At 32.0% G+C, this 52,415-nt stretch overlaps 1 protein-coding gene across 1 annotated transcript; it reads right to left on the reverse strand.

Annotated features, from left to right (window-relative positions):
- Nucleotides 1-29,032: 29,032 nt before the first annotated feature.
- Nucleotides 29,033-46,754, reverse strand: LOC134709350 (metabotropic glycine receptor-like). Its single transcript, XM_063569519.1, has 12 exons — nt 46,583-46,754; nt 43,431-43,896; nt 42,038-42,205; nt 40,152-40,278; nt 37,412-37,720; nt 36,432-36,500; nt 35,633-35,742; nt 33,883-34,100; nt 32,345-32,483; nt 30,146-30,251; nt 29,523-29,666; nt 29,033-29,167 (listed from the first exon to the last, which is right to left on the reverse strand). The coding sequence occupies exons 1-12, from the start codon at nt 46,635-46,637 to the stop codon at nt 29,054-29,056; spliced, it is 2,025 nt and encodes a 674-aa protein (XP_063425589.1). The 5' UTR covers nt 46,638-46,754; the 3' UTR covers nt 29,033-29,053.
- Between the last annotated feature and the right edge of the window lie 5,661 nt (nt 46,755-52,415).

A 52,415-nucleotide genomic window follows, 5' to 3' on the forward strand; every position in this document is an offset into this window, starting at 1 on the left:
CTTAAAATTCTGTAAAGTTTTTTTTATAAATTAAACAAACATACAGATTTCAACTTCACGAGAACACGAACTCTGTTCTTTTTTTCATGAACCAATTTAATTTATGTTCACGAACATACAAAAGGTCCTGTCTATGTCGACACAATAATCCAATATCATTTTCAGACATTTAATTGGTCATTCATACGGGCCAGATTTGCTGTACTTATTGCAAGGGTTGCAGATTCAAGCGTTCGTTACAACAACATTAACTCTAATTTATATTCCAAAGGTAAATACTAATAAAAATATAATGTGTTTTTGTTGTGTCTTTTTCCAAAAAGAACAATACTTTGGACTTGTACATTGTAGTCATATGATCAATACCTTTGTAGTAGAACAAATGATGTCCGACCAATTCATGTGAATGACCTCATCATAGAAACCAGAATTCATATTTTGTTTTTTTACGCCAGACGCGCGTTTCGTATTCAAAAGACTCATCAGTGACGCTCGGATCAGAAAAGAAAAAAAAAACACCAAATAAAGTATTTTCGCCTTGAGGAACAAAAAGTCCTATAAGTTTTGCCAAATACAGCTGATGTATCAATTGTAGGGACATAAAAACTCCACCAGCAATGTCATCTACATAGTGGTTATAAAAAGCCTCATCATAGATACCCGGATTTAAATTTTTGTAAATAACGTCATACGCGCGTTTCGTCTTCGAAATAAACAGTTATTCCTTCACAAGGAGATAAAGTCAATGAATTTGATCATGATGAATTAATTATCTATCATTTTTGACATTTGTAATGATAAGAATAAGTTATCAACAGCTCCTATATATTAATTATAATTGACAACTAGAAAACTAATGGCTCAATTTATTTACAAAACAACGAACGTAAAACAGATATGATATACATCAACAAACGATAATCACGGAATTACAGGCCCCTGACTTTGGACAGGTGCACACATAATGGGGCGTAGTTAAACGAGTTGCAAGGCGCTAACCCTCTCTCTAAGTAAGTAGCTTTTTTGCTAGTTAACTATAGTCGAGGATTACTCTGACGTCCAACGGCTGATTTGCCAGACAAGCTGGGGCGGTGGGACGTCAGAGCTTTTCTTATATCAAAAAGTGGTTATTTGCCAGTCCGAAATGGATGCGCTGCTTCATTTCTTTTTCGACAGACTGGCGGCATAGGATGGATATAAATCGGGCCTAATTACGAAAGGGTGGCAGGTAGATGAAACTTACATAAATAAAGAGAAAAATGAAAAAAATTGAGGCACTATTTATATTCATCCCTAGGAGCAAAAAAGCAGCTCATAAATTTTGGACGGGCAAATATACACTTTTTGATATCGAACGAGCTCTGACGTTCCACGGCCCAGCTTTTCTGGCAAAACAGCCGTTGGACGTTTGAGTAATCTCGGACTAGATAAACCATGGACTGAATCGTTATTAACTTGTTTAAAAACCTATCGAAAAAAATAACATGTGATTGCTAGCTAATCAAATCACACGGGAGCTGACATAAACCCGTTTGACCAGTTTGTTACTATACTTAGAAGAGCTAATGACACGTTCGTTGCGTATTCTTAACTCACAAAAAACTGATAAGGAATTTGTGATTTCTCTCTCTAAAAAAAGACTAGTTTTTAAACATGAAGTTCACAATTAAATAGATCAGCTGTAATCAAAAAACTTATTTAAAAATTTTATTGTGATGATTTTTTTTTATTTAAATTATCACTGTCGACTTACGGCCATTTTTAATACAACATACTCTCTGATAATTTTGTTGTCTTATTTCAGATATTAGCATTATACAGAAAAGAAGATATCAAGAAAACCAACGATACTTTCAAAATAACAAACGATAACAAATATTTAAGGACAAATGACTTTCCAACAAAGTCAGTTGGTACCCAAACATATGAAAACATTACAACGCATCCAAAGGTACTAGTATTAAGTATTTTAGTCCGATAAAACCCCAATTTTCAAAATAATTCTACTTTATTTGAACTTTGGAGGATTATTATAGTCTTCTCATTGGCAGAAAGGGTACCAGCTTGAGTCTAATTTTAGAGAAAAACGACAGAAATTAAGATAAATGTATAAATTAAAGCAATAATAGTATACCGCTGTTTAAATTCGTGTTGTTTATCCTTTAGTTTTTTATGTTGTGTCATATGTACTATTGTTTGTCTGTTTGTCTTTTTAATTTTTAGCCATGGCGTTGTCAGTTTGTTTTAGATTTATGCGTTTGACTGTCCCTTTGGTATCTTCGTCCCACTTTTTTAAAGAAAACAAATCCTGGTTACAACTAACACCGAGGGAAACACACCAACTAGACGAGGAAAACAAACGAATAACAGGAACAGCAAAAAGAAATATCAGCATACACAGAAACGAACTTTTTGATAACAACTGCCATATTACTGATTTTTACTGGACATTTAAAGAAAAAAGAGGAGGGTGCGCATAAAGACACAGGAACAAAGATGTGAAAAATTAAATACCACATTACGAATTTAAACAAGGACATAGCCCATACTATACAAAACACACTGATATACCATAATGTGAAGCAATTCAAGGACAAATTAGAATTTAAGGTGGTACCCAACACATTCACTTAAATTAATTTGGCTCGTTTAATTTTCTTAAAATTTTGACAAAGTATTTACTTTGACTCTTTGACAAAAATATAAGAATTTCAAAAAATTTGAACCAACAATTTTATCAGAAAAAATACACTTGTTATATAGCAGTTTGAAAAAAAACAGTTATTTTGATCATTGAGAAGGGTAATATTCCATTAACAACGAAACATAATTAAAACGTTTAGCTGATTTTACAGAATTATCTCCCTGTAGTGATAGGTACCACCTTAAGTACAAAATAGTTAACAAAAATACATATATAATATACAGAAACAAAAGACACCAACTAAACTCCTGTCTTTCGATGACCACATACAGAATTCGACGGGTTAAATATTTTTGTGAGCGCGCAATCCTCAAATTTTCTAAGAAAGTTGTGTTTTAACACAACACAGGATCACACTTATGAAACATACACGTGGAACACCGACATGGAAATAATAATATATTGATTCACTTAATCTATACCATGCGTGGATGAGTTTGTTCAGTGTTGTATTTTTGTATTTTTACTGCATTACAGGATAAACCATTTTGGACGTCTCTTACAAAGTTATCACCAAGAGGCAATAACAGAGTAGAACCAATGGTCGACCATTTGACTCTTCCCACAATATGATAAAACGGACGACAATAAATTTGAGTACAGTTCCGAAAATAAGAAAACAGATCCGTCCAGTATTGTAGAAGAAAACCCCATTGTTTTCAAATGTCTTATAATTAAGTTTCTTAGTAGTTTTTTTTTCCAATAAAATGGTAATTGGGTATTTGCATTGATAAAATATCAACGGTCCTGTAGCTCTTTAAAAAAAATAATGACAACATGTTAACATTTTCGATGATAACGAATAAGATATTTCTATTTACAGGACGTGAAATTCAAGTTTAACACTCGTATATGTAATTAAAAGCTTAGGTAACCTGCTCAATTTCCCAACGAGAAATTTATCTACCAAATAATGTTATTTGCTATAGTTAATGTTAAATGAATGCTCACTGGTTCGATAGAAATATTAAGTTATTGACCAAAATGAAGTTAATATCCTGGTCTTATAAAAAATATCGCAAAATTTGGGTCAAGGAGATTTTTCCAGCTAAATGGTTGTATAAATTGTCAGGTAATTTATAGAGTATCCATAGAATACCTTGATTTATAGAATACTGAAAATGATGAAATTTTTGGATGAAATATAATATAGAAAAGATAGAACTCATGATGAGCTTTTTAGCTCACCTGGCATAGCCAAGTGAGCTAATGTCATCACTTGGCGTCCGTCGTCGTCCGTCGTCCGTCGTCAGTCATCTGTCGTCGTCGTCGTCTGTCGTCGTAAACTATTTCAAGAATCTTCTCCTCTGAAACTAATTAGCCAAATTCTTCCAAACTGTAACTGAATGTTCCTTAGGGTATCTAGTAATTAATTGTATCCGAAGTTTTGATCTATCAACAAACATGGTCGCCATTGCTAAAAATAGAACATAGGGGTCAAATGCAGTTTTTTGCTTATATCTCAAAAATGAAAGCATTAAGAGCAAATCTGACATAGTTAAAAATGTTCATTAGGTCAAGATCTATCAGCCCTGAAATTTTCAGATGAATCAAACAAGCCATTGTTGGGTTGCTGCCACTTAATTGGTAATTTTAAGGAAATTTTGCAGTTTTTGGTCATTATCTTGAATATAATAATAGATAAAGATAAACTGTAAACAGCAAAAATGATCAGCAAAGTAAGATCTACAAATAAGTTTTATGACCAAATTTGTCAGTTGACCACTTAAGGGGTTATTGTCCTTTAATGACAATTTTTCACAATTTGTTCATCATATTTGCTCACTTTAAAAAATCTTCTCCTCTAAAACTACTCAACAAAATTCAACCAAACTTCAACTGAATAATCAGTAGGGTGTATAAAATAAAGTTTGTGTTTTGTTTTCTATTTCTTCAAAAAACATGGCCGTCATGGCTTAAAATAGAACACAGGTTAAAATGCAGTTTTAGGCTTATATCTCAAAACATCCAGCATTTAGAGCAAATAAGACAAGAAGTTAAAGTATTTATTAGGTCAAGGTCTACCTGTCCTGAAATTTTCAGCCGAATCGGGTAACTGGTTTTGCAGGTATAATGCCCCCGAATTGATGATCTTAAAGAAATTTTGCAGTTTTTGGTTAATATCTTGAATATTATTATAGATACAGATAAACTGTTTATAGCAAAAATGTTAAGCAAAGTAAGATCTACAAATAAGTCATTTTGACCAAAATTGTCAATTGACCCCTTAAGGAGTAATTGCTCTTTAAAGACTTTTTTCACAATTTGTTCATCATGTTGACTTACTTTAAAAAATCTTCTCCTTTGAAAATGCTGTATCAATTTCAGCCAAACTTAGGCTAAATGAGTTTCAGAGTATCTAGTATACATTTTATATTTTATTTCCTTGTATTTCAAGAAACATAGCTCCTATGGCTAAAATAGAACATAGGAGAAAATGTGTTTTTTTTGCTTTTGAAGAAAATAGGACTATTCAAAGAACATTTAAATAAATTGAAAAGCCAAAATAATCATTGATGAGAGAGTTAACCAAAAAAATTAAGGTGAGCGATTCAGGCTCTTGAGAGCCTCTTGTTTAAAAATAAGAATAAAAATTCCGGCACAGGAACTCGATTCTTGGTACAAAACAAAGAATTGTATTATGTTATCATTTCTGAGTTATCTCCCCTTATATTGCACAAATGACTGACACAAAAAAATGTCTTTCCTTATAAAGTCTGATGAATGCGTATTACATATTAGTTTTATTCCTCTCTCAAACTGGTTTAAAAATAAAGGTCTAGATCGATATTTATCATTACTCGATTTAGATAATCAAAGAGACGTATCGACAAGACCCTAATTCAGATGGGTATAGGAACGCATGATGTGCATATGCTTTATTAAAACAAGTCTAACTTGACTATCAGTACGGAATCGAATCACGTGTAGTATATTAAAATCTACTAACATGTACGCATGTACAAGCACCTATTAACCTTATTCAAATAGTTATTCTTCAGAAAAGAAAAATGATATTCAACAAAATGCTCATAGAACTGATACAAAAAAAATATCTTTAATTTACTATTTAGTCAATTTTGTTTTTATTAAATAAAGATTATACGTTTGGCGTGTTTTGCATTGGTACTTTATCATAAGAATTGTGTTATTGAGCTTAGATTTGTATTGTATTTTCTTTTTATTGACATACATGTTTGCACATATACTTTGTCTACAGAGTGTCTTTAAGTGCCATTTTGTATTTTTTGGTTTAAATAGTTATGTATGTGTTAAATGAATAAGATTATAATAGAATGTTGACTGCTGTATATCAATTTTTACATGTTTACCTATTATGTCTTTAGGTTTTGCTCAAACATTGTTGTCGGCATTTGTTCCATTTGTTTGGAAAATATAAAACACAATAACACAACTAACTATTCATATTTGTGAATTGCATCTGTTATTTCAAACAGTAGATCAAAGGTTATTTCCCTTTGACCCTACCAAAGACATGACAATTTATTCTTGATAATATCTAAAACAATTAGAATACACAAATATATGTATAGGTTACAATAAACCAATAGATTTTATGGGCGCAGCCATTTTATGAGCATAACATGAGATAAGTACAAAATACGCTTCGAAAAGCGACGCGAACCTATATTTTTCGTTAAAAAGTCAACTTTCTAAAGTCTGTATCTCAAAAAAGGCTACCATTGGCGACTATGGGGAATTTAATTGTTTATTTCAATCTATACATCATCCACATTTCTTCATCATAGTGCTCAAAAAGTGTCAAAAACAGTCATTTTACTGGACATTTGATGTGACTGTATTTTATGGTGACTAATGAAATATTGATTCTCTAGTTTTTAGCTCACCTTGCCCAAAGGGCCAAGTGAGCTTTTCACATCACTTGGCGTCCGTCGTCCGTCGTCGTCGTTAACTTTTACAAAAATCTTCTCCTCTGAAACTACTGAGCCAAATTTCACCAAACTTGGCTACAATCATCATTGGGGTATCTAATTAAAAAATTGTGTCCGGTGCCCCGCCAAAATAACCATGATGGCGACCATGGCTAAAAATAGAACATAGGGGTAAAATGTATATTTTGGCTTATAACTCTGAAACCAAAGCATTAAGAGCAAATCTGACACGGGATAAAATTGTTTATTAGGTCAAGATCTATCTGCCCTGAATTTTCAGATGAATCAGACAATGGGTTGTTGGGTTGCTGCCCCTGAATTGGTGATTTTAAGGAAATTTTGTCCGTTTTCGGTTATTATCTTAAAAATTATTATAGATAGAGCAATTATGTTCAGCAAAGTAAGATATACGAAAAAGTCAACATTACTAAAAAGATCAATTGACACCTTTAGGAGTTATTGCCCTTTATAGTTGTTTTTTTAACAATTTTCATTAATTTGGTGAATTTTGGTAAGTTTTGTCAAAGTGTAACTACAGGGTCAAGTTCATTAGAGATAGAGAAAATTGTAAGTAACAAGAATGATCAGTAAAGTATGATCTACAAACAAATCACCATCAGCAAAACACAATTTTTTTATGAATCCATCTCTTTCCTTTGTTTAATATGCACATAAACCAATGTGACCGGCACAGGCTCTTGAGAGCCTTTAGTTAAGCTATAGTCTGATTCATATTTGTATTGCTTTTTACCTTAGAAACAAGGATGGGCTCGACTTTTGACTAACTGTGGAAGGAATATGTCATTTTCTGAAGTTCTGCTGATCTGTACGAAAAGAGCAAATACACGTCTAGAATTTGTGAATATAAATCGATTTTTAAACATAACAATCTAGACCCAAGCGCTGTTATCGAAATTACCAAATTCAGCGAAAATGTACGGAAATGACCCCCTTCGAACATTGAAATGCTTACACGAATAACAAACTAAAAGAATAAGAATAAGCATACCATTTTGTAGTTAAAGAACAGTAATCGATGTCATAACACCTATTTTTTTTCTTCATGTTTTTCGACCGGGGTCACCTCCGATAAAAAAAAATGTGCAAATTCAGAGAGTAATACCAGAACGTTTCGAAGATGATTCATTTGTGGCATACACATTTGTGCATCTAACGCACTATGAATTGCACGAACATAGACAATAATAGTGCATTGACTTGACATATCAACGATATAAGAATGAGGCTTAGAAACGGGGAAGTGCGAGGCTCTGATTCTTGTGAGGTCAATTTTACCTCAGGAAGTTTTAATTTTTGTTTCTAAATAATTTTTAGATCAATTTTTTTCCGCTATAGAGATCGATGATAATCTGTCACTAAATAATTTAAAAAAAAGGGGGAATATGTTGAACGAATATATCAAATGACAGTTGAGATAAAGAACAAAATAGATACTTTTAATTCTGCCTCATATTTTGATTTACATCTAGATACAGACATTAAGGGTTGGTTGAAACAAAACAAAAGTTATGATTACAGCTTCTCAATTGTAAACTTTCCATTTCTATATATGTAGCAACATTACAGCAGCAAAAACACACGGGTATATATCTTCTAGTTGATACGATATTTCGGGGCTTGTATTTACTATCATGATGTCCTTACTCGGGGGTTGCTGCTCAAAAGGAATCTGTTTGACCAAGACTTTCAAGTATCTACGTTGAAATATTCCCTTCGTAAATTTTACTGACGCCTTCAAGAGTTGGTTGACCGTTATGGAGTATCTGTTTCGCAGATGATAGCGGATGTGTCCCAAATGTCGTACATATAATCTGATCCCCTTTTTCCCAAATGTGAACCACCTAATAAGAGTTACATTTAAATCTATGTATAGGTTACAATACACCATTAGATTTTATGGGCATAACACGGTATTCAGAATTAAGAATATGACTAATCCTGATTGGTCGATATATGCGCCCGTTATTTTTTATTATTAGAGACTTCGTGCACTCTGCTTTATACAAAAGGCGAAATAAAAATTATTCTGTAGCCCTCAATGTACTGAGATGACTTTTAAACGCTAGGACAAGACACGTTTTTGAGGGCAAAATTGATAGGCATGGGAGATAAGTCCAAAAAACGCTAAGAAAAGCAACGCGAACCTATATTTTTTGGACCAAAAAATACTGTCCTAATAACTTTTTCTTGATTCTAGCAAGGTTTTGTTAAAAAAAAATCAACTTTCTAAAGTCTGTATATCGAAAAGACTACCATTGTCGCCTACAGCTATGGAGAATTTTATTGTTTACTTTAATCTATATGACGAAAAAAACAAAAACGTTTTTTTTTAATAAGGGAAGAGTTTTAGAAAATGTATAAAGTATAAATGGCGAATTAGACGCCACAGTAGTTAACAGATGTTGAAAATAGATTTATATATATATATATGTATAAAGAGTCTGAAGCTCTTTTCCGGATTAACATTTTTAAAGGAACGTTCAAAGTCAAATATTTAAGAACCAATGATGTGTGAGAACAGACAAAGTTGATGAGCGATGTACCCAAGCAGGATCTTAGAAACTTAACCGAATTCGTGTGAGGTCAACTTTACCTTAGGGAGTTTTAATTTTTGTTTCTAAATAATATTTTCCGCTATAGAGATCAATGATGTTCTGTCACTAAATAATTGAAAAAAGGGATTGTCTGTCTATTTGTCTTGCTCTTCTGTAGCTATGGCTGTCTGTTTGTTTTTGAATTATGAATTTTAATGTCCCTCATTTGTATTTTCTTCCTTTCTTCTTTTTTTTAATTCCGTATATATATAGAGAGAGATAAGCTAAATATTTTAACTAGTTTTTTTCGAAGTGATAAATTGTTATTAAATTGAATTAAATTAAAAACCAATTGTTCAGAGAACAATTGCAGGTCTTTCCACAAAAACAATGTATTTTGATATGAAAATTTTGAAACCAAGTTAAAATGTCATTTCAATCGTCAATTGATAGCTTAAAGTACGCTGAATCCAAAAATATATGGTTTCTATCCAAAAATAATAAATAAGGGAGATTATTTCTTGCTTCCGGTTTGAGAAATGCTATTTCCGATAATATTTGAATATTTACTGGACACTGATTCCAAAAATATCTGCTTCTATTTACTTTTATATTAATAAAGTACAATAAATATCTACTTGCGGTTTACACAAGGTCACTTCTGGTTGTTTTTTCAAGGTTAAATAGTTTAATACCGTTTGTAAAAAGTCTCATGGCTTTATCATGTATACATATTAGGTAAAAGCAAAGGTCAAAATCTAGAACGTCAAATTCAGCTATGACCTTGAGATCAATTTCAAGGTCATAAACCAAGGACCTCAAATCAAGAGACCATAGGTCATAACTATATTTGGTTAATGAGTTATATCACCATACGCGTATTTTTTAATAACAGAGGGTAGAAAACTCCATTTTACGTTCAAAGTACCCTTGCAACCCTTGCAATTAATATTTACGTGTAATGACATGTTGCAACTAACAATTTAGTAAAAATAGTTTGTTGATATCTAAGACAGTTTTTTGAAATAAGTGAAAATAAGCCAAATTCTAAAATAAGAATATGACCTTTGACCTTGACCATATTTTTTTTGATTTTTTTTACCAAGGACCTCAAATCAAAAGATCCTATGTCACTATCACTTATGGTTTATAAGATAGAAATATATATCACTTAATATGTCAAATGCATTAGGGGAAATAACTCTCATATGGAGCGTTCATATTGCTTCGGTCAAAATTGGACAAATCAAGCGATGGATATAACGAGCAATTTTATAAAATAAATTTGTCGTAGTCTTTCACGGTAACGAAGGAGTAGTGGACACAAGTATAACAGTGTTTGGGGAGATAACTCTTACAAAGAGAAGTATTCGGTTACGCAAGGTAAATTTCAAAAGCGCATAAACTTCGATATCAAATACAAAATATCAAAGCGACATATTGCGAAACAAATGTTTATCGCAAGAACAAAATTATGCGGGAAAAAAAATAATCAGAAGAAAAACAATAGTAGTAGGTCTTTCCACAGAATTGAAGAACGTTAGACTGGCGGCTTACGTTTACAAACAGTAACTTTTACAATAAATTATGAGTTCGATATTGATGATTTTTATTAGACTCGTCAAGGAGTTATCGTCCTTGATTCGTTGCAAACTTTGCATTTTCTGTCGTTTCCGTACAAGAACATATGAACCGTTCCACCAATGCTTTTTAATTTAAAATATAAAAATGTTAAAACTTGACAAAATGGCGGTCAATTTCGATATCAAAAATTTTCGGTGTTACCATTTAGCATGTATGGTCATTGACAGATTGGAAAATGACGCTTTACGTCGTTCTTGAAAATATTTTTTTAACATTTACATAACTGTCCAACAAATACATTGCAAAGTTGAATATCTTGTCACTGATGGTAAACTGACGTGTTTACCTTTCCATTCAGAAGGTTGAACTGGTCATTCCAATTGCAAATTTGAAAAATATGGCACTCTCCGTCGTTCTAGATTATTCTTTATCAACGTTCAACCAATGCTTTTCAAGTTTTAAAATAATGTTACTGATGACAAAGTGAAGGTCAAATTCGATATGGAGTATTTTTCGATTGCAATTCAGGAGATATGATCATCGATAGACAGGAAATTGAAAGTTTATGTCGTTATAGGCAATACTTATTTATTCAACCAATGTTCCAAATTTATAATATGCTAATACTGACGACACTCTTGTCGTCAAATTATGAACCTAGATACATAGGATAATATGCTTCGTGTTATAAAAGGTTGCACTTTTACCTATAGTTGGTTTTTTTTTAAATTGTAACCTGGATGGAGAGATGTCTTAACGGCACTCATACACATCCTCTTATTTCTGTCTACATTTACATAACTCAGGAAGTCAAACAAGCCCGGAAATCCCTTTATGTACTTGTTTGGCTATTTTGATTTGAGCGTAACTGGTGAGGATTAATAAGACGAAACACGCGTCTTGGGTATTAATATATAAGCCTGGTAGCTTTGATAACTATATTCATTATACAACACAGATTTGGTAGCTATCAGTTTAGCTCATTTCTTGTTTTAAATAGAGCTTTCGTTTGAAATTGAAATATTGTATCACATATCTTGATTAATTTCAGAAACGCAGTAAATGATTATAAGTGCCATTTTAACCATTGCAAAATCTATCATTATGATCAAAGACCTGCTCTAAGAAATTAGATTTTAAATTTAAAAACATTTTTCATTTCAACAATTTTTTTGTCGGATTTTGTCATAAAATTATTTTTTTTCTCATTATTTTCAAATCGATTTGACGAAATTGTCTGATGGAAAAATATGCAAAAAAATAATGATAAATTTGCAATCGTCCAGGGAAAATGACAAAAGAAAAATCAAATTTTAAATGAATTGAAATCTATATATTTCGAGGTATGACATTTCTGTTAACATACAATTTTCTCTGTTTTGTTTTTATTAGCAGAAGATTATGACAGGTAAATCGTATATATACGACATATATATTACTAGTAAACGATAATTGATTCTGCTGTTAAGATGTTCGCACTGCTTAAATTGTTGACATTATTGCTACTTACAATTGTATCTTTTCACGCAGGTAAGAATCTAAACTAGTGTTATGATCAATTATATATTTCTAAAATTTTGACAAATAGGGACTTTACAATTTGCCAGTTCAATTCTTCAAAATGTTACAAATTAGACGACAATGTCTTATTATTTACTTTCCGGCTTTTTATTAAGTTAACCTATTCGTTCCCACTTTGTATCATAAAACATCATGAGTGTGGATAAAAGATATTTGATAATTCATAGAAAAACTAGACTTTTCCACTGTATTATTAATATTACGACGTTTGTTAACGAGGTCTTAGTAAGTTAAATACGCCGCATTTTACGCCTGTCCCAAGTCAGGAGCCTCTGTCCTTTGTTAGTCTTGTATTGTTTTAATTTTAGTTTCTTGTGTACAATTTGGAAATTAGTATGGCGTTCATTATCACTGAACTAGTATATATTTGTTTAGGGGTCAGTTGAAGGACGCCTCCGGGTGCGGGAATTTCTCGCTACATTGAAGACCTGTTGGTGACCTTCTGCTGTTATTTTTTCTATGGTCGGGTTGTTGTCTCTTTGACACATTCCCCATTTCCATTCTCAATTTTACTCATGTGATATTGTAAGGAACACACCTTGTTAAATTGCTTTTCTAACACTTCTTCTGTTTCCGAAGATATTTTCATTTTCATTCGTAATTTCAGTAGGTGGTGCTGACAGGGAAGCCATCCAGTTAGCATTAGAATATGTCAACAGAGTAGAACAAAGTCCCTGCACTGGAGGTAATGAGGAGACGCTAGACCTCATCTTTAATCATACTGACTGGGCAGCCTACACAAAACCAGCAATGTTTACGTCAAAGTTCATCACATCAGTTTTGCTTGAAAACAATGGCTCACTCGATTCACTGACCGATGAAACAGTTTTCTCTTTAGTGAGAAGTATTGTTAATGGTCAGAAAACTATATTCGCATCTGGCATTGCACTAGAACCAGGAGTACACTCAAAATATTCATCATTTGCTCCATACGCTTACCATAAAAATGGTACTATACATGTCCATGACATTGCATTATCGTATAACTACCAAGACAACAACAACGTCTTGTGGTATCATAACTTGAAGAAAAGAAACTGGGAAAATGCAACAAGAACACATTCAAAAACTAAATTTAGGTAGGTTGTGAATTTGATTATTTTATTAATCATTTAAAGTGCATTTAATATTGATTTTTTTTTATCTGATTCCTATGTTGCTCCTTATTGCCTGTAATATAATGTATTATATATTGCTCTGTGGTGAGTGTCCTTGCGTTTATTTATACTGTACTTCTGTCGCGTAATGTTATCGTCTAAGCGGATTTTTAGTATAGCCACACAAGCAAGAGCTAACATAGCCATACACCCAGTTTCATCAAACAGTTGTATCTTAAAATGTCCCACACAAAGAAAAAAATAACTGTTAGTATCTGCAGCCTGTCTTTGTAATTTTTGTTTCTGGAATAAATAAAATGGCACAGTTACTGATTGATTATTATAATATCACATTATTACACATAAGGGATGTCAAAATATCTGAAGTTAAATACTCGAATACTCGGATTAATCTTAAACGTCTATTAAAATTTTACATTTTTGGTGGGACCTGTTGGTTTTTTTAACCTTTCATAAACTTATGATATTATGACAGTTAACCTTTCATAAACTTATGAAATTATGACAGTCGAGCTTTTTACGGAGGACGAACGTATTATTGCAGAACTCAAACTGTATGACTACAAAATATAACTTGATCCTTGGTTATGTCTATTAGTCCTCCACCTTAGTATCAATTTAATGATGAATTACTGACCACCGTTTCTAAAAATGACATATCAAAAAAGCAATCATTGTTTGTGTATTTAATTTGGTCATAAACCAAACTAGAAACATTCCTATAAAACAATAAATATTTGCATACAAAAGTCCGATTTTGTAGATAATCAGTATCATCTGTTCCCTTGGAGTTAGTATTTTTTATATAACGACTAGTCCATTCAAGAATATTGGACTGCAAATAATTTTACGAAACGTTAATATATGTTCGTCTTTTACAGTCTCTAGTTTTTTATGTTTTGCTATTTGCACTATTATAATTGTTTGTCTGCTGGTCTTATTAGCCATGGCGTTGTCAGTGTATCTTTGACTTATGAGTTTGAATGTTCCTCTAGTATATTTCGCATGTGTCAATTATAAATTAAACAAAAAAAAGTTTCAAATAAAAAGTAATTACATTAAATGTACATCTCATACCAATCACGTTTATGAAGAAGTCTTAATTATTACTTGACAGACTCAAGTAAGTTGACGGTTTGTGAGTTTTAATCCATGAAAGTGTTGATCCCTTTACAAACACCGTTACAAATATCTCTTATCAGGTGCATAAGATTTACCGCTTGGCACTTTGATTTTTTTTCTTGAGAAATATGGTCGACCCCAAAACTTCACATGAAGGTCATTTTTACTTTCTAAGTTTTGTTACAACAACTCCTGTACATACAACATTCTCTCGGAACTTAAAAAAAACGTTCGTCGTATTACTATAACACATAATAGTATAAAGATAAACGTATTGACGTTGTTAACAGATTAAATTAGTAGTACAAAGCGGATATTTCAACGTATCTAATGCAAAGGGAAATGTGAGACGAAATATCTCAAATTCTATAAAAGGCGAACGAGTATCTGAGTATTGAAATTTTACTCGAGTACTCAGTCTTTTGAGCGATTATCCGAGTACTAGAGTACTCATTGCCATCCCTACTAAAAATGTATATTATAAAATATGTTCAATCATTCTACAATTCAAACTAAAAAGACATTAAAACTGATGGGAATCCAGTATAAATCATTGGATTAGCGCATAGAGAATACAAAATAGTTAGAAGACGAAATCCATTAAAAGCTTACGGATCAAAGATAAATAATATTTTTACCTGTGACTAGAATAATGAACGTTTTGAATATTTTTAAAGTAAAAGCAAGATAGATACCATTATACAGTCGTGTACGCCAGACGCGGGTTATGATTCAAAAGACTGATATTTGAATAAGTTGATTTACAGAAAGTTTTAACATGACATTACATCGATTTAATTAAAAATACTGATTTCGAAGGCAAATATTTCATTAGTCGGTTAAATGATGATAAGACCTGAAACATCAACGATTACTTTATGATATTTGTGAATTATCTAGAGATGCAAGACATGTCTTTTATCAAATTTAATAACATATAAAGTTAACTGACTAAATTGCCTCTACAGGTTGGTATATCTTTATTAATCCAAATCATGCAGAAACAATAAAAACCAAAATTAAGAAATAAAATCATTTATTAAATTACATTAGGAGAGACATTCAAACTCATGAATCGAAAATAAACTGACAACCCCATGGCTAAAGGAGAAAAAGCCAAATAGACAAACAATAGTACACAAACACAACATTGAAAAATATAGACTAAACGATACGAACCCCACCTCAAACTGAGGGTAATCTTAGGCGCTCCAGAAGGGTAAGCAGATCCTGTTCCTTGTTGCACCCGTCGTGTTGCTCATGTAAGTATAAATCATGTATTTAGTCTAATATCCCCTTTAAACATATCCGGTACATAATTTTTATTCAAAATTAGCATGCGACTTAACATTTGTTTAAGATATGAAAGTATATATGATTGGTAAAAAAAAAAGTGTGCTGAGTACTAAATAAGAATTTTTTATCTTTGAAATGAGAAAATTATTACTGATACTGAGTTGTCGGTCTAAATGCAGACTGGTTATTCGTACAAAAAAAAACAGTTTGCTAAAATGGTTATTCAAATTGAAATGTATGCAACACTAAGCTTATATCTGCTCTCTATTAGGTCCGGAAATATATCCTTGGCAGAGAAGGATACAGTTTTACTGACAACAAAGATCGAAGACGGTTTTTGGACCAAACCGTATTTTGACTGCGGCGGAGGGGACATTTGGATGGTTACATATACAACGCCGATATTTTCCCTAGATATAAGTGGAAAACCTAAGTTTCAGTAAGTGACATATAATAATTTCTGATAACCAAGTTTATATGTTTTTTTTAAATATAAAATATTTAAGTTAAATGAAACTGAATAACAAAACTCATAACAGCTGAATATGGAAATTGAATATTTCAAGTACCCGAAACATTCATATAAAAATAAAAAATGTTTTGTTTTTTTTTTGTTATTCAAATATTGACGTTTTTGGCAGTTGACTGAAAGAGGTGCATTGCAAAATGGGATGGTGTAGATTAAACCCAAACTAGGATAGATATGTTTCATAAGGCAGCAACCATTTAATTTTCGTCTAAGGGGGGGGGGGGGGGGGGGGGGGGGGGGGTGACACGGGGCTATGGATTTTTTTAGAAGAAAGTTTGTTTCCAGTTTTGGGAGAAGAAAATAATTTGTTTTTGACCCTGAGAAAAAAAATTGTTTGTTTCACCCTCAGCTGCCACTATATCTAATGCTAAAGTTGAAAGAAAAAAATTGTTTTCGACTTGTCGCCAAAAAAATTAAAATAGATTGTTTTTCGCCGATGGCGAAAAAAAAGTTCGTCCTGGAAAAAAATCCATAGCACAACCCCCCCCCCCCCCCCCCCCCCCCCCCCCCCCCCCCACACACCGAAAATTAAATGGTTGCTGCCTAACATGAAGCCTGTTTCAAACCAGTAGTTGTTGTATGTCAAACTGTTGCTTCAGGCCCTTGTTAGTCTTGAAGTATTTAATTTTAGTTCATTTATATGTTTTGGAGTTTAGTGTGATGTCCATGTTCATTGAACTTGTACACAATTTTTTTAGGGGCCAACCGAGGACCCCCTCCGGGTGCGTGATTTTCTCGCAGCGTTGAATACCCATTGATGGCCTTCAGCTGGTGTCTACTCTTTGGTTGGGTTTTTGTCTCTTTGACATATTCCCAATTTGCATTCTCAATTTTATTAGCTGAATGATTCTAATGAAATAATCGCCTTAAAGTCATCTTTAAATTAAAAAAAATTAATGAAGCATATGTTTTTAAAACTCAATAGCTAGTTTTTATTATAAAACTTACGTACATATTCCTTTTTTCTGATTACATTCTGTACTTTGTCCAAATTAACTTTACTTTTTTTTTTAACTATTTGTTTCCTAGGCAATAGTTCGCCGACATTTTTTTCTTATGCAGTTACCTCAGCGTGACCTTTTTCGTAAAATTCTGTTGGTCGCAATACACAAGTGGAAAGGGAGAAATACATTGGCAGAGAGAGAGAGAGAGAAAACAAACGTAACCATCGCTCCGCCATCGAAATAAAATTTATCTTTTTGTACATGTTATACACGTGTTTATATGAATGTTCATGCTTCTTTGATGATTGTTAACACAGGCGACCATCGGCAATCGTCGGGTTCAAAACACGATCAATTATGATGCGTTAAAAATGATAAAAATCGTACTCAAAAGAATTAGTTTATGATTGAAACATGCATTGGTTCAAAAATTGGACAAACATCATTATTTCACCAGTAACTCGTTTGAAATGACTTTTAATCGATTGCCTGTCATAATAATCTATGATAAAGAATTTTTATTTTTTATTTTTTATTTTATATTTATCACTTTATATAAGGGAAAACTTTTTCTATATTTACTTGATTCCTGTGTTATCTATTACTTAAGAGGTGTAGCTGGGGTAGATATAGAGCTCACAAATATCGACATCAACCAGTGTGATCCTGATACCAGTAAATATAATGCCTTAGATGTTTTCCGGGGAACTCATAGATGTTTTGCGACAACAGAGGTAAATATATATTCAAATAACTTTATTTCATCAGTTTTATCCGACTATTTATTGATTCAATATTTCCTTATATAATAAACTATCATAATAAGCAGAAGACTGTAAAATTCAGTTCAAAGTAATATTCAAAGAAATAATTACAGGATTAACCACGAGGGTATCACCAGCCCCGTAGTCAACACTTCGGTGTTGACATGAATATCAATAATGTGGTCATTTTTTTTAATTTCCTGTTTACAAAAATTAAAAATTTTCGAAAAACTAAGGATTTTCTAATCCCAGGCATAGATTTCCTTAGCCGTATTTGGCACAACGTTTTGGAATTTTGGATCCTTAATGCTCTTCAACTTTGAACTTGTTTGGCTTTATAAATATTTCGATATGAGCGTCACTCATGAGTCTTGTGTAGACGAAACGCGCGTCTGACGTACTAAATTATAAACCTGGTACCTTTGATAACAATTTAATTTTTTATCTTTTATTTTAAGTTTATTCATATGATCAATAAGTTGATCCGTGTTGTGTTCTTATTTTCCGGCTCGGTTAACCAAAACACTTTAAACATTACAAATGTTATAATTTTTCTGAAGGTACAGCCAAACTTCCAAAAGAAATATTTATTTCTATAAAAGGTTTTAAAAATGTCCTGAACCAAGTCAGAAATATGGTCATTGTTATATTATATAGATATAGGAAGATGTGGTGTGAGTGCCAATGAGACAACTCTCCATCCAAATAACAATTTAAAAAGTAAACCATTATAGGTTAAAATACGACCTTCAACACGGAGCCTTGGCTCACACCAAACAACAAGCTATAAAGGGCCCCAAAAATTAATAGTTCGTTTCTGTGTGTTACATTTTAACGGTGTCTTTTTTTTTGTGTCGTTTGTTTCCTCTTATATCTGAGTGTGAATTCATACTATATTAAGACGTTGTTGTGATGTTATATTTGTTATTCTCCTCGGACTTTTTCTAATGCTTAGATCGTTTCTGTGTGTGTAACATTTTTATGCTGTTTCGGCATTCTCCTTTTATATTTAATGCGTTTCCTTCAAGTTTTGTTTGTGATCCGAATTTTTTTTTTCTATCGATTTATAAGTTTTGAACATCGGTTAACTACTGTCGACAATATTTAAGTAATTTGCAGTAAAGAAATACTTGACTAGATAGGAACAAATTTAAAAAAAAAAATACTAAAATTCGAGGAACTTAAAAACGGAAAGTCCCAGATCAAAATGCAAATTCAAAAGCTCAAACACATCACACGAATGGAACAGATGTCTTTTTCTTGACTTGGTACATAATAAGAAACCAGTGTTACATGGATAAGTCGCATTCAACTCCAAAAAGTCATTACATGTATGGGTACAAATTGTGAATTAGTTGGAATAAACTATGCGGTTTGCTTTTGTGTAACAAGATACAATAACGTCTGCATCTTGCTATTTTTTGTTTGGTCTTGAAGAAAAAAAATATAACTAAATGCAGTAAGTATAAGTCCAAATATGGACGGCAATTATAATGTCTGCCTTTCTTCGCAATGGAGAATAATAATCCATAGGAAAATATATAGTTATAGATACAATGTTCAAACAATGATATAATTAATAGAAAGGTGGAGCTACGCAAATAATATCCTTTCTTATGTTTTATACAAATTAAACGGCAATATGATTGTACATTCGTCTGTTTAGTTGTTCTTTGTCTCTAGAGTTTATATTGGCCATTTTGTTTATCTTTGTTTACATTGTTGTTTGTTTTATAGTGATTAGGATTATAACTCAATGCTGACTACTGAACTTTACTTTTCGACAATGTTACATATTATATCTTTTGTTTAAGCTGAACATTGTTGTCATTATAAAGGAATTCTATGCGATTGCGAGAGATTTGGCTAAGTATAAAACCAGGTTGATCAACCATTTTCTACATGCCTGTATAAATCAAAAATATGACAGTTGTTTTGCATTCGACTTATGTGTTTCAACTTTTGATTTTGCTCTCTAACAATGTTCTTTCCGTTTCTGTGAGTTTGAAGTTTTTATGATTAGTCTTTTAATTTCAAAATTATATACCCAATCTTAAACGTAACTCTGAAATCCGTTTTTCGTTGACCTGCAATTTGGATGACCTTTTAAGGACGGACGCGGATTCAGTAAGATAAAAAAAAATGAGATTTGTCTGAATATTTATCGCAATTTATCGCCGGTTTTCTAGAACTAAAGAATAATATATTTAAAATGGAAAGAAATAAAAGTTTTTTAAAATGAAATTATATGTTATTTTTTCTAATAATTTATTTTCTTTTTTTTTTCATTTTAGTGTAGGTTTCTGAAAGGACAAGGTTTTAAAAGAGGTGCTTATCAGTGTGTATGCAGCAAAGGATACTACTTTCCAAATGTGAATGCGCAGGTTAAAGCTTTCAATGGTCTTGAAGTGGAAAACGCCTCAGATCCAACACAATATAAATGTTTACCTTGTATGGAGGGTTGCACGGAGTGTGTTGATGACTCACCATGCCTTTATCAGTTCATGTTATTATTCAGGTTTCCTGTTTTACTTGTTACTCTGCTGACGTGTATTGGTATTGGAGTTTTGTCTGCTGTAACTGTTTGCTTCAGAAATGAATTGGTACAATATTTTTAATTAGTTTAAAATATGCATATGAATAAAGACATTAGGTTATACGATAAAGGCGACGCCGGCACTTCACATTTAAAAATAAAAAATATGTTTACTGTAAATGTCTGTCGTCAACAGTAATATAAGTCTCTATACTATATATCTACATTTACAATGGTCCGAGTATAAACAATTATGGAAGAAACAGACAAAATAAGGAGCACATTCATGCCCTACCGTTAAAACATACAAGAAAAATAGCGAAAATCAAAAGTGATAATAGTAAAAAAAAACTTGTGTTGAACTAGATTATGCCTGGGCGACAAATTAACATAAATTATTTCAAATATGTCTTTCATTCTTTCTGTGAGCGTTGAAGGAGGAATACTTGAATGTATAAAAGATTAATACATATCGAATGTATATATATTTTTTAAGAAGAGATGGACTTGGAGCTTGGAAACACTGAGAAGTATCAAAATTTCGTTCACTCATCTCCTAAAGAAGAAAATTTTACTAAAACATAAGCATGTCAATGAAGAGGAAATATAAATATCTTCATCTCCTATCTTTTCGTTCTATATTGGTTGCGTAAATCTTCATTAGTTCATTTGCATTACGCTAAATGGTACATATCGTACTGCACCAAACCGTTTTAGATGATGCTGATTACCAATATATTTGAAATCATGCAAGCACACATACAAGATTAATAATACTAAAACTTATAAAATGAAAGAAGAAAGCAGTGTTCAAATGAGTAGTTATAATGAGCTCACAAACAGACACAAAAACACGTTTTATTATAAACACTCCAAGAAATGAAGTGGAGAAAGTGTGTCGTGCCATCAGAAAATCATATTGGAAACAAAATTACTATTTTTTTTTAACTTTACCAGGCAATAAAGACTGGTAGTCCAATTTTCTTGTTGCTAATGTGTGGAGGGGGAGCATTGTTATGCAGTACGGTAGGTGTACTTATAGAAAAATAAATCAGTGATATATGTTATTATTTTCTTTATAAATCCTACATGGCTAAAGCTGGAATGTTCTTTTCTCCTCTTTTAAACTCCATTCGTCACTCAAAGTTTTAAAAATTTATACAGCTTTTCTTTTATGTTTATATTTTGTACTGTAGACTATTTTCTATGACATTGAGTCAAATCGAGATATGGTGTTGATCATTCCTGAAAGACTGATCGCCCTTTAAATTATGTTTATGTTTTAGTATACAGTTATCTAGTATATATTTAAAAATTTCATATCATGCAATAAGAAATAAAATAATCGGTGTTAAAATTTTAGGGATTCTTTGCCTATCCAAAAGCTACAAGATTTCTGTGCATATCACAGATCTGGGTGTATCATATAGGTGTCAACCTGATGTATGGTGCGCTCGTAATTAAGACATGGAGGTATGTTTGTAGTTCCTGTATTTTAGGGATATGTATTCATTGTAACATGCTTGTATTTTCTCAATTAAATTTATAGATCATTATATGGTTGATTTTTTTTAAATCCAGTAAATAAATATAAAGTTTTATAAACTGATCTGAATCACCAGAAGTCTGTTTCACCTCCATTAGACTCAGCAATAGCGCTTGAATCAAAAACAAATGGCAATCCAAAGCATATACAAAGTAAGAGAGCATTAATAACTGACGATTCAAAATTGTTGTGCCAAATACGACATTAATACATGGCGTAGAAATTATCTAGGGGTTTTGAAAAAAACACAACACGAATAGAATTGTATAAATCTCAATCAAATTTTATGAAAATTGTATCCTCTTAAAAAGAAACAAAGTTTTATTTTTCCATTGTGGTTTCCTATGAGATCGATATTGCATTTGTGCAATACAACTGATAAAAGTTTTGTTAGAAAAGAATCGTGTATAACAGATTTATCTATCATGTGCGTTATCATAGAATTTATCAATTCAAATTCAGAGAAAGGGGATGACAAATTCTGAAGTAGCAAATGATATACAACTTATTGTGTTAAAAAGGAGATAAAACAGATAAATGATTGTTAGATTTTGTTTTTTTTTTACTTTATTTTCTTTTTAGAATAGCAATTATTTTCCGACCAGCAAGTAAATACAAAAGAGTGCGTCTGCCAGACAAGGAGCTTTTGAAACGATTTTTACCGCCTATGTGTGTTGTAGCCTTATACCTTCTAGCCTGGACGGTATCGGAGAAAGGGGTGACAGAAACTTTGGAAACTTCTTATTTGCTTAAATATGATGTTTGTTCCAGCAGATATTGGCTTTATTCTATTCAATGTGGTTAGTATTTTTCCTACGTCAAATGTATTAGTTACCAGATACCAGAGGAACAATCAAACTCATAAATCAAAAATATACTGACAACACAATGGCTTAAATTTAAAAAAAAAACACCATAAAAGACATAAATAATACAAATAATCAGATACAACATAGAAAACTAAAGACTAAGCATCATTTTAGCTAATGTTGAATATCAAAAAGGTTAAACATAAAAGAATTTATCGCCTATTCTAAGCGTTAACCCCATCAGTACCCATTGTATAAACAAATTAAAAAAAATTGTGGTTGCAGGGATCTCCGAATATTATTGGATGAGTCTAAGGATTATAACCTTTATCACTGAATGAATCAAAGAGTGTACATATGTGTAAATGAAATTGACAACTTTGTGGAAAGCGGAAGGCAGTAAAAGGGGTTTTCATAAATGTAACAGATTTTTTCATAGTTGCTCGTGTCATACAATCTATAGTTTAATCATCAATCTTAAAGTCCTGGCAAAATATTATCAAATTTGCGATTTTCTCCAGAAGGTCATTTCTTTACTCAAGGCATTCAAACCCCTCTTTCAATAAAACCTGAACGCCTCCAAATAGCTTGTAAATTTTAACCTTGCATGAAACCCCTATAATTAGTATATTTATTGATCAAATGAGATCAACTGAACGTAAAACACACACTATTTACTCAACCTGTTGTAGATAATCATCAAAGTTAATTTTACAAACGAGCAGGATAATATATCTTAACGAATTTTGTTTTGTTTATATTTAAGTTGAGGTATTTCTTTTGTTTGTTGGTTGTTACATGTGTTATCTAGTGAGAAAGGCACCTGGTCATTTTAATGAAAGTAGATACATCACGTGGTCTGTGTATAATGGAATAATACTTGGCAGTTTTCTATTGATTCTAACGTAAGTAAAATAGTAATATTTTGCGAAATGGTATAAGTCAGTCATGCGTCTTGCACGGAAACTTTTTTATGAGATGTCACACTCAGATTCAAAATCATTAATTTGTGTTTTGAGATAAAGTGTTTATCGTAAGAATTGAATAAGATTACAGGCTTATAATTTAGTTTATGTGTTCCGCCTTATGAGAAATTTATAGCAAGACTTAAGATAACTTTGATTTGTCTTTCCTTCTGCGGAATATTCATATTAGAATCATTTTAGGTAGAAAAACTAATTATGCCTCCGTAAATTATACAAAATCATTGTAAATACTGTAAAAAAAAGTGTAAACGGGTTCCAGTGCATTGCATTTTAGCTGATGTAAAATTTCGACATTATGAAAGTCATATTTATAATGGTTGACCATATCCATGTCAAAAAGATAACCAGTCTTGAGACATGAATTTACCATGTAAAACCTATTTCAGTTTCCGGACTATTTCAGAATTATATATCAATATCGATAACTTGTTAATACTGACTTTTTATTCCTAATGCCTTATCATTACATCCAAATATTAATATGTTAATCTATTTTTTACTACAATACATGCAATTTTTTTAAAATTTATTTTCAAAATATAATCTTTCGAAATTTTCCAGACATTTGATTGGTCATTCATATGGACCAGATTTGCTGTACTTATTGCAAGGGCTGCAGATTCAAGCGTTTGTTACAATTACGTTGACTTTAATCTTTATTCCAAAGGTAAGAACTTAAAACAACATTTAGACCCAAATAAACGATTTGATATACCATGTAGTTTTTGTTTTAATAATACACCTGTTTGTATATATTGACTAATATTTCCGTTTAAGTCGAGATGGTTCATCGATCAGTTATACGCGGTCGAGTGTTAAGGAATAAAGTTAGTTTGATTGGTACTGTCTGGCAAAAAAACCCGCATGTTACTGAAAGGCATCCTTCGCTTGTGCGAGTGAATAACTTTGAAACCGTTTGAAAATAGAGACCTTCTTGTCGAATGAAGAAGAGTAAGAACCATGATTATAACACGCAATATAGTCCTGAAATCAACTTTCGATAGTGTTCGTTTCAAATTAAAAATCGACATGTTCTTTAAAAATGTAGTGTTTACTTGCAAGCCTAATTAAATGTACTACACTTTTGACTTTACACAACCTACCTAGGGGCCACTATAGGTCGTAGGCCTAACACAGATTAAAAAAGATAATCAAAGGACAAAAACCGAACCGACATACCTGTCCAGAAATATTTAAGTTTCACGGGCTCTAACAAAACTGGCAATGACATCAGGGGTTAGCAGAAGGAGATTAATTATCAATATTTATTGGCTCTCTACTAGTGTTTACCGATTTCAGATTTCAGCATTGTACAAAAAAGAAGACATTAAGAGAGCTAACGATACTTTCAAAACTGAATACGACAGCAAATATCTAAAGACAACTACCATTGAGGCTACACCATTAAAGTCAGTTGGGACGCAGACATATGAATATGCAACATCAGATAAAAGGGTATTGATCCTTAAAAAAGATTCTTATATTCCTATTTCCCAAAGCATAAAAATCGATTATTCCTACTTTCCAAAACATAAAAATCAATTATTCCTACTTCCCAATACATAAAAATCAATTATTTCTACTTCCCAAAACAAAAATCAATGATTCTTACTTCTCAAAACATAATAAAAATCAATCTCTTACATTTGAATTACAGGTCAAGAATACCTGTTCAAGTTTATTAGAATAAAGAAAAGAAAAACGTAGAAGATAGAACAGGAATTGAAAAAAATCAAAACCAGTATTTGATCATTTTCAGACAAAACGAAATAGTATAAAACAGTGTATGAATTGTAGATTTACGCGACGCAATGTTAAATGTTTAGTCATTATCAGTTAATGCTAATGATTTTGTTGTTTAGAAATATGAAATATGATTTTTTTTAATCATAATTTCAGGTGATTTATTTAAAAAAAAAAAATGTAGCAATCTCAACATTGCACTCACTTACTCCCTTCAACACTATTTTGTTAAATGTTCTGAAAATTTGGGATCGTTATTCTCTTCAACGTCAAACTGTATTTTAACTGTTTTGATTCGACAGTTGTTGATGAGTTTTGAAGTCGAAACGAGACAATTTTTAATCCTGGTATCTATGATGAGTTTTTTTCGTTAGGATTTCTCCTTTTTCGACATTTACTGTGTAACGTTTTAGTTCAAGTTTAAAGTGTTGACGGTTTGTATCTTTTTTCTTTATAGAGTAAAATGTTTTGGACGTCTGCTGCCTCCAAGTTGTCATTAAACAGTCAGAAGAGAGTAAAACCTATGATTGATCTTTTACCTTTACCAAACAACAGCGAATTATCATTTTAGTAAAATAAAGACCTGACTTATGTAGGAGTATGACATTCTTTTATTAAATGTTAGTTAGATAAACAAAAATATACAGATTCCTATTGAATCCTACATATACAAATGTACAAAACATGTGAAGTTCCGAGTAGGGCATGATTTCAAGGACATATATTGGTGTCATGTGCATCTTGTTCTGTGAAACTGGTATCCCGAATGTTATGATATTGAACGATTCGAGGTCTTTTTAAACACAAATAGATTAACCTGTTGGTTTGTTAAAAAAAAACTATGCTCATATATTCGATTATTGATGGGAAAAAAACTAAAATCTAGGAAAATTATCAACGGAAAGTCCCTAATCCAATGGCAAAATCAAAAGCTCAACACACATACAACAATTATTTTCAACTTATAATTAGTAAAAAAGACTCAGATTCTATTGCGATAACAAATAAATAAAAATATAAGAATTTTTAAGTTCGAATCGTACTTCTGGACCCAACTGCAACTACAAAGTCATACGATCAAAAGGAAGGTTCCTGACTTTTTTTTTACATTTTTCTGGAAGCTAATGCTATTTTTTCGTGAAATGAAACTCGAAGAAATTGATAGTCAAAACAAGGAAAAACCTTTTTTTTGTTGATTGTGATATTCTTGCATCACATGTCAGAATGAAAGCCTAGCTAGGGAAAACTTTTCTCCTACTGCACTGTACCCGAATCATCTACAATTAAAACATCAATAAACATGATTTCACTTTTGATTTTGTTTTAATTATCTATTGACATTCACGTAGTGGATACAGTTATTTTGAATTAAATGCGTAGAAGCATTCACTACCTCGTCTGGTGTATTCTGATAAAAAGTTGGAACAATTGGAACTGATGATGCATTGTCTAGACAATAATACAATCATTCTCAAAAGTTGGTTTCCTTAGACGTAATTGGTATAAGCTCATAATCTTATAATAAACAATTCGCCTATATATTTAGAAATCGTCACATTACCAGAAGGCGTGGTATGTAACGTTGATGGTTTGTAGGATTTAACCAGGCGGACTTTTATTGTTCTGAGGTTACTTTTGGTAAGGTTTAATTCTTTTAGCCTTAAATCCTCCTTTAACTTCCACACCAAAACAGCAAAACAAACATACAAACAAGGCTAAAACAGCCTTTAAACTGTTTTTTTTTATTTTCAAGAAAATTTACAAGCGTCCGTCACATTTTTAAACTTCGAAAATACAATAAACTTTTAGCTTTAGGAATAGTTTACTTTAGATGAATATCATAATATAGATATAGGAAGATGTGGTGTGAGTGCCAATGAGACAACTCTCCATCCAAATAACAATTTAAAAAGTAAACCATTATAGGTTAAAGTACGGCCTTCAACACGGAGCATTGGCTCACACCGAACAACAAGCTATAAAGGGCCCCAACATCACTAGTGTAAAACCATTCAAACGGGAAAACCAACGGTCTAATCTATATAAACAAAACGATAAACGAGAAACACGTATATATTACATAAACAAACGACAACTACTGTACATCAGATTCCTGACTTAGGACAGGTGCAAACATTTGCAGCGGGATTAAACGTTTTAATGGATCCAAAACTTCTCCCTTTTTCTGAAACAATAGCATAACATCACAACATAGAAAAACATACGATAAAATATCAATTGGCAGACTTAACTCAATCAAAAAACGTATGATTACACAATGAAATAAATTTGATCTGCGATATCTGAATACAAATACACAGTTAATTAAATATTAGAGACAAACATTCATGACCAAAAAGCTAACAAACAAATTCAAACACAGGACATCACTGAGAAATATTTAACCAATCAATGTTCACTTTAGAAAAAAACCGGTTTTTTATAATCTTGAAGTTTATACAAATGTTGAAAATACCTTTTTGAATGTGTGACCATAAATGCTTACCAACTTAGTTCTAACTTGACCTTTTCTAAAATTTATATTCGAGCGTCTCTGGTGAGTTTTTAGCACACAAATCGCGCGTCTGGCTTACACAATTTCATTAACCAATGCTTTTAAGTTTTCGAAGGAATTTCTACAATTTGTTTTCATTTTGTGTTTGTATACAGATTTTCTAAATAAAGGAGGGATTGACGTTAAAATATGTCAAATCCCGCTAAATTGAACTTTTCGGAAACCAGGAACTTGTAATCCAGTGTGTCAGCTGTGGATATCCCCCGGTTGGTTTTTTTTTATAGTAAACAAACACACCGTAGTCAATAACTTTGAAATTCATCACACTTTGTAATTTCAGATCCCTTAATAAAAGCTAAGTATTAAGTATATGTTTTGCTCATTGGTTTCATTCTTTATTTCTTAAATCCTGCATTGCTTTCAACACCTAAGCACCAAAACAAACATAACAGCTTAAAAAACATTTTGTTCGGTATCTTAATTTCATACTTTTGTCTATCGACTACTTTTGTCATTCAGAAACCCTCTATACAGACTATCTATATAGTATATATGTTTGTTCATTGTTAAATACAAAAAGTTCACCAGCAGTCGATCAATTCCTGTCTTTCCAAAAACAAAATTGTCTCTTTTCCACTGATACCACGTTACTAGTTTTTCAAAATTTATTTGTACAAGAGAAATTGATGTTTGTTTCTACTGAATAATTCCCATTTTGTTAATTTCATGTAACTATTTCATAGATTACGAAGGACACTCTATTTTCAACTATTTACTTACAAGCTTTTTTGGTAATTTATTTTTATTTCATCTGACTTCCAAGTTGTTCATGTCCGATGTAAGATGAGTTTGCGTACCAATCGACTTAGTTTGGCAACGTTGCCTAGTGTCCGTTTTTAAATATTCGTTGCTGAAAATTGGCTATAATATAAATGGTGTCTCTTTAAATTCTTGCTGATGGCAAATTTATAACATTCAAAACAATTTTTTAAAATCATCAAAATATTTCAGGCAAGAAAAAACAGGCTTCCGTGAAAATTTCCTATACTGTATTGATATATCATAAGTTATGAAATTGTTTGTTTTTGTAGCTTTCCTGTTACTCTTATCAAACAATATACACTTTGTAGAGATGCTGAAACTCAAGTAACATCATTGCATAATATGAAAATAAAAGAATATGAAAAGAGTCCCAATCCGTTTTGGTAATTTGGAATATATTTCACTGAATTACATACTCAAATTTCAAACGTCATAACTATGGATAACCAATTACCTTTGAGACTGCTGTTTTTATTTCATAACTGTGTATGTCCTTTGATTGAACGATGTCAATTGAGTTTGTTTTATTATTTTTGCCGCCATAAGAGAAGGTATTGGAGCCTTTCTTTATATCATCATTTCTGTACAAAGCTATCAACTGCAAAAGATAAGAAAACTAATAAACAACTGCCCATGTTTCTCCTTGATCTGAACAATGACGGGAACGAAAACAAAATTGAAATATAGATAACTATAAAGAGATCTACAGAGGCAAACGATATTCCTTTGTTTATTCTTACAAAAGAGAACCAAACAGGCAGTTAAAAGGAATAAGTAAGTTACCATGGCACTTTTATTAATGAGTGAATCATAAACAAAATCATATATTTGTTTATATTTTGAAGCTAGTGCCTCTTTCAATAAATACTCGAAATGAAAATAATGTGTAAAAGGAAATCGAAAGGACTGAATATGGTGATACACTTAACATAATATGATGGCTTCACATTAGTGAAGATTTCATACAGTTATATCATGCCATCAGTTGTTCAGGAAGAGACACTATTGTACAATACTCCAAGTTAACCGGATGAAAAGTAAGAAAAAATAATGAGAGATAATTATAGTTTTGTTTACCTTAGGAACGTAAATCAACGTCAGAGTTATAGTAACAAAAACTTGAATCTGAAGACATTCGAACAGGTACAGCATGTCTGGTCCGTGGTGATGGCCAATTACATGCCTTTAAAACACAATTTGACGTTAAGTTTATAAATATTTACAAAAAGGAATAGTAACACATATATTTATTTCGAACTTGAAATACAATATACAACAGATATAGTTATATTTGCCTCATATTTTGATTCACATCTAGTAACTGACAATGAGGGTGGGTTGAGAGAAAAACTTACGACAAAAGAGGTCATTTCAGTTTCCGAAATGTGAATTTTCCTTTTCTTTGTAGCAATTTTCCAGCAGCGCCTGCATATGAAGTATTTTTATAAATCTCAAGTTGATACGATATTCATGGGTAAGGGTTTGTATTTCATATCATGATGATATTGCTGCTCAAAACAGACTATTAAATCAAGTGTTCCAAGTGGTGAAGTTGAAATTATTTCTTCGAAAAACAATACTGTCCTGATTTTCTCCAAATAAGACTTAGAAAAGGATTTGTACCTACATGAGCAACACGACAAAACCCAAATATAGAGTAGCATCTACTCAATAGTTCGAAGCACCCAAAAACACCATCGCTGTTGTAGGGGTCTCGTGTTGCTTAGTTTTTGCTTGTACTTCTTTAGTTATTAGGTCTTTCCACTTTTCTGTGGAAAGACCTATTGTTTTTCTTCTGATTATTTTTTTTTCTTTTTTTTTTCTTCCGCCTAATTTTCTTCTTGCGATAAACATTTGTTTCGCAATATGTCGCTTAGATATTTGGTATATGATATCGAACAGTTTATGCGCTTTTGAAATTTACCCTGCGTAAACGAATACTTTTCTTTGTAGGAGTTATCTCCCAAAACACTGTTTTCCTTGTTAGCGCAACCGTAAAATATTATGACAAATTTATTTTACAAAATTGCTCGTTATATCCTTCGCATGATTTGTCCTATTTTGACCGAAGTGATATGAACGCTCCATATGAGAGTTATTTCCCCTTATGCATTTGATATAAGTGATATGCATTTCTATCTTGTAAACCTTCAGTGCTAGAGACCAAGGATCTTTTGATTTGAGGTCCTTGGTCCAAAAAAATAAAAAATAGGTCAAGGTCAAAGGTCAAGGTCATATTCTAATTTTTTGAATTTGGCTTATTTCCACTAATTTCCAGAAACCGTATAAGATATCGACATATTATTTTTTCTAAATTGTTAGTTGCGACATGTCGTAACACATACATTTTGATTGCAAAAGTACGTTAAACGTAAAAGTGAGTTTTCTCCCCTCTTGTTTTTAAAAAATACGCGTTTGGTGATATAACTGATTAACCAAATATTATTAAGACCTTTGGTCTTTTGATTTGAAGTCCTTGGTTTATGACCTTGAAATTGATTCCAAGGTCATAGATTAATTTGACGTTCTAGTTTTTGACCTTTGCTTTCAGCTCATATGTATACATGATATAGCCATGAGACTTTTGCCAAAAGGTATCAAACCATTTAACCTTGAAAAAAACAACCGGAAGTGACCTTGTATAAACCGGAAGTAGCTTTTTTTTGTACTTTATTAATAAAAAAGTATATAGAACCAGATTATTTTGGAATCAGTGTCAATTAAATATTCAAATATTATCGGAAGTAACATTTTTCAAACCGGAAGTAACAAATTATCTCCCTTATTTAAAAAAATATTGTATAGGAACCATATATTTCTGGAATCAGCGTACAATAACCTATCAGTTGACGATTGAAATGACATTTTAAACTTAATTTTACAACTTTCATATTAAAATACATTGTTTTCAATGGAAAGACCTTCAATTGTTCTCTGAACAATTGGTTTTTAATTGTATATTGTATATTGTTATTTGTCTTTTTGCCTTTTTCGTAGTTTTGCCAGAGATTTGTCAGTTTATTTTTGGCTTATACGATTGAATGTTCTGCGGTATCTTTTCTTAAGAGTTATAAATACGATATTATCTTGTGATCGTGTACACACGTGAAATCAACATGAAATGAAAATTTGATTTCTTTGTCCGATATTCATTGTCGATGGTATCATAAGTATTTTGATGTTTGTTTTGCCTTGGTGGGTATATAATAGTAGAAGGGAGTTTCTTCAATTAAACGCCATTATGTTGCTGTTTGTCATTGTGATGATTGCACTTACGTCAGAATCAAGAGAAAACTTCCAAGCAAGATACCATTATAAACTGCCCATGTGATGTATTTACTTTCGTTAAAATGTCCAGGTGCTTTTCTCACAACATAACACAAATAAACACCAAGTAGTAGCAGTAACGCTTCAACTGAAATGCATTTCTCAATCATGTAGACTCAAACGCATAGATTTTGAATACACAATAGGAAACAGCTGTCAAATGTGCTTTTAGGATATGAGCTATTGGTGCATTACAATTCATAAGTCATAAGTGAAAATAATAAATCCCCGAGGCTTAATTGCTTAAAATATAGGTAACTTTTATGAGAATATAGATACTGATAAAATTAATATTATCGTCAAATTATTGCATATGGTGTGAAATATAAATAATATAAAATATATAGAAAGAACCTGATTATTAATAATTGGATTTTTTTTTTTTATTTGATTTCGCATTTTTCTCAACAGCTAAGACTGTTAAATGCATCGCTTCCATTGACAACTTAGGATTCAAGTCACATGTGATAAAGTATGCTCAAAGTTCAAACCAAGATTTTAAAGAGTTATATATACGTCGTTTCTTTACCTTGTTTACCAAAAACTGTGATTTAGTTTGTCTTAAATCTATAGACTATTTGATGTTCTTTACCAGATATGTTTCTTAGAAACCTAGTTTTAAAAGTTTCTTTCACAAAAGGCAATGAAAATGTTTCGATTGTTTAAAAACAACTGAGTTGCCAATCATCAGCAAACCATCGAATATATGTTGACCAGTGCATGAGTGCATTGGATGTAAATTAGCACATTAATTCAAGATATACGGATACATCAGAACAGGTGAAGCTAAAATTTGGTTCAAAACATATGCAAACAATCTTAAGCGTTTTGAAATAGTTAATCATCTGTAATTCTTATGAAACTTATAATTTAAAAAAAACATGTTGTAAAACCCTTTATATTATTAAAATCTTCCTGCTGGATCTCAAAGGCTTATAATTTGATACGCCACACACGCGCTTCGTCTACATAAGAATCATCAGTGACTCTCAGCTTAAAAAGTTAAAAAGCCAAATCAAGTATAAAGTAATCAAAGGTACCAGGATAATAATTTCGTACGCCAGACGCGCGTTATGAGTTGAAGAGCATGTAGGACCCAAAATCCCTAAAAGTTGTGCAATAAACGGCTAAGGTAATCTATTCTTAGGATAAGAAAATCCTAAGTATTTCGAATAATTCTTAAAATTTACTACTATTGGATTATGGCCTTCCAGTATATTAACTATCCAATTTATTTCTATATACAGTGTCTTTTTACAACGAGATATCTCGTAATAACATCAGCCATGGCACAGCGCATTAGAAGGTAAAATCGCGATGAAAAATTGTAAACAAATGTGCTCTTGAAGGTAAATAGTAATAAATGACTATTAAAGAACAATATATACAATTGTTTAGGACACGACTTATTTTTAAAAAAACGGAGCGCATGGTTAAATACTTGTTTCACTAACTAATTGAATTTTATCTTAACTGTAAACACGTACCACATTGAATAGCATACACCAAATAGCTGCTCAAACACACTTCATATTTCAAATGATTGGAAGTTTCCAAAATTTCCGTTTTGACACTCTCTGATATGGTCCAAATAAGAAGAAACATAGCAATAATGAAAATTAGAGGAAAAAACCTCTTCAACAGTTCTTTATCTGGAAGAAACACTCTTTGTAGTGTGTTTGCTGATTTAAAAATGATAGCTATTCTGAAAATAGAAAAAGAATTAAAGTCAGTCGTTGGTTTCTGTCTTTTTATCAGTTTTGACAAAAAAATTGGGAGTTGATTTTTGCGATCAAATTGTTTCACGTTTTGTCATGTTGGTGGCTTTAAAGCTTAATATATGGTATGGTTTTTCTTCATTGTTGAAGGCCACATTATATTTACTCTGTTGGATAGTTGTCTAATTGGATATGATACCAAATAAAAAAAAGATGTGGTATGACTGCCAATTGAACAACACTCCACGAGAGACCGAATGACACAGAAATTAACAACTATAGGTCACACGGCTTTCAACAATTAGCTAATCCCATATCGCATAGTCAACTATCAAAGGCCTCGAAATGGCAAATGTAAAATTCAAACGAGAAAACAAGCGGCCTAATCTATGAACAAAAATATTTACGAAAATCAAATATATAACACATCAACAAACGACAACTAAAAAATTGCAGGCTCCTGATTTGAGACAGAATGTGGCGGGGTTTAATGTCCTTCTGTTAAACAAATATACAGTTTCTGCTCAAAATAATATATGACATGTGTAGCAATTACTATTTTTTGATTTTGATATACTGTTTTATTCGATATATCATTCTATAATTAGGAACATGTGGTATCCTTGCTAATAAAACAGCTTTCCAACATTGACCAAATTTCGATGATGGAACGGATTAAGGGTCATCATATGGTATTAAACAATGTGCAAACCCCATATTTCTAGGTCAGTTTTAAAAGGGATCGACATGACAGAATGCAAACGAGAAAAATATACAATCTGAATTATACAAGAACGATTTCAACTCTTTCTTTTCCATGTTTTTTTTAATTCATATGCATACCAATTCTCAAACTGAGTTTTCCGTGTAACTTCGTTTCATTATAACCTTCAATCAATTTTTGAACAAACGTTAGAAATGTTGGTGTACCTGGTACCTTTGATAACTATTTACACCACTGGGTCGATGCCACTGTTGGTGGACGTTTCGTTCCCGATGGTATCACTAGCCCAGAAGTCAACACTTCGGTGTTGACATGAATATCAACTATGTGATCATTTTTATAAATTTCCTGTTTACAAAAATTTGAATTTTTCGAAAACTAAGGATTTTCTTATCCCAGGCATAGATTACCTTAGCCGTATTTGGCACAACTTTGTGGAATTTTGGATCCTCAATGCTCTTCATCTTTGTACTTTTTTGGCTTTATAAATATTTTGATATGAGCGTCACTGATTAGTCTTATGTCTTAGTCTTATAAAATTATGATCCTGGTACCTTTGATAACTGTTGACGATAAAAAGTAAAATCATTGTATATGATAATTCTATACCTACCTTATTTCGAGTACGTAACAACCTACCCGATCACATCAATCTTTTGTCTTAATGTAATTACGGGCAGGCCGGCTGAGTAATAACAAATATCTAATAGAAGTTGAAGATTTCACCGAATCAATAATCGGATACACCACCGTTCTGATATTTTATTTCTATTTTGATAAGGATGTTATGTATACCTCCATGTCTTTGCCACAAGTGCGTCATACATCAAACTGAAACCTATATGAAACACCCAGGTCTGTGTAGCACATATAAATTCTGAAGGCTTCAGATACGCAATAAATCCCTACAATTTAACTTGTATTTCTTTATGTATGTCATCTCCAAAATAAAGCGAATATAAAGATACGAGTTACTTATTTGATTTATAAGTTTAATTTTCCGGTTTCGTCAAATAAATCAAATTCAAGGCTTAAATTCAGAAATAATTTACATCGTATGTTCTTATGACTGTGTGCGAGCTCTAACAAAGAGACTTTTTTGAAGATACTTATGAGAATTTAAAACAACACACAACCGTACGTTAAAGGTTTAAGATTTGTTCCTCCATGAATAGATTACTTAAGCTATCTTTTCAAAATCTCCCATAAATTTTGAATCCTTAATGCTCTTCAACTTCAATAGGCAATTCGACATTTTCTAATTTTATATTCGGGCGTCACTGATCAGTCTTTTGTAGAGTAAATGCACGTATAGCATTCAAAAATATGCTTCTGCTTAGAACTTTTTTCAAAACAATGATGTATGACTAAACACCATATTTTTGTTCAACTTCATAATGACTTGTTGCAGAATTAAAGAAACATGGCATTTGGAAAGGATAAAACACAACTAAAACAATGATGTACGTTTTCTTATTTTTAAACAAAGTCTCTCCTTAGAAAAAATAGCAAAAAGGAATATAACAAGATAACAAGATGATAAAATGTTTGCCATTAGTTGTTAAAAAAACCTTCATCCAATTAATAATCTTACCGTAGTACACACCAGTAAACCACCAGCACACATAAGCAGCAGAAACATTGGACTTCCAGCCTTTATTACCTGATAAAAAAAAACAATTCTAATATGATGTGCTTCTTTCGCTTTGTAAACACCACCGTGATAAAATTATCCATATATCTATTCTTGGCGCAGACTCAGAGATATATACAATAATGGCTGTTATTATATACTTCCCACGTAAATCCACATGTATTGGAACCTATTTGCAAACCGTTTGCTGATTTAATTGTTTTAAAAATTGTAGTTAAAAAAAGACAAAATAACTTTTATTCGTATGCGGATGCATAATAAAAAGAAGTAATGCATGAAAGATCGGAGAAATCAACAAAATAAAAATAAAATAAAATTCCGCGAAAGTCTTTTAATGTTTTTGACGCATTTAAGTCATTTCAAAACATGACGTCATACAAATGAAAACGCTATGGTTGGACGTTTTCTGACACGTGAACCATAGACATTCGTAGAATATTGTATTAAAATTGATTTGTAAGGTAGGTTTTGTTTTGTTTTCTATTCTATTGCTAACGCTGAGGATAAAATTCGAATGTCACGGCCCAGGCCATGTGTAAATTTCCAACAATCTATGACTTCCATGAATTATTTCTTAAACAATAAAACCTAAGAATTAACTGCCATACTTGATTTACAGGGTGTAAAACTAAATCTAGCTGTAAATAGAAATGAGTAATGTCAACAACGTGAGATCCTCGCGAGTTATTCTAGAGCAGTCTGAAAGAATTTCTTAAAATTCATTTCATTTATTATAAAGGTACGACTAAAGTATACATTTTACCACACACATACGGTTACCATGCTTATTTTAAAACATGTTCTTGATATGAAAACAGTGTGACTTTCTTCAAACCAAGTTTTTTAGCTTTGTGTTGTATTTATTTGTACACTTGTATTGAAACATTTAAACATTTACTTATTCGGATATTATTCTTTACCGGTTTATCCCTTAAGATAACTGTGAAGGCAAGCATTGCTCCGATTGCAATAAATGTTAGAAGAGTAAGCAGTAATAGCAGGAACCGGAACAAAAACTGGTATTCATAAAGGCAGGGTGAGTCATCATCACATTCGGAACATCCCTCCTTACAAGGTAAACACTTATACTGAGTCGTATCAGACGAATTTTCCATTTCTAAACCACTGAACGCCTTAACTTGAGCGTTTATATCTGGAAAGTAGTATCCCTTGGAGCAGACACACTCATAAGCACCTCTTTGAAAACCTTGTCCTTCTATAAACTTACACTGAAACATTAAGATATAAGCATTTTAAATTCAATACAAATTTTAAAATAATGCATTAGTTAATACAGATAGAAATTTATTTGCCTGACTGTCAATATAGATTACCAGTGCGGTGAGAGTTACCTTATTTTTAATGTCAAATGTTCGTTAAGATACTAGAGGATGGTCGCTAGCAATTACAATTACGAATTGTTAAGGCATTTGCCTCATTTAAATTTAAGTATGATAAATACTGCGTATCTTTAACAAAACAGATAAAATTGTTTTTCCCTTCTGGCTGACAATATATTTCACAATAAAGATAAAAATGAACAGAATATTTGTTGATAAACTGAATAGGTACACTTACCCTTTCCGAACACATTGATTGTTTTACATGAGAACAGATACGCTTATCCTTGCGCAGGAAATCATACCCCCCCTCCCCCCAATTTTTGTATTATTGGTTGTTTTTTTTTGTAGTTTCTTCGTTTTTTGCAATGATATTTTCAGTTTGTTTTCGTTTTATGAGCTTGAATGCACCTATTCTAGTGTTGTATACTGGTGAACTGTCGTAAGTCAATGGGAGTAGTGTCCGTTGTTATTCTGTAGTTGTCATGTTATCATATACTATTAGATTATTTATTTACGAGTTTCTCTGTTTTTTAGTTTTTCTTGCGTTTATTTGTACTGTATTCCTGTCACAAAATGTTGTCATTTCATTGGTATTTTTAATATTGCCATATATGCGGGGTTTGGCTAGCCATACCATCAGATCTAACCGACCATTTTGTCTTAGTATGCCCTGTACCAGTCAGGAATATGGAATTTGTTATGAAACAGTCTTTTAATATGACTAGTAGGTTGAGGTGTCTTTTTGTATCGTTGTTCGTTGCTTACCTCTTATAGTCGATGTGTTTCCATCGGTTTTGGTGTGTATTACGAATTTATTTTTCGCTCAACCGGTTTATAAATTTTGTACAGTGGTATACTACCGTTGCCTTTCTTTTTTTGCATGTTTAACTATTCTATGTAGTATATCACATTTTGTTCATCATTTACTTGTTTAAGATAAATGAACAATCGACTTTTACAGGAATTTATTCTAGTATGAAACATAGTTCATTTTGGTTTAAATATATCACACTTTTATAGTGGATTGTCACACTTTTATAAGAATCCAAAATATATTAAAAATATTTTTTTGTTAGTATTAAGAAAGTGTCTTAAGTGTAAATTTGAAAAACAGTGGTCTCAGCAATTACAAAAAAGTGATAAGTTGAGAACATATAGATTATTTAAGAATATTTTTAAATTTGAAAAATATTTATCTGTTGTTAATAATGATAATGATAGAGTAAGTATGACAAGGTTCAGAACCAGCAGTCATAAACTTCATATTGAAATTGGTAGATACACTATACCAAAAACTCCTATAGATAACAGGATTTGTAAGAACTGTAATATCAATTTGGTTGAAGATGAGTTACATTTTTTATTAAGTTGTCAAAAATTTTCTCATTTAAGGAAGGAGTTAATCTACAAAAAGAGGGACGAAAGATACCTAAGGGACAGTCAAACTCGTAAATCTAAAACAAACTGACAACGTCATGGCTAAAAATGAAAAAGACAAACAGAAAAACAATAGTACACATGACACAACATAGAAAACTAAAGAATAAACAACACGAACCCCACCAAAAACTAGGGGTGATCTCAGGTGCTCCGGAAGGGTAAGCAGATCCTGCTCCACATGCGGCACCCGTCGTGTTGCTTATGTGATTACAAATCCGGTAAATAGTCTAATTCGGTAGGTCAAATTCATGAAAGGGAAGGGGATTGTAGTTACGACGTAAGGAACATATCCGATATCATTTGTGAAACGGTTATTCCATAACGGTCAACCAACTCGTGATGGCGTCCGTAAAATTTACGAAGGGATGATTTCAACTTCACCATTTGGAACTCTTGGTTTAATAGCTTCCTTGTGAGCAGTAACCCTCTATCAAGACAACTGTTTAAATAAAAACATTACTAATTCCACAAATATTAATTCTCAGTTTATGTGGTTGTTAAGTAATGAAGACACTGATGTATGTAAAAGTATAGCTAAGTACATAAACATGTGTTTTTTGCTTAGAATATGAGTGTGAAATTTTTGTTTGCTGCTTATAATGTAAAAGCTTATGTAAAATGATTACTTATATTTTTTACACTAGAGTAACTCCCCTCGGAACACATATACTTTGATACTTGTAGTATTAATTTTAAATGTTTAAATGTTATTCTTTGTTGTATCTATGCTATTAATGCTCATGTTCATAATTGAGCTTTCTTTAATAAAATATTTCGTACTTCGTATTTCGTATTTCGTATATCATGGCGATAAAAAATGGAAAATGAGCATCATATTTTAGGCCCAAAAAAATTAGGTGCACCGATATGAGAGTACCTCTGTTGTAGAAGGACACCTATGCGTTCCTCGAAAAACGTCAATATCGCTGAAAATATGCGTTGAATCTTGGTCACATTGGTTAATGTTAATATTTGTTAACTGTATATCAACTGACGCTATGCCTCTAAAATGATACAATGATAAATTCTATTAAAGTACTGACGTTGCTTATCATCGTAATAACGTGTTAAAATGTTCTTTAATTTGTCAGTATTAATATTACTTTTACTGTTATTCATATTTTTTTATGTTTTTTGTGATATCCATTTGACGTACCCCTTTTTCAACCCTTTAACATATTGTGTCTGATTTGTTCACGCATCATTGTCAATATATGGAATTTGAGTTGACTGTCAAACAAGTGAGAGAGGTTTAAGAAGGTAAAAAAAAAGGTTCGATTCACCATTTTTAAATAAGAAAATACATGTCTCAAGTCAGAAACTTGAAAGTTAGTTTCCATTCGTTTGATGTGTTTGAGCGTTTGATTAGGGACTATCCTTTTTAAATTACCGCCGGAGTTCAGTATTTTTGTGATTTTACCTTTTTTTAATGCTACAATATAAAAATATAAAAGGGATTGAAATGGGAAATGTTGTGGGGTAACATAAATCAGACAAAAAGAGAAAAGAAAATTGTGACAAGTAAGTTTATACAAAGCAAGCACGTATAAAACCTGTTTTCCAAAAGGACAAAAAATAACCTATTGTGCTTACAACACAGGTGGTCACATTTGGCCTGGCTGGGATAGGTATTTTACGTGTTATTTTCATAGGATTTTGTCTAATGCTCAGTTCGTTTCTGTATGTGTTACATTTAAATGTTAATTCGTTGTTCTCCTCTTATATTTAATGCGTTACCCTCAGTTTTTGTTATTTTCTACCGATTTATGAGTTTCGAACAGCGGTATACTACTGTTGACTTTATTTTTAGGAAGATATGCAAAAAAAAGGCCAAAATTAAACTGGTCGTTGTTAATGATATCTTTTATAATTTTCATAAGTATTTAAAAATTTTACAATTTATTTTTCCAGTTTTTCTTCAGTCTTAATAGGTGTTCTCCAGTACAATTTGTTTCTGTTTTTCAGTCTTCGACTTGGTTATTATAAGGTATCTGCTTTGAATACAACGATTTTTATAATTCTTATGTAGACGAACCAAACGTCTGACGTAGAGGATGATATAGTGCTGGAAATTTTAATATCAGTTATTTTGAATGACTAAAATCCTGATAAAAGAACACATTAATAACCTTTATAGATTACTTACTTTGAGCTTGTTACTTGTAATTGAGTATTATAAATACGGTAGTTATGTTTTTCAATCTATATAAAGCTCTACTATATCTAAGTGGTTGAAATGACATATTGTGTGCATCGAATACATATTTTTATTCCATTAGTTTACTAATATAGGCAAAATATGTTTACTAAAAAAACATTTACGTCTCTTTTTTTTTGTCATAAAGCTCCACTACGGATTCAGTTCTAAACCAAAAATGGCTTTCCAATATTCGGCCGTAAGCGTTCCCAGTGATGGATAATTCAGAAAATCCGCATTCTTAAATCATATTGAACAGAGTAGTCTGTTTGATTTGCTCACCAAGTTTTGACAATATAACTGGACTATAAACAACTGTCATACTAGCGGGATGTAGAGCCAACTATGACACTAGGTTTAACCCATCATTTAGTTCTGAAAATTCCTGTATCAAGTCAGGAATATGGAAGTTGCTTTTCGTCGATCCATTGGTCGATATAGTCTAACAATCGATTTGGAATGTTTGATGGACCTCCCACTCTTAGAATTGAAATTAGAGTTTGGTATTTTTGCTTCATTCATTCAATTTAAAGAGTGCTGTTTTCATTATAATATACGACACTTACTGAAACTTGGGTCTTCCTGTTAAATCCAGTGAAAATATGGGTGATGAATATGTCACCATCCAAATATCCCCTCCTCCACAACCAAAGTACGGCTTAGTCCAATGGCCGTCTTCTAGCTTGGCTGTGAGTACAACCATTTCATGTTCCGGCAATGATTTTTTACTTGACCTGCAATTAAGCAATGGCATGTTTAAATGTGAACGGATACCAATGAAGGTTGGGTAAATCTTTGTTCAACTAGAAACTAAATAAACTAAAAGGATATAAAGATTCCACAAGATTGCTTTTATCTTTAAAACCAGATTTAATCCACGATTTTTTACATAAGAAAATGCCTGTACCAAGTCAGGAATATGACATTTGTTTTTCATTCGTTTGATGTGTTTAAGCTTTTAATTTTGCCATCTGATAAGGGACTTTCCGTTTTGAATTTTCCTCGGAGTTTAATATGTTTGTGATTTTACTTTTTAAACAAAATCATGCATTATAACTTAGCGAAAGGTCATCTAGTAACCACTCAAAAAGTTATTACAAGGAAAATAGAGGCGAATCATACCAAAGTGATATTCAAAAGGATTATCAACCTGAATGGACAAAAAACGAACTGCAAATTACATGGCGGATGTGTTCCTTATGTCGTTATTACAATTCAGTTCCCTTTTCAAGATTATGACCAACCGATATAGGACTATTTACCGACTTTGCAATAACATGATCAACACGACGATGCATTATGTGGGGCAGCACCGGAAATCACCCTCAGTGTTTGGTGGGGTTCGTGTTTTTGTGCCCCTATTTGTGACATTTTGTTCTACCATCTTTGTCAATTTAATGCGACTGTCGTACAAGTGAGAGGTTTAGCGCTATAAAACCAGGTTCAATCCACCACTTTCTACATTTGAAAATGCCTGTACCAAGTCAGGAATATGAAAGTTGTCCATGCGTTTGATGTGTATTATCATTTGATATTCCCATTTGATCAGGGGTCTTTCCGTTTTGAATTTTCCTCGGAGTTAAGTTTTTTTGTGATTTTGCTTTTTACATTTTAAAAATCAGAATTTTATAAATTTACAGTCATGTTCCAAATTTGAAGTTGACTTTTTTTTCGCTATTCTTTTTAATGTCTTTCTTTTATACTGCTTCTGACTTTTCAGCATATCTATGCATTCCCGTGTTCAAAATGTTAAGATTGAGCGTTTCTTGAGAGAAAAAAATCTTTTTTAATATACAAATTATAAGGTGTTACTTAAATTTGACACTGCCAAATTGTTTTTTATATAATCGTATTGACGACGAGTACATATTAAGTCGCCGTACTCTCCTTAGCTCTTTTTTCAGTCACAGATGAGAGAACAAATACTTTTCTGAGACAACCTTATTTATGTTACATTACCTGTATTTTGTTTTGAAGATAGTTCGTGTTGCATTTTCCCAATTTCTGACCTTTAAGTTGTAATACCACTCAGTTCGGTTGTCTTGGTACATATACGATAATGCTATATCATGGGCCAACACTAACCCATTCTGACGGTACGAGTAAGGTACAAACAAACGATGTTTTGAATATATTCCTGGTTCGATAGCTATGCAAGATCCAAATACGGTTTTTATACTATTTACATTATTTCTTACTAGAGAGAAGAACATTTCATCAGTCAAGGAATCAAGTGAATTACTATTCTTCATGATAATCGATGTGAGGAAATTTGCGGTGAGAATTGCAGGTTGAGTGTACTTTTCCCATGCTGTATGGTTGAAGGTCAGGTCCAATGTCTCTTCTGTACCACCAGTGCAAGGATTTTTTTCGATTCTACTTACATATTCAAGAGCTAGTTTAGCTGCTTCCTTGCCAGTTTGTCCTGTTTAAAAGTTCAAAGAGTTAGTAAAACTTTACAAATTAATGTTGGTAATATCAACGAGATTTATTTTTCGCTGGAGCTGGCAAGGCGAAAGTGAGAAAAGCAAGCGAGTTGAGATGACTGATGATAATATGTTAATCGCTATTTTATCTGTGGTCGCGCACGTGTTCCCTTATTTTCTAACAACAAGTAACAGTTTTCCCACGAGGACGTAAGAGTAAAATCACCCCGGTGGTCGGAGTCCAGAGGTAGATCTTACAATGACACACCAAGTCTGAATGGGATAACTATTTTACATCCCAGCTGTTCTAGATTAGATAAAACACAATTTACGCTAAATTAGATCTAGTTTATATCGACAAAGAATTTTTAACATATAATTCATACTAGAAGACACCCGTGAAATCGCGGGCATTCAGAGCGTGATGGAAAGTGTGGAAAGAGTTGTAGAAATTACTGGAGTATTTCAGAATAAGTATCAAAAGTCAAAGGTCCTTTTGATAGGACCTGTGGAGGATTTAGAGTTTTTTTTTTGGTGGACCGCCCTCCTTTTGTAGAAAAGAGTTGGTTGATTATATAGGAAATCACTGAAGTATGACTGGAACGGGCTCCCTCTTAGGTTCTTAGTGGGGCCCCACTAATGAAATGTTCAGACCGCCACTGAGGACAATTCTTTTTCTAGCCTGGCCCCTCCTTTTTTTCAAAATTTCAATTTTTGTTTTTCTTTAAACAATAACTTTTGAATAATGTTAGCGTTTATATGTGTATTCTCTTTATAATAAACTCTTGTAACCGCCATGGAAAGTAAACTTGAAAATGATAGCATATATCAAATACACCGACTTAAAATTCCTTCCAATGACAGAACCAATATCCGAACGCCTTTATTCTCGATTTTCTTCCAAAATAACCCAAACTGAATAATCATAAGAACAGGTGACAAATGAGACTATGCACGGTACGTAAAAACACACAGAGGCAATGAACGATTTATTAATTTCGGAAAGAAGAGAAGTGACACACAAAATGAGGTCTTCTCGTGTAATAGTACAGATATTATCATATTATAGACCTTTTTGAGCCCCGGACACTATGTTTACACATATTAAATTCACAGTGAGTTTATATCTAGTCGTTTTGGTGTAGGGTGAGTATCGTGAGTGTTTATGATAAAGGTCGTGCCTCTTTGTTCTATAGGTACCGTGCATAGTCGCATTTGTCATTTGTTCAAATGATTATTCAAAAAATAATAATTCTTTTCGTATAAATAATTCTAAGTTTTATTGTTGATTAAGCCTTCCCGCCAAAATGTTACAAAACAAAGAAGAGCATCAAAAACACAGAAAACTCAAACTTGAAAGATCATGTATGGGTGATCCGGCTCAAATCACCCCTGGTAGTACATAGGAGCTGGGATGTAATTTTTTATATTACTCTTATGTTAATTTTAAGGAAAACTTTGACTACGATGTTTATCATAAATAGTGTTAGTCATGAGCAATATTAAACACTTTAACTTATTATGCCTACATTTAGGATAATATTAACACAATCCTTGCTTTGTATTATTTATGACATTTTTTCGATTTCCGGATATGGGTAATTTTATGATCAATATCTTAATTTTAAACATAAAACGATTCAGATCATGACATGTTGTCTGTTTCCGTAAATCATCATACATGTTATCTATAAAAAAAAGAGTTGTACGACAAAATATCCGGTTTCCAATTTTTTTTTAAAGATTTCATGATAAAAACAAAATACATATTGAGAATCATGACACTTTTTCAGTTTTATTAAGCAATCATATGTGTTATGTTTCAAATAGCTATTGTGATAAAGGATGTTGGTTCATCGATGACATCAACATTTAAATGTGCTTCTTTTCGTCATTTCTTTTTTTAACTTTTCATGATATAATGAAATAATAAGGCCACCAGGTAAAAGCACACATTAATCTAAATTTAGTTGTCTATGATTTTCAGTTATTGAGTTGAATGATCGACGACATGATAGTTTCACTTAATCTCCGGCGCATAGCTCACATCCGTTCCGTACTTACTTCGTATCACTACACTAAATATGACATTGTATTGTCGTGTATTCAGTATACGGAAAGGAAACGAACGCTGTACGGAGATTGATTTTCACTCAGCTATTGATAGTTTAATCTAAAAAAAGTTGACCATCCTTTCCTTTCATTTGTTTCTAGCAGTTATCAAAAGTACCAGGATTAAAATTCAATACCTCTGACGCACGTTTCGTCTACATACGACTCATCAGTGACGCTCAGATCAAAAAAGTTATAAAGCCAAACATGTACAAAGTTGAAGAGCATTGAAGACAGTCTACTTTCATGAGGGACAGAATGTAAACTTTTTATACAGTTTGTTTTGTAAACTATAGTTGTTATAAATATCGAAGTACTGTACGAAAATATGTGTTTATACTCTTTACAGAATATAACTAGACTATGATTATCTCTCTTGAATCAACTTCTTATATACTTCTATCTCTTTTTGCCCTATTCATGCTATTGAAAAACAAGTCTTCAGCATGCCATTCATGCAAGGACCAGATCACAAAATACTGTTTCCCGGAATTGAAAACGGATGATGAAAACTTACTGAAATATCATTTTGTTTCAATTTTTATCAGACGTAAAACTATTTAATAACCTTACCTGCATAGTTATCATACGTTTGCCAAAACAACATTAGTATAATCAGTAAGACCATTCTAACTGTACATGTGTACTGATCATAAACGGGGTATTTTTTTTATAAAGAGTATTCTTAGTATTGCACAAAATTTGGTTTTCCTGTGGTGTTAAATGTATTAAATCAACTGGGAAATCGGCCATTGATATTAAAGTGTAGTTTCCGATTAATAGAATACAATCATTAAATCAGATACTTTTATCACTCTCAGTATTTTTAAATTGTATTGTTGATTTGTTAGTACTTGTGTATTGTTTGTTATTCTATTTAAAGTGCTATTCCTGTGCTGATTTGTTTTGCACATAAATTTGTAGTTCGACTGAGAGAATTTGAAAGGGGAAATATTTACACTACAAAAAGCCATCTATAGACGCTAGATATCTCCTTTTATTCAAATTCCAACGGTTGACAAGAACATATAAATATTGTCATCTTATGTTTGACGTGAAGTATTTTCAACGTGTTCTTGGAAACAGGTGGTCTGCAAATTATGTTGTCTGACTTAAATCAAAGAGTGGTTATGTTTATTGGTTTAATTAATGGGGGAATAATGTAGAAAATGTATCAATAGTTTCGTCGTTACATTTAGATATCTGTAAAAGAGAGGCAACAAATACATAAGATATCAAAGGGACCCATAAGTCGAAAATAATTGTTGTTCGGTGTGCGCCAAGGCTCCGTGTTGAAGGCCGTACATTGACCTATAGTGGTTTACTTTTTTTGAAAATTGATAATTGGATGGAGAGTTGTCTCATTGGCACTCACGCCACATCTTTCTATATCTATTATACGCCTAGGCTAATGAAGAAATAGGAAAACAGACAATCAAAATCACACGACATAGAAACTATAGACTTAGGCCGTGTTCACATTGACCTAAACTCGGTGTTATGTTAGTGTAACTCACACATAAACTAAACATAATTACGTTCCCATTGATAAAACTCAATGTTTACATGTAGTTTAAATCATGTTTTGCCTACATGCAGTCGATAGTCGATGTAGGCCTTGTGTAGGTTCAGTGTACACAAAACTAGGCATTCCGAACTGTAATTTTTCTATTTATACGTAAAAAAAGAAATGATTTTTATATAAAATTGATACTTATAACACTTATTAATAAAGTTCTTTACAGAAATATTTGTCTAAACTTGATATATTTATTTGTTATAAAACACTTTACGTAGCCTTATTAGCCCCTTATCAAGACTCATCCATCATCTTTGCCGAACACATAATTTATTAGAAAAGGTCTTCCCCTATCGACTGGACGTACACACTTGACAGAAATATTTGCCACTGGTATTTTTTCAAACAACGATTCACTCATTAATGCATTACTGAAAAAGGGTGAAGTTACTTGTTTGTTTGTGTAGAATCTCAGATCCGTTAAAATACAATTAGAAATAAAAAAAAATATCACCCTCTTCTTTTGCCAAAGAAAAACTTGTAGAAAAAATATCATTTGAAACAAACAGAAAAGATAGAAATGTACTGATCCTTTAAATCGCAATTCTTTTTCTCTGTCTATAAGCAAGCTGATGCAGCCTTTTTTTTAATGCGTAGTCGAGACATCTTTAAACTACTGCAAATCATCCAGAATTACTTTCTTAAAGGAGCAACCACTTTACTTTAAAAACAAAGGGGGGTGGGGGGGGGGGGGGGTCTGAGTCCGATTTTTTTCTCGCGCGAAAGTTAATATTTATTTCGATGATAGCAATTCAATATTTAACATTATAATGTATGGGGAAACTTTGGATTCAGAATATTTTTTCATTCTAATCATCTGTATGACCCAATTTTTTTTTAAGCAAATTGTGGAAAAATCCATCCCCCTTTTTTTTTTAAAGTCAAATGGTCGTTCCCTTACTGCTAGAAAAGTTGTTTGAAAGTTTGAATTCGGTTTCTACGTAATGAACATTTAAATGACATATAGTTTACAAGTGTGAACAAATCTTATGTACAGGTAACTAAACAAGGTGTATAGATGTGGACAAATCTTATGTGAAACTAGTGTACATAGATATAGGAAGATGTGGTGTGAGTGCCAATGAGACAACTCTCCATCCAAATAACAATTTAAAAATTAAACCATTATAGGTTAAAGTACGGCCTTCAACACGGAGCCTTGGCTCACACCGAACAACAAGCTATAAAGGGCCCCAAAATTACTAGTGTAAAACCATTCAAACGGGAAAACCAACGGTCTAATCTATATAAACAAAACGAGAAACGAGAAACACGTATATATTACATAAACAAACGACAACTACAGTTCATTAAACCAAATGTAAACATGTTTACTGTACACGGCGTTTGGTGTGAACACGACCTTAGCTACACGAACCCAACCAAAATATATTGGTGATATTAGGTTCTCTAAAGGGATAAGAAGATCCTGCTATACATGTGACACCCGTCATTGTATGTGTTATGCCTAAAAAAAGGAGTAATATACATCGAGGTTTTTAAAAACCGTCAAGTCAAAACCCAGATACGTAATAGTAAAAACAAATAGACCACATAACACTACACAAAACACATACAATTAAGCATACATTCACTCGCCTATTAGAAACAAAGATCTGTGTAACATAATGTTGTTTTCTTTTAAGTGTATTTCTAAGAAAGCTCCATCATTAACTTTAATTTTACATTTATAAATAATAGATAAAGTAATAAGAGCTTTGTACTATACGGCTCACCTCTTCTCAACGAAAGGATAAAATTCCAAATATGATATTTAGTGAATTGGAAATGACTATTAAACATGTATAGTTAAAACACAAGTTTGGTCTTTGATAGATTAAGACTCCGCTATGGAAGAAATACATTCCTTCATTAAATCTTCAGTCCAATGTTCTGACGATTAGATAAGTTGGTCCTCTATGGAGTAATCCCCATGTTACCTGAAAGAAGACAAATAAGACAGAAGATAGCTGGAATTAGGTTGATGATCAAATTAACATATACAATTCAATAAAATCATGTTTCTTTCAACCCGAAAAAATCCGTGTTCACACTCAGATATCTTGGTAGACGTTTAGTATATTACATAGAAAGCCTTCTAGAATTGAAAGAATACCAAACATAATTCTGTTGCAATTTTTAGGTTGGCCACGTTTTTCATCTATTTTGATTGAACTATAAATATCGAAATGAATATTTCGGACTATCCATTGCATTAGCAGTATTTTATGATACTCATATATATATGCAGCTTTTTAATGTTAGCACCATTTCTTGATTAACAATAAAATATGGAATACTTGTTTAAACATAAGAGGATAGCATATAGTGATTGAAATAATACCATGCATATAGTTATAATTAGTCAGTATCAAGAACATTTAAATTTTGAATTCTTTTTTTAAACTTATTACCTTTTCAGAAGGGTGATTATGAACAATTTGACGACTAATTCGTATTGATGTCATCGAAACATTTATATTGATATACATGTATCTGGGTTTTTTCTTAAAATGTCTTGTACAAGGTCAGGGAAATTGCTATTGTTCGTTTCTGTGTGTGTTACATTTAAGTGTTTCTGTTGTGTCGTTGTTATCCTCTGCTTTTAATGTGTTTCCCTCAGTTTAAGTCTGTAACCCGGATTTTGTTTTTTTCTTAATCGATTAATGAATTTGACAAGTATACTGCTGTTGCCTGGAAAAGTACCACACGTATTCTATAATTTAATACACATAAAATTTTGTCTTACGAATAAAATAATGTTTTAGTGGACATTCACTGAAATATAAATATTTCTTTTTGTAATTTGTCTTTAATTTGCTTAAAGTACGAGAAACACATATTTTAGCTTGGGTAACAGTGCATTGACAACATGTTTGCGGTGTTATAGCTGGATATACATAAAACCATTAAAGTTCTGACATCCAGTCGAAGTTCTAATTTATCGTACGGCAGGTAAAAAACTCAGTCTGTTCGGAACAAATCATAATTTAAGTAGTGTTATGCATATCAGCCCTGACTTGTAAATTTCTATTGTGAAAATTTTGGGTTTGCATGACAAGTTATGTGCATGCATATCAAAAGTGTATTCAATTTATGAGATTTCAACATACTTTAACTACTGTTGCCTCGTTCTCTATTTGTTTTTATACAAAAAAAGATACAGAAAACTTTTAAAAGCTGCTCAACGTCAACAAGGCCAATGGAAGACGCACAACTATACAGTTATAAGTGTTTAATAATTGAACTGTCATACTTTATCATTGCTTGCAAGATCAGTCATTGCTTCAATCAACAGTATATTTATTACGAGTTAGTATTTCATATAAAAACTCTTAACCGTCAATTTCCTAAATCAATTTGAAATTCATAATGAAGTAAGTAAATACCTTTTGCTCCATGAGTTTATTTCCATAGTTTGTGTACCAACTGAATGCCTTTGGTAAGTTCCAATTTCGTAAGTTTGCAATTGTAGGTGGGGGTAAACATCCTTGAAAAGTAGTAAAATTCATGTGTTATGTAAAAGATTCAGATCTGTCAAAGAGTCTTTTCATAGATAAAGGTATGACATAAATCAAAATAATAAATAACGAAATCCACATACTATCTTAAATACTTCTACACAACTTAATACCAATACATTTTCTAATTGACTTAATATTTTCCGTAATTTTTATGGTGAGCAGGATCTGCATACCCTTCCGGAGCACCTGAGATCACCCCTAGTTTTTGGTGGGGTTCGTGTTGTTTATTCTTTAGTTTTCTATGTTGAGACATGTGTATTATTGTTTTTCTGTTTGTCTTTTTTTATTTTTAGCCATGGCGTTGTCAGTTTGTTTTAGATTTATGAGTTTAAATGTCCCTTTGGTATCTTTCATCCCTCTTTTATAACTACCGTGGTCATGTTTATATATTGATAGTTCTGTTGAGAAATCTTTAAAAACTATTGCCTGGTTAGATACTTAGAATTAATTTTGTTACATAATTATGATAAATGAATTTACTTGTAGTTGGTTTCAAAGGTTACGCAATTATATTGGATTTTCAAGAACGTATCAGATGTAACATTAACAATTATTTACCTTTGAATTGGCTCCCACATTTTCATATGTTTGTGTAGCTACTGCCTTTGTTTGGGTAATGTATTTGCTATTTGTTCGCATATGTTTGCAACCATAAGCTAAATTGAAGCTATCATTTATCATCTTTAAATCATCCTTTCTGTACAATGATAACAACTAAAAGAATACAAAACAAAAAGAATATTTACACAGTTAATAGATGTTTAACTTAGCGTTTTGTTTTATTGTATTCGAATTGAAGAAAAAACAATTTGGAATTGAAATGAAACGCAAAACCCATAAAGACAAATCTGTGGGTGATTGCGGAATGGTAGTCAGATCGTGCGCTATTAGTGGCAATCGCAATGTTGATCAAATTAAGTGCAATACATGTGACAAGTCTCATTTGTTGATGTTAATGAAAAAATAATCGCCTTTCTTTTACAGATAAAACTAGTTAAAATATTTCTTACGAAATAAAGAGAAGTGGTATGATTGTCATTTAGACAAATATCAACGATAGACCAAATGATGTGGATTTTGACATTCATATGTTACCGTGCGGCCTTAATTAGTTATACAACTTATATCGTAAAGTCAACTCTGAACGCGATGTTTATTCAACGCATTTAATTCAATAATAAATTCCAAAATACCAAGAGAAAAAATTCTGATACAATAATACAGACATCCTCGAAAATATCGAGCTAAAAGTTCATAATCTGCGATAGGAAATCATGTTGTTCTTAACTCCTATTAGGAACGT

The sequence above is a fragment of the Mytilus trossulus genome, chromosome 3, assembly GCF_036588685.1.
Source record: "Mytilus trossulus isolate FHL-02 chromosome 3, PNRI_Mtr1.1.1.hap1, whole genome shotgun sequence".
NCBI classification, from domain to species: Eukaryota; Metazoa; Mollusca; class Bivalvia; order Mytilida; family Mytilidae; genus Mytilus; species Mytilus trossulus.

Bases quoted from the DNA above. Each gene is read 5' to 3' on its own strand.
- LOC134709350 (XM_063569519.1), bottom strand. From the start codon at position 46,637: ATGGTCTTACTGATTATACTAATGTTGTTTTGGCAAACGTATGATAAC. The intron at 43,897-46,582 runs GTAAGGTTATTA...ACTTTTAAACAG, and splicing joins AACGTATGATAACTATGCAG to GACAAACTGGCAAGGAAGCA. The intron at 42,206-43,430 runs GTAATGTAACAT...GCTTAATTGCAG, and splicing joins ATCTTCAAAACAAAATACAG to GTCAAGTAAAAAATCATTGC.